General features: G+C 35.2%; 2 protein-coding genes and 1 non-coding gene across 4 annotated transcripts; all 3 read right to left on the bottom strand.

Moving 5' to 3' along the window:
• Nucleotides 1-5,897: 5,897 nt before the first annotated feature.
• LOC123549720 (Bardet-Biedl syndrome 10 protein homolog) lies at nt 5,898-23,417 on the bottom strand. Of its 2 annotated transcripts, none has more exons than XM_053545027.1 (3): nt 23,317-23,417; nt 8,954-9,152; nt 5,898-7,984 (listed from the first exon to the last, which is right to left on the bottom strand). In XM_053545027.1, the coding sequence occupies exons 2-3, from the start codon at nt 9,087-9,089 to the stop codon at nt 6,189-6,191; spliced, it is 1,932 nt and encodes a 643-aa protein (XP_053401002.1). In that variant the 5' UTR covers nt 9,090-9,152; nt 23,317-23,417; the 3' UTR covers nt 5,898-6,188. The 2 variants fall into 2 exon arrangements, with proteins under 2 accessions (XP_053401002.1, XP_053401001.1); XM_053545026.1 differs by lacking the exon at nt 23,317-23,417 and adding an exon at nt 23,016-23,181.
• Nucleotides 23,418-26,719: 3,302 nt separating this feature from the next.
• Nucleotides 26,720-58,632, bottom strand: LOC123549721 (uncharacterized). Its single transcript, XM_053545025.1, has 10 exons — nt 58,599-58,632; nt 55,245-55,482; nt 53,668-53,828; nt 51,439-51,642; nt 48,952-49,133; nt 47,582-47,753; nt 39,847-46,680; nt 39,305-39,475; nt 28,977-36,591; nt 26,720-28,043 (listed from the first exon to the last, which is right to left on the bottom strand). Exons 2-9 carry the CDS (start codon nt 55,457-55,459, stop codon nt 36,437-36,439), a joined length of 8,094 nt encoding a protein of 2,697 aa, XP_053401000.1. The 5' UTR covers nt 55,460-55,482; nt 58,599-58,632; the 3' UTR covers nt 26,720-28,043; nt 28,977-36,436.
• Trnat-ugu (transfer RNA threonine (anticodon UGU)) lies at nt 53,460-53,532 on the bottom strand. Its single transcript has one exon. It is a non-coding gene; the product is annotated as a tRNA-Thr (tRNA).
• Nucleotides 58,633-66,268: the final 7,636 nt, after the last annotated feature.

The following is a 66,268-nucleotide window of genomic DNA, read 5'->3' as shown; positions in this document are numbered from 1 at the left end:
CATGAAATATATGGCCTCTAGAGAGGTCACAAGGTTTTTCTATTTTTAGACCTACTGACCTAGTTTTTGACCGCATGTGACCCAGTTTTGAACTTGACCTAGATATCATCAAGATGAACATTCAGACCAACTTTCATACAGATCCCATTAAAAAATATGGCCTCTAGAGAGGTCACAAGGTTTTTCTGTTATTTGACGTACTGACCTAGTTTTTGAAGGTCACTTTGTGACAGGTGAGCTAAAATAGAAGTTGTTTGACATAGCGTCACATGACAGACCGCACTATGCTCTGCGGCAGTGTTATAATTAGCATTTATTCAGCCCCGTTCTGAAATGTTTATACACTGGCCTTTATTTTTACCAACATGTAGTAAACTTCTAGTACCTTTGGACTATAAAATATTATAAATCAATTGCTAGATTTGCGTCCGATGCATTATTACCCACTTCACATAACACGTTTCTTGGCAGGAAATAACACGTGCACAAGTTCAACAGTTATAATCTTAGATGCAGACGCGCCTACTTTTCTTATTGAATATTTCACAGTTTCATTTAGTTTTGCAAATTAGGGGTCGTACAAGATAACGTGGTCGTTAATTGGCACTTGATCACTCGCTAATCTCCCGCGGCATAGATAACAAATTCGGTAACCATGGTACGTGTAGGTTTCACATGTAAGAACAAAATCATATACTAGATCTAGTCCTGTGGAAATTTAAAAAAAAAATTTAAAATCCACAAATTTACGTCACCACGAAACAGCCATTTTGGCCTAAACCAAGAAATTTCTTGCCGATGAAATCAAATGATTTCACAGTATAATGAAAAGAAGGAGCCCCAAGACAGATCTCTGAGGTACCTTTGATACAGCTTCTGCAGGCTCAGATAGAGTGCCTGTGACAGATAGAAAATGTATACAGATAAAATAATGACTTCCCAGGTCTTTATTTTTACAAAAGCAAAATAGAAATACTCATAACACAGGGTGCATTTTTTCATCAACATAAAAGGGCATCTTTCAGGTACATGTAGACCATTCAAAAAGACATTATGTGTCCACGTTAAATTAGGTTTATCAAAAAGTGTTAAAACAACACTGAATGTTTCTTTTAATGATGTCTATAAAGTAAAATTGAAAATGGAAACTGCTTGAAGTTACAGCACAGCTTCCCTTCAGTACAGTACTCTTGGCAAATCATTTGACATCTGAAAGGCATAACTCATCAAAAGTCATTTGACAAGGCAATGTTTCAGGCATGGGTATAACCACCGACATTCCATAAGCCAGCGCATGGGAAGATACCAGGGTATAACCACCGACATTCCATAAGCCAGCGCATGGGCAGATACCAGGGTATAACCACAGACATTCCATAAGCCAGCGCATGGGCAGATACCAGGGTATAACCACCGACATTCCATAAGCCAGTGCATGGGCAGACACCAGGGTATAACCATCGACATTCCATAAGCCACCTAGATGGGCAGACACCAGGGTATAACCACCGACATTCCATAAGCCACCTGGATGGGCAGACACCTGGGTATAACCACCGACATTCCATAAGCCAGCGCATGGGCAGACACCAGGGTATAACCACCGACATTCCATAAGCCAGCGCATGGGCAGATACCAGGGTATAACCACCGACATTCCATAAGCCAGCGCATGGGCAGATACCAGGGTATAACCACCGACATTCCATAAGCCAGCGCATGGGCAGACACCAGGGTATAACCACCGACATTCCATAAGCCAGCGCATGGGCAGATACCATGGTATAACCACCAACATTCCATAAGCCAGCGCATGGGCAGATACCAGGGTATAACCACCGACATTCCATAAGCCAGTGCATGGGCAGACACCAGGGTATAACCATCGACATTCCATAAGCCACCTAGATGGGCAGACACCAGGGTATAACCGACATTCCATAAGCCACCTGGATGGGCAGACACCTGGGTATAACCACCGACATTCCATAAGCCAGCGCATGGGCAGATACCAGGGTATAACCACCGACATTCCATAAGTCACCTCAGTGACCTGGACGATATATGCGCATGAAGAATTCAAACGCCTCATGTGAGGTTTCCAACCTTTACTACTCAGCCATGGAGGCCTCTCTTGAAATTATGTACTAAGATAGTGCAAAGATATGTCATTGATTAAAGTATTTAATGAAAGATACTATTATAGTGACCCCCAGTTATTGTTTTGACCGATTGTGTGATTTGATTATTAAATTTTCTCTTATTGACAATATTTTGTTGGTGTTATCATCAATACAGGTCAAGTATTAAGTAACTAGTTACAGGAAATTACTGTTACTGCATCTAAAGCATGATATAACAACAATAAGCTATTTATATTTTTAGTTTTGAAAACTCATATCTACCTTATTTAAATTTTAAAGATTATACATTTTTTTTTTACACTAAAAATGGGTTGCGCGACTTCCGGTGCTGGTGTTGCGCATCAATATATACAAAATCGAGGTAGGTGGGTTTTTGTTAGCTCACCTGTCACATAGTGACAAGGTGAGCTTTTGTGATCACCCTTCGTCCGTCGTCTGTCGTCAGTCTGTGCGTCCGTCCGTCCGTCAACAATTTCTTGTCTGCGGTTTCATTTATGATTTTATTTTAACCAAATTTGCACACAACTTGTATCACCATAACATCACGGTTCCTTTCTTGAACTGGCCAGATCTCATTATGGGTTCCAGAGTTATGGCCCCTGAAAGGGCCAAAATTAGCTATTTTGACCTTGTCTGCACAATAGCAGCTTTATTTATGATTTGATTTTTACCAAACTGGCGCACAACTTGTATCACCATTTATTTCAAATTAAAATGGGTATATCTCTGTAACTAATGAAGATACTGATCTGAAATTTCATTTATGCCATCAGATTGACTTGAACAATCAGTGAGGATACATATTGACTGAATGTATGACAAATTACCTCCTTTTTTTGTAAATGAATATACCTGGCAGCTTCTAATGAGATAGGTTTGAAACTTTATGTCTTCCATGGTAAGAAATTGTCATGTTAGACTCTTGATTGAACGTATATCAATATGAATACTTTTCTAATATATTGTTGTAAAGGTTTGTACTCTGTATTTTCTACGTGCATATATGCCAATGCATGATTATCGCCCCTGATTTTATGAAAATGGATTTATCTCGGTATTTATAGGCCTCATTTGAAATTTCATAATTGTCATTAGTTGGACTGAGTGGTTCAGGGTAGATAACTAGAGACTGATCTTATGTCAAATTACCTCCCTTTGTTTCAAATTAAAATGGGTGTATCTCAGTAACCAATGAAGATACTAATTTGAAATGTCATTTATGCCATCAGATGGACTTGGACAATCAGGGTAAATAACTTTTGACTGAATTTATGACAAATTACCTCCTTTCATTTTATGTAAATGAATATACCTAAGCAGCATCTAATGAGATTGGTTTTAAATGTTATTTAAGTCTTCCAGGGTAAGGAATAGTCATGCTAGTACAAAATACAGCATTTGAGCCTAGGACCCTCAAACTTGGTATGAAGATTGGCCCTGCCTAGTATGTAACCCGTAGGTCAAAAGGGACTGTACAAGAAAATATTTATGCTGATGATATTTAATGTGTATGCCTATGTGATCTTTGTCAAACCTTGATCTTATCATTAAGAGCAATGGTACTCAGGTGAGCGATATAGGGCCATTATGGCCCTCTTGTTTAATGATATGACCTAGTGACAACATTCTGACAAAGATTTATGATGATAAACTTTTAAATTGAAAAAGTGGACTCTAAAATGTCATTGAAAAAAAGTTTTTACATGACTTGACCTAATGATCTTTCTTACAATGTTTTTCTATTTGACCTAGTTTTTGTGATCTCTCGTAACCCAGTTTTAAAACTGATCTAGATTTCAAAAAAAAGACAAAATTTAAAAAGTTCAAACAGAAAATGTGGCCTCTTGAGTGTTAATGTTTTTCTATGATTTGACCTAGTGACCTAGTTTTTGACCTCTGGTAACCAAGTTTTGAGTTTTGAGATCACAGCAACAAACATTCTGACAAAGTTTTATAAACATTACGTAGAAAGTGTGGCATGTTAATAAGGTTTTCCTATTAATTGACCTAGTGACCTAGTTTTTTACCCCAGATGACCCAGTAATGAACTCCAGCCAGATTTCATTGATGTTAATATAATTACCATTTTAGTTTCGTTAAGATTGGGCTAAAATTGTGACTTCTGGAGAGTCAAACTGTTGACGATGGAGTACAAGGGGCATAGAGTCAACTTTAGCAGCTAAAAACAATTTGGGATGGACAGGTCGGGACAAAGTGATTCCTATAATGAACTGGATATTCTTGTTTTCCTACTCCTCAAGTTTTTAAAAACATGAATAAGAATTTCTGATAGGTGGTCATTTGTTTTTTCCTTCACTTACTATTTTTAGGCCTAAAATAAGTTTGGAAAGACTATGAATAAACATTTCTTTCTTCTATACTGTTTGGGAACCAGTTTCCAGACAGAACCAGTTTTCGGATACATATAACAACCGCTTTATTTCGGCGTTATTCATGCAGTTGTTTCATCTGGATTATTTGAATGTTTGTTCTTCATGTCGACAACAAACCACTGTTTTACAAGGCTGTATAATGTTAGGTTTTATGATGATACCTCACCTGTGTTTACAAAACAACTTTCGGTCTTAACGGGGCATGAAGATAGCATTGCGCATGCGCAGTAGTTTACACTTGTCTAGGTATCAAGTGGGAAAGAAATATTTAAACTACGTATTGTCTGCTGATAACACGTGCTGCTTTTAATTTCATGGTAATATTTACATAAAATGCAGTGTTCTTGATTTTTGCACTAATTTTATTCTATATCTATTTGAATTATCAAGAATTTGTGTTAGATGAAATAAAGAGATTTTGTCGAGCCCACTTGCGGTGAGCTCGATAAAGTCGCCACTTTTGGTGTATGCGCGTGCGTGCGTCCATCCAATTTTGTCCAGACCATAACTTTGACATGCATGGACCAATCTTGTTTATATATGGCATGAATGTTTATCTCAATGAGAAGGCGTGTCATGCGCAAACCCCATGATCCTATCTCAAAGGTCAAGGTCACAGTTGGAGGTCAAAGGTCAAATTGAAGTTTGTCCGGAGCATTTCTTCTTCATGCATGGTGTGATTTTGATGTAACTTGGCATGAATGTTCACCATTATGGGACGGAGTGTCATGCGCAAGAATCAGGTCCCTAGGTCCAAGGTCAAGGTCACACTTGACAGCCAGCGGGCTCGACATTCTGCCCGTGGGTACTCTTGTTTATAGTTAGCCTCTCTTTGCTTTCGTAGCTGCTACTGAAAGTCGGTTTATCTTTTATGTGCATTTTTGGAGAGATTAATGATAAAGAAATGTGTAAAAATTGTTCAAGTACTTATTTTGATAGCAAAACGTCGTCAAAATATTTGTCCGGCTATGGTTTACCTCACTGGGGAAAATAACTTCTTTTTGTGACCCCATATGAGACCCCATGGAACCCATATTTTACGTCACAACGCGATGCTGATTACAACATTGGATGCAGAAGGAGCTTAAGTTTGTGTAGTGTTGGCTTAATTTATGTCAATTATTTGTTTAGGAAATGATGGAGCCAAAATATGAAAATTTGTCTGGCTACTGGTTCCCAACCAGTAAATCAATTATTTTTAATGCATCTGTTTTCAAATAAATTAGATGGCTCTTAAAATGTATTGTTGAATTGTTAATATATGTTGAATTTAATTTTACTCTTCGAAAATAAATATAACTGCCAATACTTGTAATCCTTTTATGAATATGTGTCGGATATAAACAATCACACATATATAAACAGTTTAACTACTTTTTATTCACTAACTCTTAAAGAATGGGGTTTCTTTTAGACAATTTCTTTACCAAAAATAAACAAGCTGTGCGTCATTATGTAGGTCCCCTGTTGCAAAATTAGGGGATCAAATAGTAGACCTGACACTTCTTTTGCGAACCAATGCAGTTCAAAGAGAACAAATTGTAAGTACAGATTCAAACACAGTCACATATTCATGATAATTTAATCTTTGAAAGATTTATCTTCATTTGTGACACAAAAAGGTACTTTAATATATTCGTAATAAACAACCCTATACAGCCTCCTCGTTTTCAATTTTTCTCACACTAACAATTTCATCTATTCCTAGTAATTGTTCAGCCAGATTTAGCACACAGTACAACATATGAATTTTACACATCAATGGTTCTATAATCCCTTTATCTGACATATTACATGGCATCCCTCTTCTATTCAGCCCCCAAAGTTTCCCACATGAAACTTTCTCGTCAAGTACAGTCTTAACTTCAATAAACCCTCTTGTACTTTGTGACTGTGATCTACAACAGCTGGTGTTTTGAAACAATTTTTTAACCAATGAAATCATAGTTCTCTCCAGTATTTTACACATCAAAGAAAGATTTGAATCAGTACAGCTGTCATATAAATCATGTAACACTTTCATAACAAGTATTTCGAAACTGCCACCTCCTTCAACTATGCATAATTTGTCATTCTGACCTGTGCTGGGTATACCAAGATTTGCAAACATTTCACTCAAGTCAGTGACTGAAGACTCTACAATCTTGACATTAGGATCCACATTTTCTTGTTTGAATGATTTCGAGAGACAATCTGATTCTTCTAGATCTTTTTCTAGATCTTTATCCAATTCTTCTGTGTCGTGGTTCTCTGTGAAGTTTTTGTCATTGTTTTTCACACCCTGAATGACTCCTTGAACATAGCACATCCCGACAGAATTTAGAGCTTTCTGAAGGGCGACTGCTAACTGATCACACAGTCCTATGGTTGGAGCACACACAATCAAATGTTTGACAGGGTAACTTATGTTACTAACTTTCAGCTGCACATACTTTTTACCTCCTACTATAAGTTCACATATACCAGTTAAGTGAATAACATTCTGTATTTCTATGCCATCACTGACATTACTAAATGGCAGTTTTCCAGTCAAAATTTCCAGCAGGTCTGCATCTTTTTCTGCAACGTTTGCTATAACAGAAATATTCCTTTGTCGGAACACATCAATCACATATCCAGGTATAGCCTGTGTGCAAATAATGAGATCAATTTGTTTGGAAGCACACGTGTGAGCAAATCTTTCCACCACCTTTCTTCTGTGGTGTATGTAGTTAATCATCTGTCCTGTCTGCTTTACTAGAAAACATTCCTGAGATTCTTCCTCCAAGTCACCGCCATCTATATTTCCTTTTAGTATCACCATGGAGACCTGACTCAATGAAAGCAAGTTATCACATCTCAGAGCAAAATCTCTGTTGAGCAGAAAAGGGTCAACTTGACTACATTCTCCATATGGTGTGCCTGGAACTTTTATATTAATATCAAAGAAATTATCTACCAGAAACTGCATGATCTGTGCAAAAGATTTATCCCAACACTCATTTGGCAAAATGGAAATAAGAAGATCAGCAAAGTGATCACAAAGTTTTGGATTATAATGTGGCATTAGGCTTGTTTGAAGTATATGTTTCAGCACATCTGTCATGTCCATTTCTTTTAACATTTTATTTGCCAGTGTATCACTGTTTAGTCTTAACTTATCAAATAAAATTGGCAGAACATTTTGCTTCATCTGCCTCACATATTTTCTTGCACAAATGGTCCCTTGCTTCTCAAGGTCATGTTTGCTAGATGAAACATTTGTCCCATTGTGATAAAATTTACCAAGATTAATTTCTTCTTGTAAATGAACAAGAAAGTTAGCAAGATAGATCAGAAATGTTTTACAACCGTCCAATGTCACCGAGTGATATCTTTTCAAGGCTTTGAAGACTACCTGTGCGACAGGATGATCTGGTTGTAGAGCTTGTAATATTGAGAAACCATCACTAGTCACAACTGCTTTTCCTGAAATAAGAAAAAAAAAACATAATGGAACAAACGGACCATGATGGCCCTAGATTGCTAACCTGAGGGTAAAGTAGGCAGGTGGGGATGATGATGTGATAAGAAGAGACAATATCAAGAAACTAAAAGCAAAAACAAACTTCTTTGTGAATTCCGGGGGGCAGGCGGGGTGAGGTTGAAGGGTGTTGCAGGCAGGAGCTTGAAGGTAACTGGTAGCGTTTCACCCAACTTGTGCAAGCATTTTCAGAGGATACATCTAGCCCAACAGGCAGCCATGTCTTTTAACAAATTAAAATGGACTGAAAGAGTTTTGTACATGGTCACCTAAGGAACATTGCTGTTGAATTATTTTGAAATCAGACCATTATTTTCAGAGGGGAAGATTTTTGAAAGTTTTCCATATAGCTATATATATAGAGAATACTAACCTGTGCAGCCATATTTTTAAAGAAACATAATGTTATGGAAGAATCTGGTAGAGGGTCATTTAAGGATCATTACTATGAAACTGTTATAGTAGTTGGCATTTGTGATGCCTGCATTAACTGCACAGGAGAAATTGTGAAATACATAGCCAGGTAGATGATGCTGATGTTGAACTGAAAATTTTCGGTACAGCAAGATGGCAAACATTTTACCATGGTGAAAACTGCTTCGAACTAATAAACAAATAATTAGATCTAATATCAGTTAGTTATTGTTTGTCTCAGAGTAAATATTATCTTATATTACTACTATTTAGCCCTGGAAAAAAAATGAGTATACAAACGACAAATAATGGAAGCAGAGTAGACTATCTCTTCTGTTACAACCGTAGGATGAAATGGAACAGCTATATTTTATCTAAGATTCATGTATAGGCTGTTTGCTATAGGTCTATATAGCAATCCCATTGCTGCGGATCGTGTTAGAACACAACTTTAGTTTTTCAAATAAAATTAAACATCTAAAATATATAATGTATTGCACCTGTCTGTGAAGTGAGCAGGGTCTGTGTACACTGAGGACCATAGAAATCTGCAACTACTCTCTGAAGAGATGACACCACTGTTGTTATGGTAGCCAGATCAACACTAGTGTTACTACTGGCCTGATCACTCATCATAGCACATCTACAGCCAGTAAAGGTTCCTTAAAATCTAATATCTGAGCCTGAAAATATCTGAGTCTGAAAATAAAGGCAATCACATGTTAATGTGGAAGAATTTCCTGAATTGAACAAAACTTTAAATGTTTGCACTGACAGATCTCGATACCAGGGACAACTGTTATCTCAGTATGAACTTCAAAATAAAAGTATAAAGTACATGATTATAAAACGTACCTTATTTCATCAAAATCTACAAAATTGGCATGCATCATGACAAAATTCAGCAGAGTGCCTAAACTATAAATTTATAAAGAAACAATTGAAATAGAGAAGTACCTAATAACATTTAATAAATACGAGTCATCCCTGTTTATTAATTTCAGAACAGAATATCCACTTCTTTCCAATGAGTCCAAATAATAGAACGTTTTGGGAAGTTGCGTGATCACTGTCGCTGTCCCTTCACGTCTAAACTTATTCTGCATATTTCTGTTAGGAAATCCCCAATGAAATCTGTTGGGAATGTTTTCTGGTACATGTATGTTTTCTGGTACACGTACAATGTATTTGTAATGATTACATCTCTGATAATTAATTTATGCTGACATTAAAGCATACAAGAGCTGTCCGTAAGACAGCACGCTGGACTTTTCTCAGTGCTTGACTCTGAATTAGAGCTTTGCCAGTAAAAAAAATTCTAAGTTAAAAAGGGACATAACTCTGTCAAAATGGGAAGTGTGTCTCCTGGTGTAGACTTTGATAGTAAATAACTATTTTGAGTTTCAAGTCAAAAGCTTTAACAGTAACAGAGATATTTGACTTTTAACAAAAAATTCTAAGTTAAAAAGGGGCAAAATACTGTCAAAATTCAAATCAGAGTTATGGATATTGTTTCTCCTGGTGTAGACTTGATGGTAAATAAGTATTTTAAGTTTCAAGTCAAAAGCTTTGATAGTAACAGAGATATTTGACTTTATCAAAAACTTTCACCAAAAATTCTAAATTAAAAAGGGGCATAATTCTGTCAAAATTCAAACCAGAGTTATGGGAATTGTGACTCTTGGTGCAGACTTTGATTGTATATAACTATTTTGAGTTTCAAGTCAATAGCTTTAATAGTAACAGAGATATTTGACTTTATCAAATTTTTTTAAAAAAAATTCTAAGTTAAAAAGGGGCATAATTCAGTCAAAATTCAATCAGAGTTATGGGATTGTTTCTCCTGGTGTAGACTTTGATGGTAAATAAGTATTTTAAGTTTCAAGTCAATAGCTTTGATAGTAAGAGAGATATTTGACTTTATCAAAAACTTTAACCAAAAATTCTAATTTAAAAAGGGGCATAATTCTGTCAAAATTCAAATCAGAGTTATGGGGATTGTTTCTCCTGGTGTAGACTTTGATAGTTAATAAATTAAGTTTCAAGTCAATAGCTTTGATAGTAACAGAGATATTTGACTTTATCAAAAACTTTAACCAACAGCGAAAGTTGAGCTAAAAATTGCTCCCTGACATTTTCTGAATGTATATTTTGTGTTTTTGTTTCTGCAATTTAGTGTCATCAGCAGTCAGCTGTGTATTGAAACCAGTGTCAGGGTGGATTTCTCCTCGCACATATTTAGTTTTAAGTCTCTTTTTTTTTTTAAGTTATGAGTTATATTCAATCCATAAGAAGTTCTACATGAATATCAATGTTTAATTTATTAGAGGAAGTAAGTTTGACTGGAGTATTTCATGACCTTTTTTTATTTTTTAACAACTTCGTTTTCCTAAGAGTAAAATGCAGATACAGGTAAGGCTTAGAGGGATGACAAATATAAAACAAGAGCTCGTAGAACACAAAATGCCCCCCTTGATGCATTCAATAATTGCACAACGAACAGAAATTATCTGCTCACTGTAAACAAAGATTCTACTGTTCTGGTTCAATGTGACCTTGACCTTTGACCTACTGACCTCAAAATCAAGAGGGGTCATCTGCTGGTCATGATCAACCTCCCTATTAAGTTTTGTGATCCTAGGCCTAAGCGTTCTCAAGTTATCGTCTGGAAAGGGTTTAACTGTTCCGGGTCAATGTGACCTTGAACTTTGGTCTACTGACCTAAAAATCTATAAGGGGCATCTACTGGTCATGACCAATCTCCTTATCAAGTTTTGTGATCTTAGGCCCAAGCGTTCTCAGGTAATCGTTTGGAAACGGTTTAACTGTTCTGGGTCACTGTAACCTTGACCTTTGTCCTAATGACTTCAAAATCATTACGGGTCATCTGCTGGTCATGACCCACCTCCCTATCAATTTTCCTGATCCTAGGCCCAAGCGTTCTTGAGTTATTGTCCGGAAACCATTTTATTGTTCCTGGTCACTGTGACCTTGACCTTTGACCTACTGATCTCAAAATCAATAGGGGTCATGTGATGACCAACCTCCCTATCAACTTTCATGATCCTAGGCCCAAGCATTCTTCAGTTATCATCCAGAAACAGCTTAATTGTTCCGGGTCACCGTGACCTTGATCTTTGACCTACTGACCTCAAAATCACAAGAGGTCATCTGCTAGTCATGACCAACCTCCCTATTAACTTTCATGTTCCTAAACCCAAGCGTTCTTGAGATATCATCCAGAAACCGTTTAACTGTTCAGGGTCACTGTGACCTTGACCTTTGACAAACTGACCTAAATATCAAATTGTATGTTTCATTATAGTTAAGTAAGTATATTAGCCAAGGACTCCATTGGAAATAAGCTTTCTAGCTTTCATGGGCCATGGGCCATCCTAGGTTACTACACACCGCTATAATATATACATGGTGCTTCCAATTTGAACTATCTTAATTAGTCTAATTAACATTTGTTTCTATAATATAAAGGTACACATAGTATTAATAAGCCTAGCTGTGATACAAATTACATTTTGATCTTAGTTAAGTAGTTAATATGTGTTTTACTTATGTGAAACTATAACTTTTTAGTTACCCAACTACTGGATATTTTAGCTTAAATTTGTGTAAAATGTTTTAATGTGTGATTAATGTCATTTGTAACTTGTATAATTAAGTATATGTTTGTTTTAACCTAAATAAACATCTATCTATCTATCTATCTATCTATCTATCTATCTTCTTCGTAGGGGGGCATAATAACAGATCATAAAATAATTCATCCCAATACGCCAAATAAGTATGGCTAGGCTGTCCCTAGCTAAAACAATTCAACTTTAGAGATGTTATATGCTGTTTTGCAACCCTGAACTTAAGGCATCGCCACAGTGGTGGCCATTTTACTCAAAATTTTACACGCAAATTTTCATAAAAAATTAAAGATGACTAAGTGGTAACAATAAAGTCAATAATTTTGTCACAATTAATTTATGTTCTAAATATCTATGTGAACATATGCAAGTAAAAGGATATGCATTTCACTACCTGTATTATGCCTTTATTTGATATTTTTCTCTAGCCAAAATGACAAAACTTTGCAATTTTACTGCAGTAAAACTCAATATATATTCAATACATGTAAAAAATAATTACAGCCAATTGTAAAGCAGACCGTGAAGAACAAAGTCTTAGGGAATTATTTTGAAATTTTACCTGGTTACTGAATTATACACAACAAGAGCTCCGCAAAGCAGGGTAATATACGCCCGAAGGGTTACATCAGAGGATGGGAGCAAAATTTAAAGAACTTGACTGTTGCAGCCCAAAGGACAGGAACAACAAAGGGAAGAAACTCCAAAAAAAAAATCTAAGTCCACAAAAAAATCTTTACCAGGTACAGGTATGTCAAAATACACCTACAAATCGGAGGTACCATCCATGCTGTACCACAGAAAAGTGGTCTCGGTTTTTCCCCAAGGCAAATAATAAAAAAAAGTTTCAAAATAAGCTATTCATAGTTATATAAAAGGGAAGTAATTCCAAAAAAAATTATTGTAAGTGAACAAAAATGGAATCTGCCAAATAACAAGGGCTGTCCGTAAGACAGCCAAGCTCGACTATTCAAAATATTGTCACAGAAGCAGGAAATCATTACCCAAAATGTTAAATATCAAAAGAGTTTTAAGTTCGAAAGGGGACATAATTTGACCAAAATGCATATCAGAGTTATGGGACTTGATGCTATCAACTAGTTTTATAACCCCGAAGAAACATGTTAAGTTTCAATTCCATATCTGCATTAGTTTTGGAGATAGTAACTTGCATGTAAAACTTTAACCAGAATTTTCTAAGTCCAAAAGGGGGCATAATTTGCCCAAAATACATGTCAGAGCTATGGGACTTGATTCTGTCAACTAGTTTTATAACCCCGAAGACACGTGAAGTTTCAATTCAATATCTGCATTAGTTTTGGAGATAGTAACTTGCGTGTAAAACTTTAACCAGAATTTTCTATGTCCAAAAGGGGGCATAATTTGCCCAAAATACATGTCAGAGTTATGGGACTTGACCCAGTGAGGTAGGTAATTGATCTAGAAAAAGAAAAAATAAGTTTTAAATCCATATGCCTTTTAGTAATAGCTGTATGTACTTGCACGCAAAACTTTAACCAGGATTTTCTAAGTCCAAAAGGGGGCATAATTTGGCCAAAATACATGTCAGAGTTATTGGACTTGACCTAGTGATGTAGGCATAATTTGGCCAAAATGAAGGTCAGAGTTATGGGACTTGCTGCTTTCAACTAGTTTTATAACCCCGAAGACACATGTGAAGTTTCAATTCAATATCTACATTAGTTTTGGAGATAGTAACTTGCATGTAAAACTTTGACTCCTAAGTGTGACCTTGAAGCGAGTCATCCGAAACAAACGCTCTGCAAGTCGCCTTGGTGTAGTGAACATTTGTGCCAAGTTTCTTTGAAATCCTTCAAGCAGTTCAAGAGTTACAGAGCGGGCACCAAACAAACTGATACGACCTTTGACCCCTAAGTGTGACCTTAAAGCGAGAATTTAAAAGTTGTGCTCTGCACATCGTCTCGGTGTGTCAAGTTTCTTTGAAATCCTTCAAGGGGTTCAAGAGTTACAGAGCGGAAACGAAATTGCTAACAGACGGACGCCCGCACATTTGTATTCTTAAGTGGTATTTCCCAGCCAGCATAAGTGGTATTTTCGTTAAGTGGTAACCACCATTTTTCATATACGGAATGAAGGAAAATTAAATTCATAACCACCTAACCCTAATCCTTACACACCACTTAACCACGTTGGAATCGTATACTCGGACAGACGGACACTGGGGGTATAACATAATACGTTCCTTCGGGCGTATAAAAATCCAAACACCATCAATTTATACAATTTGTTTTATCTGTTCGCACATAATTTACATGTATAATATGAGTTAAGGCACCGCCTAGAATGGGGATTTATCTATTATATATCTGCTTATAAAGAAACTATTCACTACTCAAAAGAAAGTGAAACTTCGCGAGAACCTATTCACTTGAAACAGTCAAGTTTACATTTAGTGTCATCATACCTGTTACAGCGAACATTATACTTTTCAAAATTTACGGCAAGCCGGTGACGTCATTCGGACACCGTCATTCGCCGCGTTCTCGTACTGCCTTTTTTGTTTGTTTGCACTCCACGCAGAAACTTGACCGCCTTTACATTTCCTTACTGTTTAAAAAGTGTTTTCATTGCATATACATTTTTCATTATGAAAAAGAAATAAAAGAATCATGTTGGTATGGTTAACGAATTTCTGTGACTGATTCGGGATGCTCTGTTGCTCATGCAGACAACCAGTCTTCGGACTGTACATAAACCGAACCGGAAAACACCGAAAAAATTGCCTCGGTATATGCAGACAACAAAGACAAATAACTATATACGGACGTTACCGTCTTGGGGATTTTCATTCATATAAACAGGTGATATTATAGGACATTGTGTACTGGTTTCCCTAGCTAGCTGTGGTCAGTAATGCATGTGTACAAACAACATTTTAAATTAAATTTACATAGGCTTGTCTTTTTGTGTCTAATGCAATACCCAGGAACAATTTCAACAAAAATTCCGTAAGAGGTAAATAGTATACGTACTTCAAAAAGAACTAAATTTTGTCTTTGTAATATGTGTTTGAATGGAGTTAGACTGTGAGTAAGATTTTAATATTTTGGGTTAAACTTTTGGTCTAAATGAGACTCAAACATTTTAAAAGGGGCGTATGTACTATAAATCATCATATGCTTCTATGTTGACGATAATTTGACCAACTGTTACTTGGCTTTAGTGTAATTTTCAAGAGAAAAATACTCGGCCTGAAAATATAAACTGATTTGTGACTGTGGCAATGCCTTAAATGGACAGGACCATCAGAATATAAAAATAGCCTCAGTTAAGTTATGGAAGCCATACTTACTTAGAGATCCATCGATGTAATGTAAGCTGCTAAGGCTTGTCGACATTACCTCAAATCGTCTTCTTTTTAGTGTACACATTAGACAAGCTTACTGTCGCTGAGTGGCTGCTTTTTAATTTCTGACTTTTGCAGCCACCGCAGTTACAGTTAGACCGTCACAATATAAAACGAACTGTGTACGTCGGATTAGTCCGACTAAATCAGGGACATAAATAGATAGGGATTATATACATTATTCCTGACTAAAAGACCTGGTAGGCCTACATAAGGTGACTGGTACATAAGGTGTCGCACCCCTACCGGCTACCTTAAGCCACTGCCATTCTTTTTAGTGTACACATCAAACCGGCTGGTAACATTGCCCGATCGGGCTTTCGACATAAAAACTAATATTTCTTGAAAAATTATGATGATATTTCTTTCGAACTTGGCCCATTCATTAAGCATAACATATGATGCATATTAAGATAAAAATAACTCTGTTGCCTTCAGTTTTGTTAGATTTACTTCCCTTTTTCAGATTTTTAAGATGCATAATTTTTGAAGTCCAAAACAATTATGTTTGATGCAATGTTTAAAACAGAAAATGGTCAATGACTTTCTATTGCTCCAAACTTGTCCGCCAATACCTTTATAGAGTGGTGGAACCTATGCTCGCGGTATTTTGTACATAAATAATCTTTTTAAGAAGCAAGAAAAAATTATTAGTTCGACTTGCCTATGCAAAAACATAAAGTTATCCTCCTTTTATCCAAACATATTGTTGATGTGTGTCATCACGGGACTTAGTCGTCTCGTGAGCTATCGACACGGCATACGTGAAAAGGTGAAAATTCGCCCTGAAGGGAACCTATGCTGGCGGTATATTATATCGATTAAACTAAGGGCGAAAAAAAAATTCAGCAGGCTAAAAAGGAACAAACAAGCATATGCGAATATAATATTTAGAACATTACTCATTTATTATGTGAAAAACAAAAGAAATGAGGATAAAATTTAGTATGTGTCTCTATTTGTTTATTTCCCTTACAGAAATGGAGTCACTATTAGAACAAAGCTTAAAAACGTATAACAATGTTGTTTAAAAATAGAATGTTCAAGTATTAAAGATTCAAACAACGACAGTGATTAACTCGCTAATGCTTTCTACACTTCTTTTGTGTGTAGGAAATTTACTTCTCCCTACATCTCAGGAAGAACCATTTGGACTTTCTCAAAATACTAAGACCTTTTCATGGTTCGAAAGGCACTCGTAGTGTAGCCAGGCGCCACATTCATCACATCTTGCTCTTAAATGTATCTTGTATCTGAATGTAATGCATGATTTCAAAAAAACTAACTTTAGTTGAGTGATTTTGACATATTTGTTTGAGATTTGTGCGACGGATACAGATTGCGTAAAATGTATCGGCTGGTGTATACGTCACGTGTGCGGCACGCACGGCTATCGCTACGTTTGTTGTAAAGGTATTTCACCACTGGTCGGTGTTGAATATAGCATGATGAAATATTTTTATTAGTGCTTCTGCAGAGAGCATATTTATCGAAATACCGCGAGCATAGGAATACCGCGAGCATAGGTTCCACCACTCTACTATATATTTAGGATTAATACTTTGTTTCCAGTGCAGATGTATGAACGATTGATTTACAACTAACATTTTTCTATAATGTTGTAAGTGAAAGCACAATAAAATGTATACATTCATGTACTAGCGCAATAATTTAGAGCATTTGAAAGCCATTTAGCCCTTTTTTGTTTTAAACTTAGCATTAGAACAATTGTTTTGGGTCTTCAAAAATTATGCGTCATAAAAATACATAATTCTACCAAACTGGAGGTAACCAAAGTTATTTTTATTTAAATTTGTATCATATGTAATGCTTAATAAATGGACAAAGTCTGAAAGAAATATCTTCATTAATTTTCAAGAAATATTAGTTTATATATGTCGAAAGCCCGATCGGGCAATGTTACCAGCCTGTCAAACTGTCCCTGAATTTCCCTGCGGCGATTTCAACTGTAATACCATAAATACGACATATATACAATTTCTAAGCTGATTCTAAGCTGATTACATCTACATCTACATCTTTCACCCAACCGTCGATTTCCGACTATCACTGGGCGGCGCTGTCAGAGAAACAGTTGTTAAAGAACTGATATGTTACAATGTTAAAAGAATAAAAGCTAAAAATGACAGTATGCTACAGTTAAAATGGGACAGAGGCAATAGAATTACATACTGACCACCGCCAGCCTCTCTCTAAAGATACTGAGACTGGGGCTAGATTTAACATAAGTTGGTAGGGAGTTCCAGAGTCGGATGGTCCTAGGGAAGTAGGAGTTAGAAAAGTACTGAGTGTGAGACATGGGGATTAAGTAATTTAGGTTTCTAGTTGGAATAAGATGAGATTGGTCGACCGCAACTGTCTGGGTCCTTATTTTATAAAACATTACTAATGAATTGTGTAACCTTCTATATTGGAGTGTATTCCATTCTAAGGTTTTCAGCATTTGTGTAACACTACTGGTGTAACTGTAGTCATACATGACGTACCTAGCAGCTGACCTTTGGACATTTTCGACTTTGCTAGTGAGGGTTTTTTGCCAAGGATGCCAGACGCTTGAACAGTACTCAAGTTGAGGGCGGACATAGGTGTTATAGGCAGCAATTTTGACCTTTTTATTATCAGTTTTGACATTTCGTTGTATGAAGCCAAGAGTGGAAGTTGCTTTGGAAGTGATATTGTCAATGTGTTTGGACCAGTTTAGATCTTTGGAAATGGTTATGCCTAGGTATTTAGCTGCCTCACAAGTTTTTAACTCTATGTTGTGAAGTTTGTAGGGGTAGACTACAGGATTTTTCTTTCTAAAAATTCTAAGGACTTCACACTTGTCCGGGTTGAACTCCATGGACCATGTCTTCTCCCAGGTTTCTAAGCTAATGAGGTCTTGTTGCAGAGATATACTATCTGAAATGGAGTTGATGGTAAGGTATATTATGGTGTCATCTGCAAACATTTTTGCATTACATTTGACGGAATCTGGTAAGTCATTGATATATACCAGGAAGAGACATGGCCCAAGAACAGACCCCTGGGGAACTCCAGACAGTACAGGAAGTTCACTGGAAAAATGACCATCAACAGCGACTTTCTGGGAGCAGTTGGACAGGAAAGATTTGACCCATTTGGTAATTTGTGGGTTGACACCAAGGCTTTGTAGTTTATAAATTAGTCTAATGTGATCGACCTTGTCAAATGCCTTGGAGAAGTCCATGACAATAACATCTGTTTGTTGACCCTGTTCAGTGTTATTGTAAAGATCCTGAGTGAAATTAATGAGCTGAGTCTCACAACTGTGACCTGATCTAAAGCCGTGCTGGAACTGGCTAAGTAGCTTATGCTTGTCAAAATAGGTCATAAGATTGGAAACAACAATGTGTTCAAGGAGTTTGGAAGCAATGCAAGTTAGGGAAATTGGGCGATAGTTACTAGGTTTAGACTTGGGACCTTTTTTAAATACGGGGGCTACGGTGGCTTTTTTCCAATCACTGGGTACTAGGCCAGATTCGAGAGATAACCTGTATATATTGGCAAGTACAGGAGCAATTTCATGGTGGAGTTCTTTTAGGATGCGTGGGGATAATTCATCAGGTCCTGAGGCTTTATGTGGGGATAGGTCATAGAGCAGTTTTTCCACACCTTCAGTGGTGACCTGGATCTTATTCATCATGGAGACTGGGGATGAGAGGACGTTGGAACATATATGCTTCAGACTAAGGGGCTGGGGAGGGGAAAAGACAGATTCAAATTGTTTGTTTAAGATAGTAGCCTTTTGGATGGGGTCTGTGTAGGTAAGACCATCTGATTTAAGGGGGGCAATGCCGACATTTTCTTTTTTGTTGTGCTTGATGAAGCTGTAAAACTTTTTGTTTTTACCAGGTTGTGAGTCATGGTCAAATATGACACTTTCCATATATGACCAGTATTGGGCTCTTATTTGCTTCTGGATAGAAGACTTAAGGGATTTGAATCTTTGTAGGCGGGCTGGGGAGGGAGATTTGTGTAGTTTCTGGTACAGTTTATCACGCTTATGTATAAGCCTGATAATTCTTGGGGTTAACCATGGCAAGTCGGCACGGGGTTTAGACATTTTAGATGGAATGTGTTTTGAAGTTTTGAAGATTAAAAGTATAACGTATATATTAAGGAGGTAGGTTACCTTGATATTTGTAAGTGCGCATGTCCAACCGGAAGCTAACGTGACGATTTACGACGACGTTTACGACAAACTAAATGTGTTTGTATATCCATTCTTCTGGAAATAAATCTTGAACCTGCCTCCGATCTTATGTTTAATGGTTTAATAATGCAGAAATAATGAAAGAATTGCCGCAGAAACGCTTCAAAACATTGTTGCCTTAAAATGACGTCATTGACGTCATGACGTTACGTGTCAGTTACCGCGCAAAATTAATAGCTTTTATTTTGAAAGTACGTTATTCTGTGCTTTTTCTTTATTTGAACTATTTTTAAACAGCCATTATTTGCTGAAATACTTTTTATTAGTCTTTTGCTCTGAAAAATGATCAATATTTTGCTTCTTTTATGTAATTATATTGAAATGTTATGCGGAATGTAAGAAAATGGATGATGGTAACTGATGTGATTGGGAATATAGTTGGCTGAAAGGTAACTTATTACGGTCATTTACAACTAAAAATTGGGCAGTTTGATTTGTTATACCTATTTCCCAGTTTCCGTTGATAATTTGTTACTTAAATACTAAAACTAAGCTCTAAAATTGTTCAAATTTTAGTATAAAATTGTGGTGTCTTGAATTGAATTGATGTTACCATGGAAACGAAGCCCGTGACCTATATGTCTAATTGTAAAATTCAAAAGCGTTGACACTGGTCTATTTAAGGAACACATCTTCAGCTTTTTATTTTCATTTCAACGATATCCATGAGAATAATAGCAGCATGCAGAACGATTTTTCAATAAAAATGTCAGACGACGGGCACTGCTGTAAGTATTTTAAGCTGTGAAATTTGTTCAATTAATTGCAATTCATACGAAAGTATTACTAACGTTAGAAATAAGATGTTTTATAGCTACATTAACAAGAAAGATAATTTTATATCATATTTTTTTTATAAGAAATTACGATAAAAAGCAACATATAAGCTATCTTAAACATCTCTGTTGCCATGGTTACTCTAAACTTTAAGAAAAACATAGTACCATGTAAAGTTCTTGGTATTTTGCTAATCATATTACCCAAATAGAGCAAAGGAGGCAATTATCGACCCCTTAAGACCATAATCTACCGTACATATTCTTACTTTCACTTTCGGGGACAAAGTGACGCATATATTTGAGACAAACTATCATTGGCCGATTTCAACCAATGAAAACACTTGTTACATTACAGAATAAGGTATGGTCTAATATTCTGTCTCGTGACATGTGTCTGCCATTATCGACCCACTTCTGCTATTATCGACCCCCTAGTTTTTTTGTTTTTTTTTAAACTTTGAAAACACTGAAAATCAAGCATAATATTATTATTAACTTAATATTAAGTTAATTTTTATTTGTCCTTTATTGTCATAATTGCAATTTGAAATTATGCAACTGAGCATATAAACAAAGCATCACTTTACTACGATTTCATGGAAAATATTATTTCATGTGTGTTTTTTTTTATTTATAAATTTGGTCTTTCATACTATCACAGTTTCATATTTGGTCTTTTGACTGACAAATTGTAAATGTTAGATAATAGTTATTTGTAATATAACATTAGCCACACACAAGAGATAAATAATTCAAACATTCAAACAAAGTTGATTATCCATTATTATCTACAGCCTTAACAACATATTTTAGCATTCAATTTTTATACATTTAAAATTAACTTTTTTTAAGTCCTCTGGAGTCAACAAGTGAAGTTCTGGTTGCTTAGTACATTTAATGTGCCACCATCCTGGGCATTTATCACAGCCTTTTCACTCATTTGGCTTCCCATTAGACTGACCACACCCCTGACATTGGTCTAAGCTGTCTGCACTGTCCATCATCATTTTGTCCATCAGAGGAATCGTCAAAATCGTCATAACTGTCACTATCATCATAAATGATAGAAACATAGACTATGACGAACTTTCAGAGACTCTGCGCTTTTTTTCTTTTTATTTTAGGAGATTTCTAATCCTTGTGATCAACTAAAATGTGCATTCATAACTTTATCATGAGTCATCACAGAACATTAGGGTTTCTAACTGACCAATCAGAGAGCTGCATTTTAGAGTACCTGCCAGTTTCCACTTTGGTATAACAAAGTATATTTACAATTAACATAATAGTGACTTTAGAAATAAATATCACACTATTTTAGAAATAAAATCAAGATTTTTCACTGCACATGCTTCAGATGATGCTACAAACAACAAAACTTTGAAGTTTCATTGAAATTTTATATTGATTTAATACCTTTATTTTAGTTAAAAGTTTGAGATTTTACACTGAGAGTCTATGATAAAGTCCGAGTAAAATGTAATCAATACCCAAGTGAAATAAGTATCATTCCACAATGTTTTGGACATGTTAAAGTTATGAATTAAGTGCTTTTCTCAAAGCAACAAGAAATAATATTAATTTAATTAATTGGGGGTCGATAATAGCAGAAGGTCATATTTTCAATCTGCTATTATCGACCCCCACATAATCTTTCCAGAAGTTGCAAGAGACTACAAAAATGGCTGATAGAAATGGGTTCTATATGTGTATAGTAGGATTAAATACAAAATTAAACTGATTCGATCCATAAAAACGGTAAATTTGATTTAACAGAAAGATACCTACCTTAACGGACGATGTAGTGGTTGGCACTGAAATTTGTCTCATGCAGTCACACTGTATACATGTAAACATTCAAAATGGCGCATGAAGAAAATTTGTGACGTAAAAATGACAGTGAATAACATGATCACATGATTTCTAGTAATAAATGTGATTAAGTATCAATTAAGGGTGGGGGGTCGATAATAGAAGAGGGTCGATATTAGACTCCTTTGCTCTATTCCATGTTGGTCAATAACAGAATGGCACTGAAGCCGTCGAAAAACCCGTTTTCATACATAATTGTTGAAAAATGAGAGAAAATGCGTTACCATGGAAACACGAGCCCCGCGACATATACATATTAAGCTTTTATTAGAAAGCTAATGCGCATACTAGTTAAACTATTAATTATGCAGACTTCTACGGATAACAATGAAACCAAAATACACTGAAAAGTGTTAAATATCCGTATTTTCCTTCTTCTTTCTATATAAAATACCTTAAGAGGGTCATGTACTTCAAACCTGGATAAAAATTGTACTTGAAGGGACAGAGATAAACGAAATTGGGATTGTAGCAGTAAAAACATTAAATTACACGAAATACAAAAAATCACTGCGGTTCAACTAATTTGAATTTACCCTGGTAACAAGGTAACCTACCTCCTTAAGCAACTTCTTTTTAAAAATATATCGTTTATAAACAAGATTATGGTGAAAATACCTATCTAACAGCCATGACAGTTTATCTTCACAAATGGCGTTGCAGAAGTCATGGGAAGTAACTGTACAATTACTTAAAGAGAAGATGGATAAAGCTGTTCTGTTCTGTTACAAGATTTTACGTCGGATACAATATAATAGGGTTATTATAATAGCAGCTCGATCTGGGATGCTGTATTCGGCTCGAGTGGATTTTTGCCCGATCGGATCTCACGAGGCACGCAAAATCCAGGAGAGCCGAATACAAAATTCCAGTTCTAGCTACTGTTATAACGACCCTTTAATTCATTATATACCTCTACCTCTTTCTTTGTTGTTTTGTTATTGAACGAAATCTTCGATGTTTATCGATATTAAAATGGAACTAAGTGAAGTTTTTTATGTGCGCTATTTATAGAACAGTGTCAGATCATGCATATTAATAAAAGTAGTCCGGCAGCATTCAATACAAAAGGTACAATACGGAATTTAAAAGGTACAATACGGATTTTTTTTCTGCCTGTTGATATTTGATTGTGAAATACGAGCCGATTTTAAACAGAAGGTATATAATAAAACAAGTTAACATTTGCTCATGAGCTTTTCTCCGACAAACATAATATAAAAGAGATCAACAATGATACAGTAAACAGCTAAAAAGGAATTCATAATGATTATATATTTGTGCTTAAGCATATTTGAAACATATACATGTTAAGTAAGATATTAAGGCTATATACCAATAAAAGAATTTGTTCTTTGTTTCATATAAAATTCAGCTACTTCAGACCAATTTTGTTACAGTTTCTAGATTTTCACTCCGTCGTAAACCTATTTTCCACAAGATATCCATACATTTGCTTCGAGAAAACGAAAAGAAAAAGGGGTGTTGAATAGTATGCAGTGAAATGTAAGTCAACTGAAGTCAGGTACCCTCAAATTGCCGCATTTCAGAAAGCGGTCCGCAGAATAAACACCTACTTTCGTTTTCAAGTAAACAACTCGAAAACATGCGAGTATTAGCATGAAACGTGTCCTATTTTATGTAAAATTCATTCCACGAGTGAAATAATGCCCATTTGGCCCCCGATTTACGCGCAAATGCGCGAAAAATGGAAAAATTAGGATCTATTTATTAGGGACTTCTTTCGACCGAATTACTGCATTATAACCTTAGAGATTTAGATTAAACAACTAGTATCTATGAAAGGTAGGCGTAGCCCAAGTGACACGCAACGTATAACCGATTCGAATTGTTGAGATTATGTTAAAACATAGTGCAATATTTCGATTCTAATATACACTTTATATAACAAATAGATGAATTAGGGAAGCACTATTTCATGTCGCATGTATGGCGCCAAATATAGGTCGACGTAACGCAAGCACATAACTGTGTAGGATCTGGAATATGAACTTTATTTTGCAAAAATCAAATTGATGTGAGAACCTGACTCTGATGGGGGAGTAAAAAGCACGAAAGCTATTGATTACCTTGAAATTATTTTAATCAAAGAGCTATAAAAATAAATTGTTTTAATAGATAGAATTTCATTACATTTCTAAACACAACGTAACCTAAAATATGTCGCCACATTTCAGTATGTTGAAATGCATTACAAAATTCAATAATTATACTTAGCATGAAAAAGTTTACAATGTTTCTAAATTTGACAGAATAGAACTCATAGAGAACATGTTTTACAGGACAACATGTGATACATTTCATATACCGGTAGTTTAAAAACGTATCAAAGAACAGCAACAACAAGAACAACAACGGCAACAAACACCATGTCTAATTGCCGAAATAGTAGACATAAATATATGCCTTAAAGATTGCATATTCTTTCCATATCAAAATATAAAGTCATATATGATAGAATACAATATTTCTTTTTAGCATTTAACAGTTTACAATACTATTTACTACACCAAAATTTAATAAAACACAATAAAATTTGATTTACAGTACTGCATGAGATACAAAAAAATTCTAATTGTTATTATATGAACTACAAATAAATAAATTCTGACTAACGCTGCACAAAATACCCTTTGATACTGCACAATAGAAAACTGTATAATATAATGGCACTCTTCAGTTTCTAAAAAATAGCCGTTTAAAATTCATACATTTATACTTCATACTTCATATAATAAAACAATTACGGACCATTCAAGTGCATAACAGGAAAGTAATTGAATACTCTCTCTCTTTCTCTCCCCCCCCCCCCCCCCCCCCCCCCCCCCCCACTCTCTCTCTCTCTCTCTGTTTTTGCATTAATATGATATAATAAAAAAGACATTGAAAAGTTTATGTTGTTACTAAATAACAAACAAAAAGATCCCCAACAAATATAACATATAACGGTACAAATCATCAGTGTGTGCGTGTGTGTGTGTGTGTGTGTGGTGGGGTGGTGGTGGGGTGGGGGGGGCGGTATTAAAGTTAGAGTAAAAGGGAAAAGCGAAACAAAACCATAGACGCTTAACTTTACATGCTGAACAACATTATTGTAAAGTTTCATGACTCCAAGCCAAAGGTTAAAGCAAACTTTTGACTAAGTAAAGAGTCATAATCTAGTGGAGTGAAAACCCAAACAAAAGCCATAGAGCACAAATTCTCTTGCTAACGAATATTTCTGTCAGTGCTCATGTTTCTAGGTCAACTATTATTAAGACATGCACGACACAAACTCGGACGGACGAACGGACTGAAGTACGGACAAGAGCTAATCTAAGTGCCCCAACTAAAAAATTGGGGGTGAGGCAGGAGCACAATTTATACTGATCAACAGTCCTACGAGGTTTGATGACTCTAGGTCAAATACATACTGAGACAGGTGCGACAAAGACTCGGGCCAACGAAAGGACTGACGTAAGGACAATGGCTTATCTAAGTGCCCTACCCAAAAAATGGGGGTTAGAGAGGTGGAGGGGGGATAGAGAGGTCAAAATAAAAAGATACAACTTGCTAACAAAAAAACAGATATGAAAAGTAAAAAAGTAAAAAGTATAACGAGTATAATACATATCATGACATGTATCAAATGGCAATGTCAAATAGTATGTCTAAAAGTTATGACTTCAATAACGGAGTTTTTTTTTTAACATTATATATGTACATGCGCTACATTTCAAATGGTAATGTCAAATAGTATGTCTAAAAGTTATGACCTCCGTAACGGAGGTTTTTCAACAATATATATGTACATGCACTACATTTCAAATGGTAATGTCAAATAGTATGTCTAAAAGTTATGACCTCCGTAACGGAGTTTTTTTTAACATTATATATGTACATGCACTACATTTCAAATGGTAATGTCAAATAGTATGTCTAAAAGTTATAACCTCCGTAACGGAGTTTTTTTAACATTATATATGTACATGCGCTACATTTCAAATGGTAATGTCAAATAGTATGTCTAAAAGTTATGACCTCCGTAAAGGAGGTTTTTCATTAATATATATGTACATGCACTACATTTCAAATGGTAATGTCAAATAGTATGTCTAAAAGTTATGACCTCCGTAACGGAGTTTTTTTTAACATTATATATGTACATGCGCTACATTTCAAATGGTAATGTCAAATAGTATGTCTAAAAGTTATGACCTCCGTAACGGAGTTTTTTTTTAACATTATATATGTACATGCGCTACATTTCAAATGGTAATGTCAAATAGTATGTCTAAAAGTTATGACCTCCGTAACGGAGGTTTTTCAACAATATATATGTACATGCGCTACATTTCAAATGGTAATGTCAAATAGTATGTCTAAAAGTTATGACCTCCGTAACGGAGTTTTTTTTAACATTATATATGTACATGCGCTACATTTCAAATGGCAATGTCAAATAGTATGTCTAAAAGTTATGACCTCCGTAACGGGGTTTTTTTTTTAACATTATATATGTACATGCGCTACATTTCAAATGGTAATGTCAAATAGTATGTCTAAAAGTTATGACCTCCGTAACGGAGTTTTTTTTAACATTATATATGTACATGCGCTACATTTCAAATGGTAATGTCAAATAGTATGTCTAAAAGTTATCACCTCCGTAACGGAGATTTTTTTTAACATTATATATGTACATGCGCTACATTTCAAATGGTAATGTCAAATAGTATGTCTAAAAGTTATCACCTCCGTAACGGAGCTTTTTTTAACAATATATATGTACATGCACTACATTTCAAATGGTAATGTCAAATAGTATGTCTAAAAGTTATCACCTCCGTAACGGAGTTTTTTTTAACATTATATATGTACATGCACTACATTTCAAATGGTAATGTCAAATAGTATGTCTAAAAGTTATGACCTCCGTAACGGAGTTTTTTTTTAACATTATATATGTACATGCACTACATTTCAAATGGTAATGTCAAATAGTATGTCTAAAAGTTATGACCTCCGTAACGGAGTTTTTTTTAACATTATATATGTACATGCACTACATTTCAAATGGTAATGTCAAATAGTATGTCTAAAAGTTATAACCTCCGTAACGGAGTTTTTTTTAACATTATATATGTACATGCACTACATTTCAAATGGCAATGTCAAATAGTATGTCTAAAAGTTATAACCTCCGTAACGGAGTTTTTTTAACATTATATATGTACATGCACTACATTTCAAATGGCAATGTCAAATAGTATGTCTAAAAGTTATAACCTCCGTAACGGAGTTTTTTTTAACATTATATATGTTCATGCACTACATTTCAAATGGCAATGTCAAATAGTATGTCTAAAAGTTATAACCTCCGTAACGGAGTTTTTTTTTTACATTATATATGTTCATGCACTACATTTCAAATGGCAATGTCAAATAGTATGTCTAAAAGTTATCACCTCCGTAACGGAGTTTTTTTTAACATTATATATGTACATGCACTACATTTCAAATGGCAATGTCAAATAGTATGTCTAAAAGTTATGACCTCCGTAACGGAGCTTTTTTTAACATTATATATGTACATGCACTACATTTCAAATGGCAATGTCAAATAGTATGTCTAAAAGTTATGACCTCCGTAACGGAGTTTTTTTTAACATTATATATGTACATGCACTACATTTCAAATGGCAATGTCAAATACAGTGAAACACCGCTCGCTCGAGGTCGCAAGGGGATGAGCAATATGCTCGAGTTATCCATGGTTTCGAGCGGCCCAAACATTGACCAACATACGAAGAAAGTTGAAGTTTGTTTTACCAATGGTCATCGAGACCATTTGCAGAGGAAACGGTGATGCATAATAATAACACACTCGTGACATTTTCAAAAAAACGTATTACAAACGTTTTTTATGATAGATCGTAAATGGCACATGTGAAGAAACAGCTAAGACATTTTATTTTTTTTATATGAAATACTGTAATCGAATTCGCAATTTTCTTCTCCAAATTAAGATCTCATAATTATCGTCTCAATTTTATGAAAAAGTCTATATTATTTCCTTTATCTGCATGCAAACAACTGTTGAATAAAATATTAAAATCTCATAATTATCTTCTAGATCCCGCAGAGAAAAGTAATAATCAATAACAATTTTGATCAATAAATTTTTTCTTGCACCTTTCCTCAATAATTAATCTCATTATCAGGTCAAATATACCGACAAACAAACATTTACGATAGTCGGGAAATAGACCATGCAATTCTTACGGTGTGCGAAAATTTTAAAATAACCAATACATTCTGACAACCGAAGGTGTGAAAAAATTTTGACACCTCTGCTCGAGTTTGTCATAAGCAACAAAGAGTAAATTAATACACAGGGACCAGGTGTTATGCTCGAGCGATCGAGTTATCGATGCTCGGCCCAGCCATGGTAATTTTACATAGAAAATAGAATAAAATCGGCTGGGACTACATGAATTGCTCGAGCGAGCCCGGGTGCTCGAGTCATCGATGCTCGAGCGAGCGGTGTTCCACTGTAGTATGTCTAAAAGTTATGACGTCGGACGACCTTCAATATCCTAGTAATAATGATACGTTTATGTTTCATTCTACATTAAAATCGTCAAAATTCTACACTTGGTAAAAGATAAAGAATATGTAGATGTTGATAATTATCGCTATTCAATTCAAATATTGCACGAAAAGACAGTGGTTTGATACAAAAACTCAATTGATTGATTCATTCATTAATAAGTCGCTTGTCAGAAAATAATACATTGTAACATTGTAAGTGGGGAACTATCATACAAATTATAAAGTAGTCTGAGTACATGTAGTTATCAAACAAAGACTGTCATATGCTTCCCGAATACACCGTGGACACGAAAATGTGCCAATATGTTTTCATTTTCACGAATGAATAACAACAATGCAAAGAGATGTAATTTGGTAACTATTGCAGACAAGTGACGGCTAATATACATACATATCTATTAGGATATCAAAAGTTTTCAGTTTCTATCGTAAAATCTAAAACATTGAAAGGGGCAGATAAAACAAAATGATATAAATACAGCCATTGTTTCTGCTGCCTTAGAACACAAATACACTAAGATGTACATATATAAGTATGTAACTATTGGCCACATCTTTTGAAGACTGTTTCAAAAGCTATTTAAAACAACTTTCAATGTTTCAAGACAAATCATTTGTCTTGGCAATTATAATAAATGTTAAGAACCATAACTCATTAGTTTAACAAACAGCATAATTATCCTGACAATATGCGCAAGTTAAGGTTAGGCATATCTGATAGTTTATACCAGGAGTTATTCGGAATACAAAATAGAACATTTTGTACAATTTCAAAGGGCCATAACTTCTAATCCGAGTATGTTACTTAAACAGACTCAATTAAACCGAGTCTGCTTTTATTCTTCTTGGTTGCATTCTTTGCTTCCAAGGGGTCGTTTTTACAGATTTTATTAACTATCACAACAGCAATCTTTAAGTGTCGTGTGGCGGCTGTAAAATGTCTCCCCGTACTTGGATTCAGTGTTGTTATATTTTCTGGTCCTTTGGGATCATGGAGTCCATTCAGCATAGGTTATGTGTAATAGAGTTCCGCATAAACCGGTGCTAGGGGGCATGAGAGGTGTTACACATTTCATTACCTCTTATGAACAGACTCAATCAAACCGAGTCAGCTATTATTTTTCTTGGTTGCATTCTTTGCTTCCAAGGGATCTTGATAAACATAGTACAAGATATCAGTCAATGACACAAATAATATTCCTACCTTATATCTAAATTTGAGCTTAAATAGTGAATATGATTTAATTTTATTAGACTTAAAACCTTTTCTGACGTCATACAATATGCATGTATCTGACAACTTTTTTGCATTGAGATAAGTTCTTCTCGCAATTATGCATTTCTAGTTGGGGATTTAATATTTATCAATGGCTTGACAGGTTGGACTATCTGCAAGAGCGGCTACATGGAAATCGAATAGGAAGTTTCTTAAAATCTTTTATAGCATGCCTCAAAATGATAAAATCGAGACTTAATCAGTATGATACATGTACGTCATAATTATGTATGGTGAATGATGCATTCTGATACATTCTGATTGTTACAGCCAAATACATTCAAAACCATCAATTTACTGAAATACGATAGGGAAACGCAGTCTGATCCGAACAATGATTTCAGGATGAACAAATAATGCACGAAGAAGACGGCTACTTTTTGAAGGAAATCATAAATTAAACTAATGCGATAATAAAGTAAATAATTGATATAATATTACATATATAGAGGATATTACATGAGTGTCTTTTCATATTGAATTTATTAATCTCGTTGAATAAACTGATAAAATTCGAGGCTCTGCCGAGCATTTTATCAATTTTATTCAACGAGTTTAATAAATTCAATGTGGAAAGTCACAAATGTAATATTCTTTTTATCACATGTTAGCCTTTCTTGTCGAAACATCAAAGATTCGACTTTCTTTTACTACATAAAGAAGACAATTTGACCGACGTCGCTTATACAATGAATGACGTCGACGTCAAAGCTTTATTACACTAGTGTATTATCATTTTTATTTAATAACTTTATAACACTCACGCGACGTCAAACATGTGATAAGTATAGATAATGAATGGTAAGCTTTAAGATATAATTTGCTTACACAAAAATGTAGAAATGTTAACACTATTTACACTATATGCTTATTAAAAAGTCAATACAAATAAAACTCCAAGGAAAATAAGCACAATAAAATAAGTTATTTACACTATCTATGCATTATACTAGGCGTCAATTTCATTTTTTCAACACAATTTGAACACAGTTTGAAAAACACACAAGTAAGTAAAATATTTAGCACACCTTCAATTAAACATCATGCTCAGTTCCTTTGCTAATATGTACTAACAAAAATTGTTGCCAATTTAAGATTAAATTATATTAAAAAATGATATCCCTATCATAGATTAAGTATCATAACCATGTGACTATGTACAATAACGCTCCACCGATTTGTATAGACACTTATGCATCAACCAACGTATTTGGTGAAATATTTCCTGTAAAATTAACTATGACATCGACTACAATTAAGCTTAATCACACGAAAAACAACACAACTTACGACAGGAGTTATCAAAGCTTACCAAAAGATTTGAAAGTAATTTTGAATTAAGTATCAACTATTAGCAATGATACAAAAACACCACGTCACCTACAAAGTGTCAACTAATTAGTAAATGAATCATATAATAACCAAAGAGTTGGAAACACTATGTGTTAACCCTTATCATGCCTGACACGACTGATTCTGCCTTTGCGGCCAGTGCAGATCACATCCGTGCAGTCTGATCAAGATCTGAACTGTTCGCCATTCCATCAGTAACTTTTTGATAAGAACCCCTTTAACAGTTAATGGTACTGTCTAAATTGAAAGGTGGACAAGTTCATTATAAATTTAGCAGGGTAAGGGTTAAGGTACGTTATGTCAATATCGAGAAAAATAATGTAGGAAAAATCGCAAGACATCTTTTTAGACACTCAGTTTTCAACGGGTAGTAATTCTACCAAAAATTGAATTCATCTGTATGTTTGAACAATATCTCTTAAAACTTTAAAGATGAGCTATACGGGTTTTACACAATACAGATAATTTTGTAAATCGTAAAAGAACCACAAATTTTAAACGGAGAGATTAAGATCGGTTCATAGTTTTTTTTTGTTTTTTTTTTTCAAGATTGAATGAGCCATCCGGACAAGGGATTCGGAACGAACATACGGACAGGCAGACAAGGCGTCATATATTATCCCCAGATATGTTTTTGTATTAAACTTAAACTGAAGGAAAGCATATAATTTCAACGTTCAACATGTCATATGAAATCAACGATTAATAAATGACATTGTTGCATTTACAATGACATTTTAAAATATCATACGTATATACATATACAATAATTACGTTTAGATGTTATTTACACTGTATGTCAAATGAAAGTAAAACAAAACCAACAATACAGAAATCATTGACAGAACTTATTCACACTATATACCAGGGGCGTCGGAAGCTGTTTGATATTGGGGCCGCGAAAGGGGGTGGGGGTTAGGTACGAGAGGGGGCATCCCCCTCCCGTAAGGGGGGGGGGGGTAAGAGGGACCTCCCCCTGAAATTTTTTTTATAAAACAGGATCATAAATGGCGAGTTCTGGTGCATTTTAAGGGTACTGAATCGCATCTCAAGTCTCCAGTATTTTCTTACTATTTACATGACTATAAGCAAAATAAAGCTTAATAAACTCTTTTCAGAATTAATAATGTATAACACAATACAAAGAATGCATGTATGTTTTTTTTTGTATTTAATGTATTGAACAATAATCATACATGTTACATTCATTTCTTATTTTTGTTTGAAATATCATTTTTTGAGTAAAAACAATTTATGTAATTAATTCCTTACATCTAAGCGGTGTGATAAATCTTAAGGCGTAAAAAAAATTGTTTGTTTCCGGTATCCCGACCTACCCTAATTTTTTGGCCCGACCCTAAATGTTTTTATGGCCTTGGAGAATTTTTTTTTCAACTTTTTAACAAAAAGTTGCAAAACTGCACTTTTTATGCTTTAAACATGGCCAGTGATGTTAGAAATCAACTTACTGATGCTCTAAAGGCATAACCCCCTTATTTGTATTCATTTTTTGACACAAAAATAATTTCCGAAAAGTCTCCCTTAATAAAAAAAAAATTCCAAAAAAAAATTTTTTTCCGACCTACCTACCCTAATTTTTTTTGAGCATGTTACCGGAAACAAAGAATTTTTTGTTTTAGGCCTAACACTTACCTCTTTCATTAAATAAAAACATGATAATTATTTTTCTGAATTTTATAAGTTAATACCTTAGATCTTTGCGGCTGGGTATAGCTTAAACAATCCATTGACTAAAGACATGCCAATTAAAAACATGCTGATTTGTTCATGCGTAATTAAGTCCAATCACGGACACGTGTGTATGACTCCAATTAACACCCCCGATCGTGTCACCGTCACCACGGTAACACACTAATCTGGACAGCGTGTATTGTTTAACGCGAAGCAAAATTTAATATACTATACAAAATATTGGGTCCGCGAACCTGCGACTCCAACTTATGAATTTACAAAAAATCGTTATTGGGCAAATTATTGGGGCCGCGGTCGCGGCCCCTGCGACCCCACTTCCGACGCCCCTGTATACAAACTAAACATGATAAATATTGCAGTATGTTAAAGATAGGCTGAGAGTCTTCTTATTACAAAATAAAAATTCTCATATATAAACAAGAGGGTCATGATGAACCTATATCGCTCACCTATTTTAAATTTGGCCTTTGAATCATCAAGATAAACATTCTGACCAAGTTTCAAGAAGATAGAGTCATAGATGTGGCCTCTGCAGTGTGAACAAGCTTTTCCTTTAATCCGATTGGTGACCTAGTTTTTGACCCCACACGAACCAGTTTCGAACATGGCATGGAAATCATCGAGAAAAACATTCTTACCAAGTTTCATGAAGGTAGGGTCATAAATATTGCCCATAGTATGTTTACAAGCTTTTCCTTTGATTTGAGCGGGTGACCTAGGTTTTGACCCCACATGACCCAGTTTCAAACTTGGCTTAGGAATCATCAAGGCAAACATTCTGACCAAGGTTCATGAAGATAGGATCATACATGTGGCCTCAAGAGTGTTAACAAGCTTTTCCTTTGATTTGAACTGGTGACCTAGTTTCTGACCCCATATGACCCAGTTTTAAACATGGCCTAGGAGTCTTCAAGATAAATATTCTGACCAAGTTTCATGAAGATAGGATCATAAATATGGTCTCTTTATTTTTTTTATATTTTGTTGGGTTTAACGTCGCACCGAAACAATTTTAGGTCATATGGCGACTAAATATGGTCTCTAGGTTGTTAACGAGCTTATCCTTTGATTTGACCTGATGACTTAGTTTTTTACCCAACATGATCCAGTTTCGACCCAGGCCTAGAGATCGTTAAAATAAACATTCTGTGCAAGTTTGTATCAAACCAAAGCATAAATGAAACCTCTATATGGCTGAAAGGGTCAAAATAGAAAATCTTGCCACTTTCAGGGGCAATGACTCTAGAACTCATGATGGAATCAAACCGGTTTTCGAAAGGAACTGAGATCTTATTGTGACTTAACTTGTATGTAAGTTTGGTTAAAATCAAATATAAAATGTCACTTCTTTCGTGTTCACAAGGTAAAAATTAACAAATTTTGGCTCTTTCATGGGTTAATCAGGGGCCGTAACTCAGGAACCTATGAATGGATCTGACAGATGCATCATGGACTCCAAGAGTTATTGTTGTTAAAGATATTTTGGAAGTTTGCCTTAAATCAAACCATACATATGGCTCTATATGGCTGCAAAAGCCAAAATAGCAAATTTTATCCTTTTAAGGGGCCATAACTCTGGAACCTATGATGGGATCTGGTCAGTTTCCGAAAGAAACCGAGATATTATGCCAATACAAGTTGTGTGCAAGTTTAATTAAAATCAATTGCAAAATGTGGCCTCTATCGTGTTCACAAGGCAAAAATAGCAAATTTTGGCCCTTTAAGGGGCCACAACTTTAGAACCTATGGTAGGATGTAACCAATTTTCGAAAGGAACCGAGATATTATGCCAGTATAAGTTGTGTGCAAGTTTGATTAAGTTGATTACAAAATGTGGTCTCTATCATGTTCACAAGACAAAAATAGCACATTTTGGCATTTTAAGGGACCATAACTCTGGAACCCATGATGGGATCTGACCAGTTTTCGAAAGAAACCGAGATATTATGCCAATACAAGTTGTGTGCAAGTTTGATTAAAATTGAATACAAAATGTGGTCTCCATTGTGTTCACAAGCAATTGTGGACGGAATACGGACGAAAGGCGATCATAAAAGCTCACCTTGTCACTACATTAAGGCTTAAAGGGAAGTTGAATTATTATTGTTTCGATTTTTTTCAAAATAGGCTCTTTAAAATGTTTGTACTTTTTATATCTTGTGTTATATAATTATTACTTCTCGTAGACCATTTCGCTGTATAACCATGCCGTCAAGAAAACCGTGTTACGTATGTTTGGTGGAAGTCTTTGATTTTACTCTCGCGATATCTTATTGCTTTTTTTTAATTACGCCACTTCAAGTAACATTTCCTAACTACGTTTCTTATATTATGTTACAATTTAGAATGCCTTTTCCCATAAGCTGATTGGTAGTCGTTTACTCACAATAAATAAATGACTGTTCAAAATTGACACACCCGTCATAAGTAGTTGGTAAAGAAGATACCTTTGAATTGTGTAGACATCTCTCTCAGAATTATCACTCTTAATATTTATTATAGAACAAGAGATATCTCTCCAAGAATCAACATTCTTAAAGTTTACTATAGAACTAGAAATATCTCTCTTATAATAAACATTCTTAAAATTTATTGTAGAGCCATGGACATCTCTCTAAAAATCAAAATTCTTAAAATATATCAAAGAACCAGCTCTATCTGTTCAGTTCACATCTGACATGGAATTTGAGTAAGCTTTAATAACCTAAATAATGACACAATGACTTCCAACATGACATATCAGGTGAAAAGGCTAACCGATTTAAACCTGATTTCAAAGTATTCAGTAACATATACAAAAAAAAAAATACTCAAGCAACATTTGTAAATTAAAACATTCAATACAAGAAGGTGTGCTATCAAGGAGATGAAAACACAATGTTGTAAGGACAAGAGATGTACATGTAACAGAACAATACGTTAATGATAACCGCAAGTCAAGATATGCAAATAAAAGGGAGACATTTTGACCTTAATTAAACGACAAGCCTTGTTGAAAAGTTCTTTGAAAATGAAAATAAAACCCCCTATTACCCATGCATATAATTCCAAGGCATTGTCTGCAATGGTATTTTCATCCCAATCACAAATGCGTATGAATTCCACCGCTTTTTGGAGTTAGTTCAGTGTCTTCCCTTGCTTTTTGGAGTTGGTCAAACCATGATTGAGCCTCTGACATATTCTTCGCCAGGAACTGGATCCAAGAATTGTCCTTTTTGACAAATAACGAGTACTTCCCTGTAATGGAATGGTTATTTAGAAGCTAAGATCCGTTGACACATATGAAACCGTTAGTTGTTACACCGTAACTTTCATATGTGACAATGTATATCCGCAGAATAAGATGTCATAATTTTGAAAAATAACACTGTTGTTAAGTAGTACATTTGTTACAAATGAAAGACATTTGCCACTTAAAAAAGAAACATGACAATAGAACAACACGAATTAAATGAAAATGTTGTAGGCTCGGTTTGATTGAGCCTGTTCATGGACGGTGGTGGAATGCTATGCTATCGTCCACGCCATCTAGCCCCGGGTGGAGCAGAACTGAACATTTGCACATATTACGAGTACCAAAAACAATTTAGAGACATCTGCCGATGTGTTTATACGGTGGTGCACAATGAAACACTAGTGTGCAATTCCATGAAGAGCGGCGTATGGTTCCCAGTTAAATTAATGGGCTTGCCCTAAACAAGAAAACAAAGGGCAGAACTAAACAAACTGAAATATAGAAAGGGCATCTGACAATACAGAGCCTGCATATCACAGAAACTGGCAAAAAACAAAATCAAAAGCAGGCACCATATCCAAAGGGCGATTATACAATACCCAAAGCTATGAAATCGGGAGTATTAGAACCACCAAAGCCGAAATGTTTAAGCTAAAATCTAAACAGTACCACTAACAACATAAATGTCTTGCCGAAAGATGTAAAAAGGTCAAAACGTAACAGCTCTGACTGAATGTACGAGGAGACTTTTTACGGACGATAAGTTTCATTAAGTTTTTAATAATGTTCAGTTTTCATGACAATATAGGCGACACCCTTTTAGCAGTCACCTCACAATTACCTTTTGAATACTGCGTTGAAAATACTATTCTATAAAAAAATTCTATAATACTCAAATACCTGCACAACATTTTTTTTCTAACATACATAAATATATACGTTTATTCGGATAGATATTAAATTATGTCAGATATATGGTTGCTTAAGTTTTTACCTACACATAAAAACCAACGAAATAATTGTAGCTAAACTATAAATAAATTACAATCACTGTAAACAATAAATCAATCACTATTTATTGACATTAAATGAAATATTATGCTGTTTTAGCCAATGGAAATTTAATCCGGAATACGGTATACAGAATCGTTAATTGCAACATCTGTCTTTATCGGAAAACAAGAAATGTCTCTGTGGATGTCTCTAAATTGTTTTTTGTACTTTTAGCATGTGTAAGTGTTGGGTTCTGCTCGACCCGGGGCTCGAGGGCGTGGACGGTAACATGCATTTTAACTGCCGTCCATGAACAGGCTCAATCGGACCGAGCCTGCAGCATTTTCGTTTTTGTTGCGTTGAGCGACCTGTGGAGTTTCCACTTTTTCTATTTTAAAAACGGCGTGGAGGTAATAAAGTTTGGCGCATGGAAAAATCGTAATTAAACAGGATGTACAGACATAAAAGATTTGGATATGCATGTATGACATGACACGTTTGCAGATATTTCAACTAAGCAGCAAATTTAAATGATCAATATGTATCCTTCCAGTGATAGAAGGTCAAAATGATTTGACATCCTGTGCTGATTCTGAAATAATTTCGTGGTGGGTCAGAATCCCCATAGGAAACCCACTAGCACAATATCTCGACCCGCATACAATTAGTTGGACTACAGTTAAGGATAACATGGTGTAATAGCCATGTTTCATATCTTGTAACTGGATGACAATATTTAAATGAAATTTAGTCACTTTAAAGACATTCAAAATTAAAAAAGTTTCACCGAGAGATTTTTTAAATTTTATAATTTTTGGGGGAGATAATCGGTATTGAAGTTAACATTGATGCCTATGGGAAATATATAACATCTTTGATTATAAGAATCTGAACTTGAGTTTCGAGAAATGTTTGCGGTAGAAAGCTGCATTATATGATTCTGATATAGATATCAAAAAGAAATCTAAAATTCCCTGTAGGGAAAAGAAAATTAATTTTTTCTAGTTTTCAGGGGAGAAACCAAAATTATCAGGGGAGGTAATCTAAAGGACATTTTTGAGAACTTCTGTCACTATATAACTTGTCACTATGCACCTTATTTCTATTGTTTGACATTTTCAAAGCTTACATTATCAAGTTTTATGTACGCTTTTGGTGAAATTAAGGCCTATTACGGGATGTCATCCTTAAAACCAGCCACCACTCATTCATATGAAGGCGGGGTACGAGTTTATTTTCGATTTCTCTTGCGATGATCAATTACTAAAGACTTTGAAATTAGAATAAATCATTTTAGTTTTGGGTTAAGACTTAATATCCACTATTTAATATGTGCCTTCTGATATTCAATGTTATTTAAGACTTAGCAATAAATGGTTTATCTTTTCAGCGCGCACCTGTTTCGTGCCCCTATTACTATAGAATATAGGTCAAAATTCATGTTATACAGCTACGCAACATAACTTTCCATATTCAAATTAAACATACTTTCGCACGCATAGTGAGCTCTCTTTATATGTCATGTGCTTATATCTGTAAATTAAGTATGCAGATACCCTGGCTAAAAGAAGTTAAACATAACTCATTTATCGGCCAGATCTACTTGGTATATTTTGATGTTTTGGAAAAGCAAGATTAATGGTAGAACATCTTATCCAGACATGACGATCAAACTATTTTGAAGCGTTTGCCTATAAGAAGGTGAAAAATTCTACTATTAACCTGCTATTTTCTTAATGTGAATTTCCACCACATCTTTTAAATTTACTTGCCGTACTGTCAGCAAGCTATTCCAGCGGAGGTAATATTCAACTGAATCAGGAAAGTCTGTTTTTAGCAAGACCACTCTGCATCTATATACGCTTCCATGCTTCGACTGTTTGTCTAAACGACCTGTAAGACAAAAACAGAAAGTCATCTTTAATAGTAACATAGATGATTTAATATTACATTTATTATAAGTATAGTCATCCCTTTAAATGAGAACCCATCATTTAAATACAATGTTTATATCAAAATTGGCCTAACATTTCCAAGCCTTTATAGATATTTCGCCTTTAACTAGTAAATGAGTAATATGAAGCTGTGCAAAATTAAAATAAAGCATCCTGAACATAAATTATTGGATTATATCTTTGACACTTTAATTTATCTCATAACAAAATGACAAAATATTTTCAAATAGTTTTTATAACATTTGGATAGCTCAGCAACTGAATATTGCTAATAAATGATAAAGTAAATATAAATGTATCAATACCAACCGTCCATTACAATCCTTGTTCCTTTTACATGAATTTCTTGAACCGTGTCTTCAGTATGGCCATGACTTGCATTTGTTAAATACTGCTTCGAAGAACATTCTGTTGGATATACTTCAACGTTTTTAGTTACTGATTCGTTCTTATACAGTTCCTTTTTGGTATCATCTCTTGTTTGTTCAGGAATATCGCTTTTGTCATTTAATATGTCTTCTACGGTAGCAAAACCTTTGCCAAGTACAAATTTGAAGAGAAGAGATTCTAGCCTTTCTAACATGTACTTGGCTGTGGATGTTTCAAGAGCTTTCGAATTAAAGCCTAATTCAAGACATAGTTTTCTTCTCACTGTATCCTGATACATAAACAAACACGTCTCGTACGTATGTCGTCGGTGATGAATCTCCGTTATTTTGACATTCTGTTTCATAGAGCGTTTGGATGCGGTTGATATGTCATCGACGATAAACCTATGTCTTCCAATATTCTGTCTTAGCTTCTCTGATGTCATTTCCTCTTTTATTAACTCAAAGGGATATGCGCCTTGCTCTGTTACCGCGTTTAACATTTCAGTAGATTCCCTCAAGTAGTCATTGGCTGGAGATTTGGAGTTCACTTTGCCAATAATCGGAATCTCATTAACACACCGTGTAAGTACATTTTTCAGTGCAGGTACATATCCTCGCATATTTGTGTTTGTTAGCAAAGGTAAAACCTCGAGTCCTGTTGATTCATAAATGATGAGAAAGTACACCGATAGAACAAAGTTATATAATGTAACTTTTTCTTTTCTGACGAAGTTAAGAATGTCATCAAATTGTGTCTCGGAGAAGACGTGTTCAACCTCACACCATCTTGCCTCGTCTAACTCGGCCTCGAGTGAGTTAGAAAACGTGAACGGTTCTATATTGCAGGAGAATTTTTGTTTCCAGAACGTTTTCATGCCTCTAAATCTAGGAGTCAATGTAAGGCGTACAGTTTCTGTGACATTTATACTGTTTTTGACTGGAGGCGGGCCTCCGAGAAAGTAATAACGGGCACACAGCTCAAGATCACGAAAGAAAATATTGATATTCTGCATATCTACTACCACAGCATGAAGAAACAATTTCATTCTGGTTGTTCGGCGTTTACATGCCAAATGCAACAACATAGGAATTTGGTGTCTTGGATCAATTCGTGTCTCTGTGGAAGTTTCAAATATAGTCTTAAACGGAACAATTCTGACTGGAACGTTTCTTTCGTCGATTTCTATTTCTTTTGCCTGGAAGGTTTTGGCAGAGACATTCCATTCAAATATTTGCCGCAGTCCAGGATGAATTTGCAATAAACATATAATGATTGTTCTCCAGTCCTTGATTTTGATCAGTCTTGATGTCATTTCGTAGCTGATAGTGCGAATGAAATTTGAGGGTTTTTCAATTTCCAGTCTATCTAGTATGCTTGTCTGCATGAAGGTAACAGATCCATTTAATATTTCATAATTTACAGCCTCCTTAATAACAGGTTCTTCTTTTTCTTTATGAGATAATACTTCATTTAGAACAAAGTCTGTCATTCTTTGAATGGTGGTTATATTTGATAAAAGGAATACAACAGGGACTTGTACATTCGTAGTTTTGTAGATGCTGTTTGTAATACTCATAGCCGACATTGAGTCAATACCTAATTGATAAAGGCCAACGTCTGAGTCAAAAAGTCCTGTTTCTGTCGGTAAAGAATCTTTCAGAATAGATAATATTGTTTTTGACAAACACTGCTTTTGGTTCTCTAGAGGCAGTTCAAAAAAATCTGCGTTCAATTCATTCATTTCTTCTAACTCCATCTTCTGTGCATTTGCCATTATTCCAAAGTGTTGAATTACCGACTCGAATTTCTTTTGTGAAGACGAGTACATAGGGTTTCGAATAACCTTCTGCCAGTCAAAAATGCCGAATATTTTCTGAACACCTTTGGTAAGTATCGCCTCATTGAAACATGATCGCACATCACTTTCGTTTAGAATAATGATACCTTGACGTCGAAATCGATTTTCAAAATCTGGACCGCTTTCTCTTGCCATTCCAAATGGCAATGCTCCCCAGTTAATGCTTTGTGCGTTATATCCATGACATGTTCTAAAAAAGGCAAATGAGTCTTGAAAAGAGTTCCCTGATGCATAGTTGGATTGTCCCTGATTTCCAAATATTGCAGTTATAGAGGAATGCGTGAGGAAAAAGTCCAATGACATGTCCTTACTGACCTCATGCAAGTTCAATGTTCCAAGAACCTTCGGCTTTAAAGCAATGTCGAGGTCTTCAGTTGTCATTTTATTCAAAGTAATATCTTTCAAGACCCCTCCACCATGGAATATCCCTTTAACCTTAGCTTGTTTATTTTTCAGAGAATTGAACACACTTTGCATAGAGTTTAGATCAGTAACATCTGCCCGAATATGACTTATTTTACATCTGCATAATATTTCAACTTTTTTCATTTCGGCAGTTTTGTCAACAGATAGACTTCTGCGTGAAAGTGTTAATAGATGCCCAGCCCCTAGTTTGGCACAATACTGCAACAATTCCCATCCAAGGCCACTAGTTCCCCCGACAAATATGTAGTAACCATTCTTTTTGAATAACGACGATGGGTACCGAACGACAGGTAATTTCAACTCCCCGGGTGCGGTCTGGACATCAATGAAGTCATAAAGAAAGTCAGAATCTTCCGTAACTGTCAGAAAAAGTCTCCGAAAGTTTGTAGGTGCTTTTACCAAATATTTCAAAACTTGTGGCACCAGTTTTGTTAGGCTGTCTTCACTCATGATCTCTTCAGTTTTTAGTGTAACTGTTTCCTTATTCAGAATATCTTGTAGTCTGACGGATGCAGCGTCCCATGGTAGCCAGGTGTTTACACATATGACAAGTTGAACAGCATTAACACTGTTGAGCAAACTTATATCACATGCGTTTTCAATTTGAACCAAAATAGCATGCGTAAAACGTTCACGGGTCATAGCAATTTCGTCTATATCAACCCAAGATGCCACCTTTCCTTTGGACCTGTTATACTGAAGAAAATTCAGTATTGCATTTGCCCTCCAACAATTACTATCACAGACGACTATCAGGACATTTGACTTTGTTTTTATTTGTTTAGCTACTTTCCACAGGAGAACGATTTCAGATATCAATCCAGGCTTATAGAAAGGTATATCTTTCAATAAGAATGTGCAACACTTTGGCACTGAAACAACTGTGGAAATGGTTACTGGAAAACATACACCATACATGCTGTTGTCCGAATCTTTATTTTCCTTAAGCCAGCCAAGAAATTCTGTAGCCTTGACCAGAGTTTCAGGACCAGCTTGATCATCTGAAGTTAAGATTCTTACGCATGAACCAGTAGTTATTCTATGAGAATCCTTAATGTAAACTCGGCTTACAAGTATGTTTGAGTGATTGTCATGTGCTGTTTGAACATTTTTTGAATTAAGTCCGCAAGGTGTGTAAGCCAAAAAGGGCTTAGACACAACCTTTGAACTCTTTGAACACAAATGTAGGTTCTCCAATTGTCCTGTCTGGTTTGTCTGAATGTACTCAATGTCTTGGCTGGATGATAAACATATATCGCTTACATAAATGCGACCATTTCTTATCAAAGATTCCGTGATTCCGCTTTCAGTGTTTGTCAAAAGCGATATGAATGGCTTGATATTTTCCTCTCCGAGAACAACATCAATCAAACGTATATCATCAAACGGCATTTCAGTTAGCGCTGATCGAACAAACCCCCACATCTCTGCCCCTATATAATTTGTTTCTTCGTGATTTTCTGCAGATAATTGCTGTGTAATTTCGGTGACTACAGATACAGGGAATGCTTCTTCCAACAAAGATGACTTGACATTGAAGATCGTTTGCAGTGAAATGACATTGAACAAAACCATGTCATATATCGCTTTGTTGCTTTGATTCTCTAAATCATGGCAGTTTATACATAGACCAAAAACCACCATGCGACCTTTTCGTGAATTCTGTATAGCTTCTGTAACAAGTTCCTTAAAAGCATTTGCATCATTTGGAATTTCGATGAAGGTAAATGAAATCTCACCACGAGTAAGCCAATTCTTAAACCTGTTTGAACCAAAAACAATAAGTTGGTCAATATCAAATGCTTTGTAATTCTCCTCAGTTTTATTCAGCTGTTCCAAATGACGCCATTTTAATTCGTATGAAATGCTATCATTTGGAATAGATGTACTGATGCTTTCTATCACCAGGTCGTCTATCATTGCAATTACAGCACCTTTCTCAGAGCACAATATTAATTTGTAAAAACTTCTTTTCCTTGTCCTTCGGATTAACTGTGTATAAACAAACATTATTTCCCGAGGCATCGTTTCTATGATAATTGATTTGAAGCCGACAGGAATACCTTCGTATGATCTTGAACTTTCCTCGGTTGACAGCACACCCGACGTCTGAAACATAGCATCTACAATAGCAGGATGCAGACAAAAACTTCTTGTATCACGCCTGACACTTTGCGGTAAGTTAATGACGGACAGACATTCATATCCATTTAAATAACAGTCTTCAATTAGGCGCAGAGAGTCAGCATACCTAAGGCCAATCTTCTCTAAAATGGCATATATTTCTTCTGTCGTTCTGTGTTTTGTTAAGCGCATTTTCAACGCAGAAATATCAATTTCGTGTACATCTTGTATTTTTCTTTCGTTAACGGTACCCGTGCAAAGAGTGCGTTCATCAAGGCATACGCTATAAGCGAAAGTTCCGTCCTTCAAAGCCGTGTTTTGCTGGAATGATAAAGAAAGCAGAGTTGTTCGACCTTTTTCTACCGTGCAAGGATTTTCAAAGCTGACTGACAGTTCTAACGTTGTCGGTGGACTTTCAAATATCTCACAAGCACCACTTAAGGCTGCCTCGACGTATGTTGCACCAGGCACGACCACAGAACCTAGCAACTGATGATCGAAGACAAAAGGTGTAGTTTCCTGATTCACTAATATGTTGAAGGTCTCATTGGTGACCTTATCCATATATTTTTGCGTACCTCTTGTTTTTCCAAAACCTGAGAGATACTGCTTTGCCAAGTGCGATATGAATAATGTCGACGTTGTGTTGAAATGGTATCTCGGTAACGGTGACAGATATCCTCTGTATGGCATTAATGGACTGAAGTCAATGTCTACGCCCAGCTCAAACAATACAGCGAGTGACCTATGGAAACAAGCCTCATTGCTTTGGTTCATAGAGGGAAGACAGAGAAACTTGTACCCTTCACCTATTATGTTCGGAAGATGCACCCTAAGCACTTGTCTTGGCCCAATTTCTAAGTACACATTTGTACTTTCGATTCGAAGCGTCTCTCGTAGAGCTTGCATAAACAAAACAGGCTGTCGGACATTTTCGGCCCAATATGTAGACGAAGCCAAATCATTAGGATTTGCTTTTTCTCCTGTTACTGTTGATATTTGCGGAATATGTGGTTCATGCCCATTCTGAAGGTCTTTTAGTTTTGAAGCTATTTCTGACAAACATCCATCCATTAAATGGCTGTGATACGCGCATGCTACATTTAGAGAGCGTATGAATGCCCCTGGGAAAGAGTAAATTTCTCGTTCTAAGCTGTCAATGCCTGTTTCTGTACCAGATATGGTACAAGATGAAGGACTGTTGTAGACAGCAATATTTAATGATGGTTGATATTTTGAACATACGCTTTCTATGTCAGAGATAGCTACATTTCCTACAACCGTCATTTTCCCTCTCGTTTGTTGTGCAAGAATTTTTGAGCGATGGTAGATTACTTTTACAGCTGACGAAAGAGTTAAAGCACCGGATGCGTAGGCTGCTGCTACCTCTCCAACGGACTGACCGATTATTGTATCTGGTGTCACACCTACGTTTTTCCATAGTTCAAACAATGCAACCTGTACTGTAAATATTGCTATGTGATTTAGAAAAGGATCACTGTAGTCTGAAGAACATTTTAATATTTCTTCTACGCATAGGTTTGAATACACTTTTAGACATTCGTCAATTTTCCGGACTGTGTGTCTGAAAACGGAGTGATTGGTCATCATTTCAGCTCCCATGCCAGACCAAGCTGTTCCAACTCCGCAGAATACCATTACTATATTCCGCTTATATAATGGTATAACTGGTATAAACTCCCCACTAGTTTCCGACTTCAGTTTGGCATTCTGGCATGTATCTTTGATATCTGCACCAAATAAAAGAGTTCTACACTCAAAGTGGTCACGGCGGAATAAAGATGTGTATGAAATATCGGATAGAGTTTCATAAGAGGTATCCACATCAGTTAAAAATCTGTTTATGTTCTTTGACAATGCTTCCCGATCTCTACCAGACAAACACACAAGATATGGAACGTTTTCGCTAATGATATTTGTTTTAACTTCTTGAGAGCAAGTAGTCCTGCAACTGAACTGTTTGATAACAGCATGGCCATTTGATCCACCAAAGCCAAAAGAATTGACACAAGCGACTCTGTTTCCAGAATGATTTTTCGGCCAATTTTCAGTTTTTACAGCAATGTCTAATGAAGTCTCATCAAGCCTAATTTTTGTATTGAGATTTGATTTGTTTTCATTTATATGTAGACTTTTAACGAACTTCTCGTGTCTCATCATCAATAATACTTTGATTAAGCCCGCCACAGCAGCTGCAGATTCTGTATGCCCTATGTTTGTTTTCACTGAACCCATCAATATCTTCTTTGAGTGATTTGATTCCTGTGTGTTAACTGAATACGACTTCATAAATGTTGAAATGGCATCCACTTCCGTAGGATCACCAGCCGGTGTACCCGTACCTTCGAAAAGGATTTAATCATTAAAAATTGTACATTCAAATTTGTTTTATTTGAAATAAACACTAGATTTCTGTCACACTTGTAGCTTAGTTAAAATGCATATTAGAAAAACTCTGAAAGACCCTATTGATACTGACTATCTTTTGACCACTAAATATCAATTTAATCACCTTCCATCCCTGTATTTGGTTTCAGTGTTGTTATATTTCCTGGACCCATATAGTCAATTCAGTTTAACAAGGAAATACTGCCGCTAAAGTCTGTGCTAAATGAGCATGAATGGTTGTTCACGATGCATTAATTCAAATGGGCAGACTAAATTAAACCGAGTCAGTCAAACGGAGACTGCAAATATTTTTCTTGGTTGCATTCTATCTGTTCATAGATTGTGTTAAAGCTGCACTGTCAAATAGCATGATTACAATCATCATGTGATAGATAATACTCATGCCATGTGAACATAAAGGTGAATATACGAAACGTTTGATTTTTTAAAAAAAATCTCACACCACGATATTTGAGTTAGTCGTTTTAATAGTAATATTTAATTGTATTAATGTAGATGTATGCAAAGTACTTGATAAGTTACTTTGAGACCACACTATGTTTCTACAGTCTGATATAATTATTTATTATGTGTTTAAAACTATACTGAAAATAGATTGCATAAATAGGTTTGCAAATGACGTTGTGAAAACACTTTAATACAGAAAGGGTCTTTCTTGTCCACCAGTCACCCTTTAGTATTGTCAGAATGTTTATAAAGAAGTTCATGTGGAGAGAGAAACAATGTCTTTAGGTTGTGGTGGGTCTTTTAAGATATATACACGTTCAGTCGTACTTTACATAATGCGTTTAACAAAACAAACTATTTAATAAATCGATAGAAGAAAATAGTTACCATGAACTTCAATATAGTCCAGTTCCCCTGGATGAATGTTGCATTTTTTGTAAATAGCATGCAACAATTCCTGTTGTTGTTCACTAGATGGCGCAGTCATTGGAGAAGCAGCTCTCCCGTCTTGATTAATATCAGTTTGCAATACACCCCATATATTTTCAATTTGTGGTGCCTTAAATGCATATAGTTTAGAGAAATTAAATTCAATTCTGTATAATTCAATGATAAGGCCATAACGCCAAAACATTAAATATATCAAATTTCAGTCAAAACATGCGAGTTCGAATGACGAAATTCGTTCTCCTTTTGCGTCACTCATTAGAAACCCATTCACGTTGTTGATAAGTTCGTTAAGCTTTGTAGCTTTTTCGTCACGAGAATATTTAGCTGCTGAACATTCTGTGTGTTACTAGTAAATTCAACTGAGTACATTAAAATAAGAAAAATAAGCTTAATACAACATTTAACATTTCGACATGTAATTTTAGACGGGCGTCCAATTGTCACTGCAATTTTTTTATAGTAAAATGACCGCTGTATTCCAGTTATGAACAAACATAATCTGTCTTAGAAAGTCAAGAATCAAGATCAATACCTAATATGAGCCGTGCCATGAGAAAACCAACATAGTGGCTTTGCGACCAGCATGGATCCAGACCAGCCTGCGCATCCGCGCAGTCTGGTCAGGATCCATGCTGTTCGCTTTTAAAGCCTGCTGTAATTAGAGAAACCATTAGCGAACAGCATGGATCCTGACCAGACTGCGCGGATGCGCAGGCTGGTCTAGATCCATGCTGGTCGCAAAGCCACTATGTTGTTTTTTCTCATGGCGCGGCTCATATGTATTTTTGTGACTAAATAACAAAGAAGTGTTTGCAACATCAACTATAGGTAGTAGATTATCGATAAAGCGTGTGCATGTTAAAGTCTATATACATATTTTGATGTTAAAGTTCCATGTGTATGAGCAGAGGAAGAATAATCGTGATAAATTGCAATCATTACAATAATTACACGGTAATAATCTTGACGCTGATATGTAACAATTCGTCGCTGCTACGATGACAAAACTCTGTATAAAAGATCCAATGAAAAAAAAACTAGAAGGTTCAACATTTCTCACAGATAACAGATTTTGCCAAATATACAGATCGAATTGTACAAATAACTCTAAAAACTAAAAACTACAATACGTTTGCAACCATTTTGTAATAGACAATACTTAAAAAAGGCTCATTATAAAATAATTTCAACTGCAACATTTTCGTTTTTGTTGTGTTGAGCGACCTGTGGAGTTTCCACTTTTTCTATTTCATTATAAAATAAATAAGATATTTCAGGTGAGTCCATGTATCAGACCAGCAAATTACCTCTTTCACAGACTGCAAAATAACGACTCCACAACCTTCGCCCCTAGCATATCCGTCAGCTGTGTCACAGAATGTTTGGCATTGACCTATTCTCGACAACATTCTTGCCTTGCATAGTGGTATAAACATATCCGGAGACAGAATACTGCTGACACCGCCGCATATCGCCATATCACAGTCACCTTTACGTTTGAGAAAGTACAGCTGTTTTTTTTTTATAAATGATTAAATTAATGGACATATATATCGGTGTTTATACGAATTGAGATGTAGCATCATTAAGTACAGGAAACGACAAAAAGCAGGAAACCCTTATCTATAAGACATTTTGCCTCTAGGGACCACTATGGAAATAAGAGGAAAGTTACTTCCCATTTACTGTTCAGATTTGTCTTATATATGCGGTTTTTTGTTTGATGTGTGATGTCTAAGGCATAGAATTCAACCCCATCTGGATATAGTTGTTCATATCTGGACAGCGTAAAACGAGGGTTGATCCATAAGTCACAGCAGGTATAAAATTGTGTGTCATCAATAAAATCTGTAAAACGTCAACAAAAGCGGGTACGGAAAAGCCTTTATCTATTCGCAATATTGACTAAAAATATTATCAAAATATACGGCATAGTTTATAATATATCAAAATATAATGGTGACGTGCTAGTCGCGTTGCTGATGTCCGAGGTGACGTTTATTTCTAATTTATCAAGTGTCATTTTATTCTTTTCAAACTTGCATCCTTGACAGCACTGGTGTATGTTTTATATATTATGGAAAGCATCACGTACATCAATGTATCAGACTGCTAGCCGATTAGATATATCTGTTGTAGGAAACCTTTATGTGTAATGGCTGGTGGATAGTCCAAATCACGACTGATGAACAAAAACGTATACTAAAAAGTGTTAGATCTCAATTTAGACAGTGATATTACTCTATTTAACGCAATGGCATTCGATGTAAGTGGCTGGTTACGATTCTGCATGAGTATTTACTGGTAAAAGAATATAATGTACAAATGACATATGTTGTGTAAAAATAATGAATGAACGGTGACCAAATACATTCTACGACTGCCGAAAAAATATGCACATTTATATATCATGTTACTTAACAAAATATACACCAGTTACCGATAGATGTTGTCTCTGGTAATCTTTATCAATTCAAAACTTACACAACATAGTTGTTAAAAATAAGCATAATATCTTTGAAATCTCTAAAATTATAATACAGTAATCGGTGTCTTTTTCTTCACAATAGGGAAAAAGGTCTTTCCTGCACTTCAATCTGAATATATATAATATTAACATTTGTTTTATAGCTTTAGCGCACAAGAAAGCCAATAAAGACATTGCAAATGATAAGTCTTTATTAATTAAGCAATACATTATTATCAAACCAAGATAAAAGTGTGATTTCTAAGGGTGTTGCATCAAAAATAATAGTGATCCAGAAAATAGACTGAAAATAGCCCATTGTGCTATAACTTAATTGATACATTTTTACATTCCGAAAGTCGCATCCCTAAGTTTTATTAAAGTAAATTTAGTTCAGTTCTCTGACTTGGCCGTCAGGGACCTCTATAAGTGGATGTAAAAATATACTTTTCTCATATGCAATGCCTCAGTGTATTGGTGAATAAAAAAACCTGCGAGTTTGCTTTCATGTCAGTTTATATTCTTCCCTCTTCCAGGGATATTGCGACGGTTTTTCACATTTATATATTTTAGTTTTAACAATCCATTACTTAGACATCATTTATAGGAAAGTCGATAATTTCAAACGGGTATCAGTCTGAGAAAGTGTACAAAACGAATGATGTAAATCCTTGCATCTTTTATTTAACTTAAAGACAGAAATTAGCTTTTCTGATTTTTTTATTAAATCATGTTGAATTTTAGTTTACCTGTCCTTGCATATTCAAATCTCATTACAAATAATTAAGTAATTTGACATATAGAATTGAATATATCCAGAACATTCAAGAATCAAATTATATATATTTTTATAGTACATATTACGTATAGGTGTATAAAATCGATAGAAATAAACAAAACCTTGGAGGCTTGCCTGATTATTGTTATAGATATAAACACAATTTTCATCAATTTTAGATTTGTTTAAACAATTTGGCTATTAGAAGGATTCAGAAATAAATTTCCGACTTTATTTAGAGTATTTCCATTTTTGAAATTATAAGTTCTGTCTCTACCCTATACTCTCATTCGTTCAGGACATTTAGTGGATGTTTCCGTAGTAATTAATATAGTGTATGAATGTGTAAAATGGATAATATTTATATCTTTTTATTTGTTTTCCCCAAAATGGTGTGTTGGTAGTTAATTGCTGTTTTTTTTTTTTATTTCTGGTTTATTATACCTGAAATGTTGTTCCCAATATAATAATATTATTTTATTTTATCTAAAACTAACCTCCTGAAACGTTCGGCAGTGAAGAAATTGTGGGGTATAAAATAAAATATACCTGCACGGATAGCTTGACATCCTACATGTACAGCCATCATAGCTGATGAGCACGCGGTGTCTATAGTCATACACGGTCCCTGTAGATTATAAACGTATGACACCCTTGATGCTATTACAGTAGTACTCAGACCTGTAGCTGTAAAGTTAGTGTCTTCCGTATGGTCAGTTCCAACCAGTGTTTTATAGTCATCATTCATTACACCTGAATTCAGAAAATAGTATATGCTGGTGTAATTCTAACTTGTTAATTAACATTTGTATAACTGTATTTACGTGCAAAACCCATCTTAGCACTGACAAAGGTTGTGTAGTTTTCATTAGGAAGTAGAATACATGAACGCTTTTTAACACGAACATGTATTTCTTATCTCATCTTATTTCATATAGGAATATACAATGGCTGTATAAATCTTTAACGAAGGATAGTAATTTAAACTGTATATTTATATGAATGTCACAGGGCACCTTAGATGTATAAATAAACCCACGATTATCTAACAATTTTGATACAAACTGCAGTGGTATTTGACAATCAAGATATGTTTTTAAAACACGTATGTCCCCATAATGACCTGCCCCATTTCTCAGCCCCAGATCACTATGATATTGCCTTTTGACCTACTGTCCCCAACAAAATAAAGGTTCACCTACTAATCACAGACAATTATTGTAAGAAGTTTGTGGCCTTTAGTCACATCTTAAGTTATTGAGCGGAAACCGTTTTCAATATCAATATCATTGTGGTCTTGACCATTGACCTACTAACCCCTAAACAACAGGAGTCATGTACTAATCACACATAATCCTTCTATGAAGACGGCATAAGGCAAAGGCATGAGACAGTTCCCAGCCACAAAGTAATTATGACCACGACTTTTGGCTTACTGACATCCAAACAACGGGGGTCATTTACTGACCATAGACGAACACCTTATGATGTGTGATGGCTGTTTGCCAAAGCGTTCTGCAGTTATCGATCGGAAACCGATTGCAGCTCAGAGTCGCCTTGACCTTGCCGTACGACCTACATAATCCAAATACGACAGGGATCATCTACTGTCTACAGTTAATCATCCTATAAAGTTTGACGACTGTAGGCTAAAGCGTTCTTCAGTTATCAGTCAAAAAACGATTTTCAGCTCAAGGTCAACGTGATCTTGGCCGCTTCATTTCCGGCTCCTTGAACGAAAGTGATTATCTACTCCCCACATGAAATCATGAAAAGAAGTTTGACAATTGTAGGCCAAAGCGTTCTTCAGTTATCGATGTGAAACCGATTTGAAGCTAAAGGTCACCGCAACCTTAACGTTTGACATAATGATCCTCCAAAACAATAAAACAATATGGATCATCTACGATCACAGACATCCATCTCATGAAGTTTCACGACTGTAGGCGGCTGAAGCTTTTTTTTACAGATATCAATTGGAAACCAATTTTCATCTCAAGGACACTGCGACCTTGACCTTTGAGCTAATGTCCTCATAATTATAGCCATCCGCCAGTCACAGCCTACTTGCCTACCAAATTTGATGTTACTGCTCATAAGCATTATTCAATGATTCGGGAGAGACGGATAGATGGGAAGATTGACGGTCCAAATACGGTATGCCGCCCCATTCCAGACCAAAAATGTTATTACATGTTAAGGGAGCACTATATGAATCAATACTGAAAACGCAATGAAAGACAAAGTCTAGACAAAAACGGAGGGTGTTTGATAAAAGCTGACAATATAAACGGCAGGCAGATAACACTTCCAAAATTAATATTTTTGTCACAGGGTGAGAAAAATTTGCAGCCAGACTGGGACTCGAACCCGGGGCCTCGGAATACCGTTCCGATGCTCTACCGACTGAGCTAGCCGGCTGCCTGACACATCTCCCCTAACGTGACCAAGCCCTTATCGTGACATACACTCCCATAAATTGGAAACTCGTCCTCGTGTTCCGGAGGTACATAACATTGCATGCGTCGTCAGACTGACCAAGCAAGCATGCCACGGTCCCATGTTGGGCGCAGTCAGTCCGGGGCTCGAACCCGGGACCCCTCGCTTACAAGGCGAGTGCTTTACCGACTGAGCTAACCGGCTGCCTGACACATCTTCTTCCCTAACGTGACCAAGTGCCGTAACATTTTACAATACAATTGTGATTCATATTTCGTTGAAGGTATCTTATTACTGTGAAGTATGAGAAATATCTGATCTATAAGATCATAAACAAACCTATAAACACTCCAGTTTTTGTACCAGATAACTGTTTTCTAGTAAACCCTGCATCTTCTAATGCCATGTGGGTACACTCCAGTACATAGCGTTGTTGTGGATCAATCCGGACTGCTTCGTTATCACTGATCCCAAACAAGCGGTTGTCCCATATATCGTGCCTTTCAAAAGACAATATAGCTATATTACATGAATGTAGGGATTCACGTAACTGTAGATTTGTCAGTAGAACATTATTTTCATTTGCAAAGACACATTTCAGTTTTTATTGGTTTGAAGAAAAACATGTGTATATGTAGCAAGCAACCCGTGAAAGCAAAATACATGTACGTAAGAAATTAACAACAGTTTAAGGTATGTTATAAGTTTTTGTTGAAGGTGAGATTGAACTACATCGGGTCTTCATGTGGGCTGTAGAATACAAATGTTATTTATCAAGGTTTTAAGTCTAAAGGTGAAGGTCACAGTAGATGCAGGCTGTCACAAATCCAGTTGAGTGTGAATATGAACTAAATCTGGTCATTAATGAGGGCTGTAGGCAATCTGGTTCATACAGACGGAATAAGGACCGATGATAAACTAAACCGGGTCATTAATGTGGGCCGTAGGACCAAAAATGTTGCTTTTTAAGATTTAAAATTTGAATATGAAGGTCAAATGAGGGTCAATGCAATTTATATATTGGTCAGTTTGTAGGTACTGCCACAAGGATTGTTAAGGGTGAATGTGAACTAAATCAGGTCATTAATATCGGCTGTAGGCACTTCAGTTCGTACAGACGGAAGAAGGTCAAGGTAATCTATATAAAGGTAAATGTGTAAGTCATGCTAATGTGTTTGTTGAGTGTGAGGAAACTAAATCAGGTTATTAATGTTGGCTCTAGGACCATAAAAGCTGTTTATTAAGATTCTAAGTTTAAAGGAAAGGCCATATAAATGTCAAGGCCATTTATATTTAAGTCAGTTTGTTGGTCTTTTCCCAAGGTTTGTTGGGTGTGAGTGTAAACTAAATTGGGTCAATTATGTGGGGCGTAGGACCAAAAATGTTGTGCATCTAGGTTTTAAGTTTGAAAGGATATGCCATTTTAAGATCAAGGTCATTTATGTATAGGTCAATTTAAACGTCTTGCTACATGGTTTATTGAATGAGTTTGAATATATTCGGTCATTTATGTGGACTATAGGACTAAAATGCTACTTTTGTAAGGTTTTAAGTTTGTAGGTGAGGGTCATATGAGGGTCAAGTCCACTTATATATGGGTATGTTTGTAAGTCTTGCCACAAGAATTGTTGTGTGTAAATGTGAAAAATATTTACATGTTATCTTTTAACTGTTGTATAACATTATCAAAATTGAATTTTCCATAGATTCAGAGTATGAACAAATTATAAATAGTTCTGCTGGAACATTAATACGAGTCCTTATCAGTTTTTGTTTTGAATGAACTTTCTGAGATAATAGTTTGTAAACAAGAACATTCTTACTTTGATACGAGCATGCGTATTTAGGAAAATGTTTCGTATGATTTAAAAAGTTGATAATCATCTCCTCATCACAAGTACATTAAGTTTACTTACTCTGACAATAGGCCCGCTTTCCTGACGTAGATTTTCCCTGGTTCGTCCGGATTAACGCTGTAAAATTTGTCATTATTCCATCTTTCTTTTGGTATGTCCCTAACATGGTTTTCCGCATTCTCAAGAAGCCGCCAGAACTCATGTATGTCATTCGCACCAGGAAAGCGGCATCCTATGCCAACTATTGCAATTTCTTCGTTTTCGTCTGCCGACATTGCTTAAGGATCATCTCTATCTTCTGAATGAGATAAATATATGTATTTCGTCATGGTAGCAAGTATCATCTTGCAGAAAAGTGTTTCAGGGAGAAATGTATGAATATTTTCGTTGATTCAATACCGGCCAATCATTCTGAAAATACGGGATGGATTCCATTTACGAGGAAAGAACCAACAGAGACTTTTGCCCCAGCATGAACTGAATAGAACATTTCTACCAAAAGGAACACCATGACCTCAACTGATCGGATTTTCCCTTGTGATAGACTATGCCAAATCTAATACTATTTATATTTGCGCCAAATCTTTTTTGTTTTTATTTCAACAGTATAACATAATTCTTGCATGCTTATGTACATGATTCAGTTTTCAACTGGCACAGTTTCAATTTCACAGAAAATAAGTAACAGTTTACAGGAATATCCCCACTAATTACTTTCTTTCAGCATTAGGGAAAAGTAAACGGTTCAATTTTCGTTTATAACCTATGGCGTGGGATGTGTTGCAATATTGTAACATTATTTATTTGTATGTCATAATTTTTATTCATAATTAAACATAGTCCTTATTTAATCAAATATTTGTAACATGGGTTAAATAGTTTATCAAAAGAGGATACGATGCGAAAATCGTGAAGCACAGTACATGTTTAGTGGTGACCCCTCTACAGTTAATCGCTACGCTTTCCTATTTGATGGTGCGATGACTAATAAAGTGTAAGACTCCATGATACTTTTCTCCTAATTCCTATATACAACGGACGGAGGGAGTTAAATTTTGTCTTGCAGCTTTCTTAGTCGTGCCCTTAAATGTTAGGTTCTTGGTGCTGTCACTTCAGTCAAGCTGTTGAGTACATTGGTGTTATTATACCTTAGATTTACCTTAATTTTAATCTTAATGTTTTGCCTAATTAATCTGGTATTTTTTCGCTAATGTCAGAGCCTTTCTCAGCGGGATTTTATTTACATTGTGTTATCTAACTTGTTGAAGATAGGGTATGTGCGAGGTTGGCATGCCCTAAACGCGTTTATATCACCAGTTTCCTTTGTATAGGTTACTGACCGATCCAAGGCGGTGCCCCTATTTTCAACTGGTTTTCTGTCTGTCTTGTATTGTCTGTTGCGTATGTTGTCTTGTTTGTTGTAAGCGTTTTCTCCTCCTCCTAACTCCCCCTATCGCCTCGCCATTTCCCCTTGCATTTGCGCTCCTTTTTGCATCCCCCGCCCCCTTTACTTTGAGTTAGTTTTTGTGGCTTCCCTTTATTTCGGCTGCCGGAATCCTAAGGCGGTGTTTTTTTCCTGCTGTTAGGGGTGCGTTAGTGTGATTGTGAGTCTAAAGCGTTACCCTACCGTGAACTTGTATCTGACCTGTCTGTGTTTCTATTTTAGTGAGTTGGGTATGGTTGTGTGTTTATCTTTGGTACGTGAATGCCTGCGCAATTGTGGTTTACGTTGTAGTGTAGCTGAGATTAAGGAACGTAGCATACCCTTTGTATATTCATCCTTGTTCTACTTGCTCCTTTAACTTCCTCCCCAACTCCCCTCCCCTTTTTTTTACCCCTTACCACTCCCCCCTCCCCCTCTATCTACATTTGGCATAAATTTATATGTACTTGTTAGATCTTCGAAGCAACCCGTCTGTAATATTTTTCCATTACGGCTTTTTTTGTTGTTGGCTTACTTCGCAAATGCGTGGCTCCGAGGCTGTTTTTTCTGAGAAATCTACCATTACCTATTATATTTTATATTCTATAAAATTACATTTATATTCAATACAAATTATTTATGTACTTTAATTCTCTATTTATATTCAATGATTTGTTTTTGATATACCATAATTGTTATTCAGTACATGAAACAAAAATGTATTTATATTCGATAACTTTTATTCATATGTCATATTTTTTCATATATATTCTATTGTTTGTATTAAAATTCACTAAACATTTAGTTATTTTCAATACTTTTTCGTTTATTTCAATTAATGTTTCATTTATTCTATAATTGTATTTTGGGTAAAAGGTATTTTTCATATGCCATAGGGTCAAATTTCAAAGTCAATGTTAGAAAACATACCCCGTAACGTACAATACGTATCTAATTAACCAAAATACATGTTAAGATTATAAAAACAATTTTATTGCATACAAATAAAGAGTACGGCATGAAACTAAAATCATTGCATAATAAGAATGTTAAAATAATAGTTTTATAAACTATTAATTATGTAATTTATATGCCCGCATGATCAAATATACAGATATTTTGAAATGCAATAAAAAAGGATAAACCAATATTGCATACCACAACCCACTAGCCATGAGGTAATGATTAACGACAATTGAAACGCAGTTTTACCATTTCCCTAATGCTGAAAGAAAGTAATAAGGGGAAGTATACTAGTAAACTATTAATTATTTTCTGTTGAAACTACGTGTTTAATATTACGGTCAAAACAAATGTTATATCCCTAAAACGCAATCAGAACTGTTCAAAAATAGCTTACTTTAGTTTGGGATATTTTAACTATAGATGTAAAATCGTCTCGCTCCGTGACGACATTGTTTTAATCAAAGTGTAGCAACTGCATGGCCATGCCATAACATAAGCGAAATTACGATAATTTGTGTTTTTGTTATTCGTTTATATCTTCATTTTATGGATTATCAGGTTAAACTAATCTGATGCAAAGTTCAAGCATTTTGTGCTGATTTGTAAAATGATTTTAAGCAGTTGATTTATCTAAATACAATATCATTTTGTTTTCGAAAAGATTGTACTCCGCACGACACACTTACAGATTTTCATGAAATTGTTTGCATGTTATCAACCAAGGACAGAAATCCGAAATAAATCTATAGCGTTATCCAGAGCATGCTACTACTTGATAATACAAGTATATGGTAGTTGATCTTGTGTTTTACTACCGTAAAATATAACTCAGTTAATTCAATTTGACGATATTTAATTGAATAAACTATTTGTGAACTTCATTTTCTTACAAAAAGCCAAACAACAAAGCAAACAAGGTTAACACACAACAAAACTGTATAGATGCATTCAAATTACTATTTGACTGAAATTAAATAAACGTGTATCACTATTTGAGTGAAATTAAATAAATGTCAAGTACTTACTGTTCACATTTCCTTGCCTTCCCATGCGCCTTGTAAAGTCCGCGTCAACAGCACTTATATATGCTATATTCGTGTGAGGGTGTTTCAAAATGTTTCGATGCGCAGGTCGTTACTATTTCCCATTTAAACTATATTATCGCTTTGAGATATATTCATGCTATTGCAACCTATGATTAAGATGTGGATTTTAGAAATGAACATGAAGATTTGCAACTATTCTTGAAAACCCTACAAAGTAATATGTTTACTTTATTTCCAGGGGTATACCACATGCAGAATTAACAATACAGACATGTTATAGACTTTTAAGAAAATAAATGCTATATTGTTTAACAAGGTGAAATGCGAGTTTTAAAAACACATTTATTGACGATCTGACATTGAATATTAGGGATATGATCAAGGTTCATTTCAAATGCATTTACTCTGTTGAAAACGTTTGTGATGACCTGAACTCTGGTTTCAGCCGTATCTCGTCATGTCATCATTGACAAACATGTAAAAACTAGACCCATCTTTCTGTTCATGTTTTGCAAATCTTGTTTAATTTTCCACATGAAAGGTGTTTTACATAATTCTTTCTAGACAAAACAAAGACGAAATAATTATTCGTTTGAATTGGTGCAGTAAGTCTCAAAGCAGCATTCTCAGTCTTCCTCACGTAACTTGCAAATTCAATTGATATAAGCAAGTTATTAGTTAAAAATGCACTTAACAGATCTACTGCAACGCTACCCTAGCTGAGCGTATGTGTGTGATCAGTACAGGACATACAAAGTTAAACATAAATAAATTTAATGGACTGGACTCAATATCTAAGCAGAAATGATCTTTCTTTAGAACTGAAGCTTGGTCATATTATAAACATTGGTAATTGAGTTTGTTTTTGTCAATTGTTTTAATATATGCGCAATTAAGGACAAAAACATGTCTGAGTTTGGAATCGACGAACCCTGGTCACCTCGGCTACAAGAACTTTTCTGTCTTCTTGAACATGGACCACATGTGAATTCTTACTTATCGAATGTTAAAAATAAAACTTTACAATAAAGGCAGTATACCCCCGGTTCCACATTAGAAGCGCGTTTGAATATATTCTGCCAGTAACTAAGTTTCATCAAAGCCCTCTTAAGAAATATATCAATAATTTACTGATGTCTAAATTTTTTTGTTCTTTTGTTGCAGTACGGTCTGAAGTTCAGTGTCTTTAACTTGCGAACCAAAAATGTGATTGTAGACAGCCCAGTAGTAATTGAATAGTTGATAGTATTATATATTACAATGTTTTACATCCTGTACATATGATACATAGAGTCATAGGTATAATCTCATTTTTTTACTTTTTTTTTAACAACCCTACTCTCATTTGTTTTTAAATAGAACTTAAATTACAAAGAAGTGACATAAGTGTATATATTTGGCTGTCAGAATCTCAGACATGATGTCAAAATATGCAGCGTATCAAATGAAATGATTTCTAATGTACCTTACTTTATGACAGACAAATCTGTTCACATATTTTATAGGTCAGATAATGCAAAAATGTAGTGGCTCTTTATAACATTCATATTTTTGTTTCCAAAATGCATAAATTTTCACATTTTGACATTATGAAAACTAAGAACAATGTTTGCCAAATGACTTTACATTATTTATACATACTGTACAACTAGCATTAAAAGACCATCAAAGGGAAGGACGAGGAGTGGTCTCTTAACACAATGTTCTTTTTACACGACACAATCTGTGCTTTTTAAACTAAAAACGGAATTAAAAACAGGTCACATAATGGAGGTGGTCTGCTAATTAATGAATGTGGTCTATTGAGCAAGTGTTACTTAATCATCAAATGACGAGTTTGTTTTGCTGCTGGACAACTACAAATTTATAAACACTAAGTTGACGCCTCGCATGATATTCATATAACTCGTGTTGAAAATGTTAAGTATATTTCAACCCTTTCAGTGGTGCAGTATTCATACAATTTTACATAGATAATCAGTCTGTGTAAAATTCATTTCAGTATAAACGAATAAATCATTATTATATCTTAATGAGAGTAAAAGACGATAAAATGGTCAATAATATTAATATCCTCAGAAGTCGTCTGCTTTGCTTTACATAATACAAGTTTCGTTTGTACTATACAGACAATTAGTAGATATCACATTCTCTGAATGCACAGACAGTCCATATTACTAAAATGTATGTGCCTGTAAAATTGCAACATATGAAAATTCAACATGATTGACCAACTAAAACATCTATAAACGTTTTAATTTCACTGCGTTTACTGAGCTGTTTTGCTCTCTAATTGGAAAGAGATTTCCTTTCAATTATCATGTTCATATAACTGTCACTGTCGGGTCTAAAAGCCATTCAAGTTTTGAAAAAGTGATTTCTTATACATATAGTGGACTTCTAGGCTAAAGAAGTATTGATCAAATAGTTATTTTGATAACAACTATAGTCCAATTTAGTATCTCATTATATTTGAATGGAGGACATGCTACTATATACATAAAATATCCATCTTTATAGCGTAAACACACGCACACGCACGCATACGCACACGCACACGCACACGCACACACACACACACACACACACACACATATATATCCCTAAAATATTTCGAAATAAGCCAACCATTAACATTTCTTTAGACTCATAACATAACTACGAAACAAAGGCTTTGACTTAATGGTGATCGTAATCAATAGAATACTTGTTGGAATAAAATGAATCACAAAATTAAACCTTTGCAGAGTAAGTAGTGATAAATGATTCGTCTCAACAATGCAAGAAGTTTAAAATTACACACTATTGCACGGTGTCTATACCATATTGTTGATAATATAAAGAATGAAAATAGAAGGGGTTTACGTCAAGTCAAGGCAAGGCCGGGAATTTTCTAACACAATTATGAAAATATATTCACAATGAAAAGGGCTGCTGCAGATCTCCCTCAGATGATTTATGACGCAGCCCGTGAGTGACTTCTCGATCAAAATATATAAGTGCACAGTAGTAAAGTGAGTAACTAGATTTTGAGTTAAACGGCAGTGTGCGAAGGAGGGTTCTGCCTTCGTAACGCTCTAATAAAGTAGCATTGCGTTTGTAGCTGCAAGACAAAATGTTAAGAGGAACTGTAAAACACACCCGCATTTTGCCAGTGATACGATCCACCACCCTGGAAGACATCACCGTGCTACAAAGTTTGATTTAGGCAAAAGCGTCATTTAGCTATTAGTTGATTCGGTCCCGAGGTCACTGCGACTTTGGCGTTTGATTAAATTGCTCCTCTTCCAGTGACAAAAAAACAATGCTCCTATGAATATTGGCAGTCATCAGGCAAGGCATTTGTTGTTCGTCGAATGTATTTTTCTGTTTTTCAGGTCTATTAAAGAGACATGATCAACCTAATTATGCAACCAGATTAATTCTTATGAATATGTAAATTCATCAACTACACACACCTAAACATTACTGCGTTTTATTAGTGCAAACACATCAAATATAAAGGCAAGCATGCTAAATTAAGATGTAAAATGACAGGATTATTAATGTTTACTTAAAATTGAATATATAATCTTTTCTACATTTATCTTTTTGCATGCGAACGAGCCATAAAGTACCGGAAAGGCGCTGACATACAGAAGGCCTTAAAATTTAGTGTTTATAGAAATGCATTAACTGAGTTTTATGGCAGTCCCAAGAGGGATATTCAAAATTCTTACATAATCTTAATAAATTACCGTTAATACTTAATGCTGCATAATTAAAATTTGATATTTATATATAACATGTTATCACGATACTAAAGATGTATAATTTATACTTTCCAGAAATGCTATAATGCACGTATCGAGTGTACTATATACTGACTAAAGGTTAGGGTTTGGTCTAACATAGGTTTAATAGTGTACTTTCAATGCATGTGTACACTCAATGCGGGAGATTTAATGCCGATCATTTCCGCTTTGATTCACACTAGTTAACCGGATACTAGTATTTTCGGCGCAGTAATGTTATGTTCGGCGCAGGATCGATAAATTAATTTAAAAACTTTAATTGGTTAAGTATTCTCCTCATTTTGGTCTACAGAAACAAAAGGCCGGTAAAGTTACCTCCCTTGCCTTATCATGTAATAAATGAAGTTTTCAAAGCTGATTTAAAATCCTGAAAGCTAAACTTTACGTTAATTTCGGCATTTTTCAAGTTGATAGCCACATTTCTTTGAAAATACTGCAAAACAAAGACTATTTATCAATCTTTCCCTGTCATCCTTCCAGACTATAATGTCAAAATCGTCGTTTTATTGGAGATTTTTAAGTTTGATATACACCATATACACAAAAAAGGCTATGTTCAGCGCAGGATGAAAATTTTTGTGCAATGTTCGGTAGCAGGTTAATGTGTACTTGATCACGATAGCGAAATTACCGTTTTTGACTCTGTCATGTAAGTTTTTGAGTTTTAACAAATGTTGTTGTATGTATTAAATGTTTTTCATACAATATACTGGTTTACATCTGGAGATATGTTTCTTTATAACGGCGATTCTATTCAGCAGATAGTTGCAGTGGCCAATTTTGACACTGTCAAGTAATTTTGCCTATACTTTTTATCTGATTTCTTTAGGATCTTATATTTTTTCTACATACATATGTCTTAGTCCATATTTCAATAAAAGAAGAGTTGTTTCAGCCAACAGGTACGACCATTTATTAGTATATACATATTAAGTTTTCCGTCCTGCACTTGGTCGTATTAAGACTTTCGATTTATGTAAAGATTTATCGAAATGATTTTAATAGAAATGTTACAGTTGAAAATATTTCCGCAGATCCAGGAAAATGTCCAGCATTTTCAAATGAAGAATGCATTCTTTCATATGCTTTTACCACCCAGAATCAACTGAAAAATACTCTGAAATAATACATAATACATCATTTATGCGAGAGGCACAAAAATGACAGTCTGAAATATAAGGAACTGAAGCTAGATTATTGCACTGGACAACTGGGATATCGGACAAAACTATTCGAAAATGTTAAGCCAGTGTCACATGATGATATTCAGGTGTCTGAGAAGAGCGAAACTCGTGTTTATCCAAAACGTAGGGATACAATTGTCACAACATCACAATGGTAGTGTGTTAGAGATTGATTTACCACAAACCAGTTGCGAGGATGAAAAAAATGTAAATGAAAGTATTGATAGTTAAGTGATTCAGACGAAATATACAGAACAATCCCGGCAGTTATTGACGCACTCAGAGAGCATGGTCAGCTTTCTTTGTACAAAAAATGGTGTGCATTAGTAGCAAACAAAATCTTTCCGATGGAAAATATATATTATCTACTCTTTTTAGATGTTGTCGAGTGGTTTTCAAATAAAACGTCATCACAAAATAAGATACATGCAGAACATGACTTTCAAGTTCTGAAAAGTCGGATACAAATTGTTTCATGGAAAATTCCTGCAATTTATGACCGGACCTCGCAGTTCTGGAAAAGTCTAAAGTAGGGAGTATGAACAAGGAACTTATTAGGGAGTATCAAATCAACTTTGCAGTGCCTTCAAAATTAGTTCTGAGTAAAGATTCAATACAACCTGTTTTTCCAGGAACATTAAATGATAGTATATTGAAAGATTACAGCAATCATCTAGTAACTAAGCAAGTAACAATAGGGATTGACGGCAAGGATAGCAAGAGGTAAAACAAAAGAAATGGCAGATATAGACTGCTGGTGCTTTGAAACATCACCTACATTAAATGATCGTAAGCACGGTTTAATACCGAATTCGAGCTAACTTCAACAGTATACAAGTATGTTGATGACATTGAACATGAAATTAATATGCAAGCCTTCAAATACAACCGAGGGGAATTTTAAAACTGTAAGGAGGCCGATTAAAGGATTTGAGGGAGTTCAACATGAAATTAGAGAGGAATAAAAAATCATTCAGTTAAGTGAAAACGAGAATATGAACGGGGAGAAAAATCCTTACCTTATATGTCGGCATTCAATTTGAAAAGAAATGCGTTTTTCAAAGTCAATTTTGTTGATCTATCAACTCAAGAAAACTACAATGAACTTGGGACAGATAACGACACAGGCAATCCCCAATTCGTCAAAAAACAAAAACAAAACGAACACCAAAATTGCACACAATACGCAATTAAGGCAATGATTTCGAAAAGGTGGTGAACGGAAAGGAGAGAGGGAGGACACCAACAGAACAGCAAAAGAGGAATATTAAGTATGGCACATTGAATGAAGTTCTTGGTAATGCAACAGTTGTGAGTAGATTGCAACCGACTTATTATCCTGATGTGCAGTAGTTTGAAGAAGGCTGCATGTCTGTGTCTTTCACGGAGAATGACTGTTTTCTTGTCGTAAGTCCATGGAAGTTTTCGAGAATCCTCAGAAAAAAAAGCTTAAGACAATGTTTGAAAACAAATGTAAAACGCACAATACATTTCCAATAGACGTCTTTTTAGCTCATCTGAGTTTTTTGAGAAAAAAAAATGGATGAGTTATTGTCATCACTTGATCGGCGTCGGCGTTGGCGTTGTTGTTTAGGTCAGCTTTCCTCCTAAACTATCTGAGCTATTGCTTTGAAACGTGCGATACTTGTTTACCATCAATAGCTGAACATGTCGGCAAAAAAACATTAAAACTCCATCTGGCTTTTTGCAAGAATCATGGCCCCTTTTGGATTTAGAAAATATCAGATTTCTTGGTTAAGTTTTATGTTTAGGTAAACGTTTCTCTTAAATTATCAAAGCTATTGCTTTGAAACTTGCAACACTTGTTCAACATTATGCGTTGAATATTAACAGCAAGAACATAACTCTATCCTGCTTTCTGCAAGAATAATGGTCCCCTTTGGACTTAGAAAATCAGATTTCTTGGTTAAGTTTTGCGTTTAGGTCAACTTTTCTCCTGAACGGTCAAAGCTATTATTTAAAAAAACTCAGTTATTCGCCATTAAAAGCTGACTCTGCACAACAAGTACCGTAACTCTGTATTGCTTTTTGCAATAATAATGGCCCTGATTGGACTTAGAAAATCATGGATAGTACAATATTTCTATTGTTAAGAGACAAAAAATCAGATGAGTGTTTGCACCACAAGGCAGTGCTCTTGTTACTACATACAAGAGCTTCTTTGCGAGATGCACCATATTCATGTCTTAGCTTTTTATTTAGCTGCTGCTCTCCAGAGTCAACAACAAAATTCGAAGTAAGCTTTGACACCGAAACATGGAAAATTTTAGGGACATATTGTGTTCCGTATATAGTTGGAATAAACCAACCTGTCTAATACGTTTCCCAGAAACCATTCATGATCTACGTAATTCTTACTTTTCAGTCAAAAATGTAATTTCTGGCAGAGATAGAGTCATGTAAAGCAATACGTGTCGCTAAAGGAAGTAATATAAATGATTCTGATAAAAAATTACCCTACCTTCCTAAAAGTAGACAAACTGAACAAGAAGAATTTAATTCTGAACAAGTAGCGAAAGATGAAATACTGTCTTGTTTTCACGAGACTCAAAATTGGCAGAAAAACACGCATGATATTTGCCGAACGACAGCTTCAGAAATATTAGTATATGGCAAATGACCTGGATAGATGTTATCATGCAGAAATAAC

The sequence above is a fragment of the Mercenaria mercenaria genome, chromosome 6 (assembly GCF_021730395.1).
Source record: "Mercenaria mercenaria strain notata chromosome 6, MADL_Memer_1, whole genome shotgun sequence".
Lineage (NCBI taxonomy): Eukaryota > Metazoa > Mollusca > Bivalvia > Venerida > Veneridae > Mercenaria > Mercenaria mercenaria.
Note: the sequence above shows the minus strand (reverse complement) of the source record. Positions and strands in the feature narration are given on the sequence as shown.

Excerpts from the sequence above, each read along its gene's own strand:
- LOC123549720 (XM_053545027.1), bottom strand. The coding sequence starts at position 9,089 with ATGATGAGTGATCAGGCCAGTAGTAACACTAGTGTTGATCTGGCTACC. Across the intron at positions 7,985-8,953 it reads CCTGCTCACTTCACAGACAG|GAAAAGCAGTTGTGACTAGT; the intron begins GTGCAATACATT and ends TTCTTATTTCAG.
- LOC123549721 (XM_053545025.1), bottom strand. The coding sequence starts at position 55,459 with ATGTCGGCAGACGAAAACGAAGAAATTGCAATAGTTGGCATAGGATGC. Across the intron at positions 49,134-51,438 it reads ATGTCAAGCTATCCGTGCAG|GTGACTGTGATATGGCGATA; the intron begins GTATATTTTATT and ends TCAAACGTAAAG. Across the intron at positions 36,592-39,304 it reads TCACATTAAGAAAATAGCAG|GGAAGTACTCGTTATTTGTC; the intron begins GTTAATAGTAGA and ends ATTCCATTACAG.